This window comes from Lycium barbarum, chromosome 3, assembly GCF_019175385.1.
Source record: "Lycium barbarum isolate Lr01 chromosome 3, ASM1917538v2, whole genome shotgun sequence".
Lineage (NCBI taxonomy): Eukaryota > Viridiplantae > Streptophyta > Magnoliopsida > Solanales > Solanaceae > Lycium > Lycium barbarum.
Window position 1 is genome coordinate 3,395,930 of NC_083339.1, and position 60,948 is coordinate 3,456,877.

Genomic DNA, 60,948 nt, shown 5'->3' on the forward strand with positions numbered 1-60,948 from the left:
CGACAGGGACTTCAACAGAGAATGATTTCCAGTTCAAAACGTCGCTAAATGGTGGCACGTAATGGTCCTTAAGGAGGACGGGGACACATCCAGTGTAAAGTGCCTCAACCATCCGGGGACTAGCAACTTCATAACCACTAGGACAAAGGCAAAACTTGCTATTCCTTAGCATGCCATAGTACGAGACGCCTTTTGGTAGATACCGGTGGACTTGGATATCTTCGTCTTTGTTCTCCCAATGCTCTAGAAGTATCGGGCGTATAGGCCCGTGAAGCCCTCCAGCGAAGAAAGCCAAGATTGATCGACGTGATGGGGAAGGACCGCCTATCAGGCCATCCATCGTGCCTCCTGGAAGAAGGATCTCCGGGAAGGATACATCTCTAGAAGGCTTGAATCCTTCCGAGGTATTAGCATTGCATAACGCTCGGATTGAGTTCTTGTATAGATCCGGAACAGCCTTTGAAAGTTCAGGCCCCTACAAGATCGACGCATTTCGAAACAATCATTATTCTAGTAACAAAATTTTCTCCAGAACTGATACAAATAGTCAATAAAGTATAAGGATGTAAGTTTTACCCAATCATGGCAAGCGAGCATGAAGTGATCTGCGCCTAGGCTTCGATTCCAATAAAGATATTTTCCAGATACAAGATTAATGTAATCTTTAAGCGTCTGTTTCATCGGATTCCAATGTTCTTTGGAGTTTCTATCATATATGAAGTGAACTATTGCCGTCACACTGATAGGTAGGAAAAAGACCTGAGCTTTCTCGGGGTCTCTGGTCCGGAATTTGGTTGTCTCCATTTGATAAATGAAGTTCCCCTCCATCGCATATATGCTTTTGCACGGACCATTGTGAAAAATAGGCTGTTCTCCTTCTTCGTACACAAATACCTTGAATTGCTTTTCCATTTCCAAGTAACTCCTGAAGTTAGAACCAAATACATTAGCTTTCATAAATTTGCTTCAATTGGAATAGTCTCGAAAATTTAATCTGTAATGAATAGCAGACTAATTCGACTTTGTTTTGAAAATTATACACAACAACATACTTAGTGTATCAGCACGATTTAACATGACAAGGACGACGAATTCTTTCTATGCAAGAAGGCAGAATGAGAATATTCTAACAGAACTATTAAAAGTAAAACGACAATGACCAAACAAACTAGCACCAATCATGGCGAAGAATAGTATATTATTCCATTAACATGTCTACGGTCTACCTCAAGAGAATTATCTAAATCCATCTATCACGACGACAGACAAAATATAGGACAAAACGATTATATTGGACAGAGAAAAAATAGACTTCTCAAAGGTATCAATTAGATGACCAAAAAATGTCATGTCAAATTGATAATGCTCGAAAAACAGAGCCATACCTATGAAACGCTTTCGCATTCCAATACATTGGACCGGATGGAACATAGTCGGGGTCATCCGTTTGATTTCCAGATGTAGCAGCTTCTTTGATGGCGGCTCGAGCTTTCCCCAATCTGACTTCTAGCCTCTCCAAATTGCTAAAAATTTTCTTGATTTTAGGTTCAATTGGAAGAGCCTGAGTTTCATTCAAAGAAGGAAACTCATTTGGTTTCTCCAATGAAATGTTAAAACTTTCATCCTTCTGTATTACAACCTGCTTTAAAAAGATTCATTAGTATAATTCATCGATCAATCTTCGATTCAAAAAGGGAAGATCTGTCCATGGCGTTCGCAACAAAATTACCAAGTCACAAGACTTGAACAAACTAGATGATACATAAACGATAATTGGATAGTACATGCAAATTATTGCACACTAATGAGTACTAGAATTAATATTTGCTTTAAATTATGAAACCACTGCAAAATAAGTTTAAGTCAACAAAAATAGTCAACCTCTTTTCTTTTTCTTTTTTAATTAGAAAAAGTTAAAAGGTTTATAATGCAGTTTCTTCAAACCAGTTCAGTTAAATTCTATAGACCTATTATGCAGAAATTGAACTATTCAAAGGGGAAAAAATCTAGTCAAAATCTGCAGTGAGATTCTTATCGCTTTTTGCTCAATAATAACAACCAGTATGCTTCTAAAACATTAAAAATAGAAACAAAAAATGATTAAAAAAAAAGTTTTTTTTTTTTTACACATAGTCAATGCTTCATTATTCAATCTCCCTCTAAAAAATTATTATAATTAAGTGACCTTTTCGTTTCTACAGATAATCTTTTCATCTTCACTCCAAACAAATTTTACAAGATCAAGGGAAACTCTGATTTCGCTCTACTTTTTAAAAAGAAAATCATCACACACACGCAGAGTGAAACTAAAGAAAAGGTACATGCATAAAAAATCCCCACAGAATTCTTCTACAACTTTAAAAATATAAACAAAAATGTTCTTAAAAAAAACAACTAATTACAGATTACTCATATCTTCATTATTCTTTCTCCCTCAAAGATATTATTATAATTTAAGTAACCACCTTTTCATTTCTACTCTTAACAAATTTTACAAAATCAAGACTTCAATTTTAATCAAGGAATCTCTAATTTCAGAGTGAGCCTAAAGAAAAGGTACATGCATAAAGAAATCCCCACAAAATTCTTCTAACATTAAAAATTTAAAAACTTTTGTAAAAACTATATATATTCCTCTAAAACATTAAAAATTAGAAGAAAAAAAAAGAAAAAAAGAAAATCATCACACAAACACAGTAAAACTATAAAAAGGTACATGCATAAAGAAATCCCAACAAAATTCTTCTAACATAAAAAATAAAAAATAAAAAAAAATTAACAGAATATAACTTACTGGTTTTTGCTGATTTTCTTGAACTTGTTCTTCAGATTCTTGATCAGCTTCAGCAGTAAGTGGTGAAAAATTATTACTATTAATACTACTGTTAAAATTGTAATCTTCTAAAATAGCTTCTTCACGGTCAGCGCCGCCTTTGACCACCGCCACCGCCACCAACTCCGGTTGCTTGCCACCGGAATTATTTTTTCCTGTAAATTACAAAAATACCCTTTTAATAATTACCTCTAATTAATATCATCATTATCACTAGTAATAATTAATTCAAGTTCAAGATTTTGAATAATAACCTGAACCAAAAGGCCAACCTGGAGAAGAAAATGATAAAGAAGATGAATTCTTTGAATTCCCAAATGCGAAGAAAATAGAAACCAAAATAAATGGAACCATAATCCATAAAAGCCTTGTTGATGTTGATTTACACCATGATGAACATATCTTCATTTTACTAGACCCTTCCATCATTTTTTCACATGACCAAAAAAAAAAGATTACTAACTAGGAAACTAGTACTAGTACTGATACTAATAATTTCAATCTTCTAATAAATGGTGAAATTATATAGTATGTGTGTATTTATTTTCTTGGGGAGAAGTGAAGGGGAAGAGAGATGGTTTTTGTTTAAGGAGTGGAGTAATTGGTGAGAAATGGTTGCAATATTCTGCCAAGCGTCTCATAATCTAAGCCTTCATTTTCATGCAAAAATAACTCATTTTTTTCTTTCTTTTTAGCTTCTTTGTCATTCCCACTTTTGTCCTTTCCCTATTTATTTCCAGAAAATAATGCACACTAATGGGCTTTTTTGTTTTTATTTTGTATTTTTAACAAATTTCCAAACTCATCACCGTCCCCTGCTAATTGTACAACATCTGGCTACTCTCTCCAAAACTTTATTATTAAGGGGTCGTTTTGGTATAGCGGATAAGCAAAAATAGTTCCGGGATAAAAATTTAGTACCGCCTTATCCCACGTTTGATTAGAATAAAATCCCGGGATTAGTTATCCCGGGATTAAGTGTTATTTTTATCCACATTGACGGTGGAATAACACTCCCGGGATAACTAATCCCTGAATAACTTGTTTTCTAACCAAACGAGCCCTAAAGTTTTAAGTTATATTTATGGACGGCATAAGAATTATTTATATAATTTTGTTATTTAAGGTAAGTGTGTGTTGGATTTGATATCCTTTCTTCATCCCTTTTTGGATGTCAATGGAAGGTTAGCAGAATGTATTGTGTCAACTGCTATGTGCTAAAAAATTGCATAGAAACTCTTTTAGTAATCTAGAAGAAATGATAAGTAATCTGTTACTATAACAAGTTAATATGTACACAATCTGGTCAAAATTTACTATGTAACTATAAATAAATCTTTTAATAAACATTAATGATTAAATATTGATAAAAATAATAGTTAACCTATTGTTATTGCATCACATGTTAAAAGTTACTTACGGTGTCAAAGAATCTTTACAATATTAATAAATCTAAATTCATCCTTATAATACGTGTCCGTATTAATTTGCACAAATCTCGACTAATCTATTGAATTAACCAAATATCTGTTATTTTCTATCAACTCAAATATTAGTTCATCTTCTCTATCAAAATATAAACAAATAAGAAAGAAATTAACTATTTTACTCTCTTAAATTCACGTGATTTGATACATTTGAGGTGGCTATTGAATAGAGAGGTTAGTGAAGGGATGAACGTCAAGTTATTTAATGAGTAGGACTTTTTTGAATTTTTGAAAAATGGCATTAAGTTAATGGAGGTAATTAATAGTTTTTTTTTTTTTTTGGAAATTGAAATATGTAATGAGATCTCCATAACTGCCTTTTGTTGTCATTATTATGTTATGGTAAGGAATTTATTTAGGATAGTCTACTCCCATGACTAGGAAAGTAGTTTTCAAGATTCTCAATGAAACTCAATTGTCAAAGTAAGAAAAGTTCAACTACTAAAATATAGGACATGCATCATGGCTTTTTCGTTATTGACTTTTCTGTTTTCCTTTTTCGTACAAGGTTGCTTATTCACGGTTTGGTTAAAAATTGATCTACACCGCAAATAAAATCAAATCGATTAAATAAATCGATAGTTGTTTGGTTTTGGTTTAAATTTTAAAAAATCGAAAATATTTGATTTGGTTTGGTTTTATTAAAAACAAACCGAAGAAAAAAAGAACCAAACCGACCAAATAATATACACAATTTTTACAATTACTAGTAAGTGATATCGATGACAAAAATAGTAGATCACATGAGGAACACTGGTTTTAAAGCATTTTTGTGATTTGTCTTAAAGTGAGATATATGATGGTATGTCATCACTAGATGCATAATTTAGAATGTTTCGTTTTTCTAATTTTTTGTCTACATATATTATTGTTTTATTAAAATTCAAAATGTTAGAAAAATAAAATTAAAACTAAATAGATCAATGAAAGAAGAATCGAAAGAGAAATAATTGAGATGGATCTTATACCTGTATCGATTAACTATATATGTATTGGTCTAATAAAAAAAAAATTCATGCAATTTCTAGAGCATATGACGATAATAGTAGGGCAGAAAACCATAAATTTAGTAACAATATATTAATCTTGATAAATAATTTTAAGTGCTTTGTTTATTTTTTCATCAATTTTTTTAATTTCTATTAGGCTAATGAACTTTATAGTTTATACCTTAAGCCCATTTCTTAAAAGAAATTCATAAATCCAAACCCATTTATTCAAAGAAACAACTATGAGATTTACCTAAATAAAGTTGTATTTCTTATAAACTTTATTCACTTGATTAGAGCTTATAGATCTTAAGACATTTTCTCCATAATCCAAAAAAAATATAGCTCCCACAATAAAAGGGTAATAACTGATAATAAGTTGAAAAGGGTTGGAAAAGTCTTTCTTAGTCGTAGGAAAAAAATGGAAAAGAGAAAAATCATTAGGTTTCTTAAAAACCGAAAACCGATGCAAACTGAACTGAATCGACAACAACCAAACTGATGAATATGTATTATGTTTGGTTTGATTTGATTTTAATAATTAAAAACTGACTAAATTAATTTAATTTTGGTTCCATTCAAAAACCGACCCATGAGTACCTCTAAAGGTTACGCCGCCATTTTATGTCCTCTATTTATGATACTACTTTTACTTTTTAAATCTCTCCAAAATTCGGTACGTTTTTCTAAGAAGAGAATTTATAGGACATAATAATGTAATCAATTAAAATGAAATAAAGAAAGATGAAGAAACATGTACTCCTAATTACTTGTTGGGTGACCTGTAACGTAATACGCTTAAGGGTTTAAAAAAATAGAGAAAACGAAAAGGGTAGCGTGAATTTGGCTTTGTAATTCCGGGATATTAATTGTATTCATTCAAATAAGAAAGTATTTCATATTACTTGAACTTTGCTTTGGCTTTTTAAAGAGATGATATCATGTTTATTTAAAAGGGAATAGGTGTGTCAGTTATAATTGATAAAATCACAAATTCGATTAATTTGATTGAGGATAGATTAGTCAATAATAAAAATGAATATTAATTACTTTATTTTTGGGAGAGTAGCACTTTTGATATCTTAGATATCGATAAATTCTTATTTTAATCCTTGTGATATAGGACATGATACATTTACCTTCAATCAATTTGATGTATGTTTTTGGTGTCTTTATGTTGGAAATATGTTCTTTTTAGAAGTGTGTTACTCTTAAAAAAAAAAAAAAAAGTGGAGTAACAATTCGAGTTTAACATAAACAATTAAACAGAGAAACGATTAATCATTTTGAAAAATTTATGAATATTCATAAGCAAAACAATTAAAAGTGTACATTTTAAGTAAGTACTGAAAGTTACATATATTTAGTCAGACATAATGAAGACTAAAATTAAGATTTACCAACATTAAGGAACGAAAAACTTTACTGCTAACTCTTTAATTGTTTTTCTCTTTTCGTTTGTTTTATTGCAAGGTTATGACCTTATTGGAATAGTTGTAGAAGATATAAATGAGGTCTTTATCACGATATAATTCCATTCTCGTATTAAATTATTGCTTTCAAAGATTTCGAATATAATATTTTGTTAAAAATTATACGTCATCTGATTATAATATTTAAACAAAAACAATCACTAGAAGTACAATGAAGACTTGTATTAATGAATGAATTGGAGGTATTATTCAGTTCAACACAGTGGCGGAGTCAGGAATTAGGCGAAGAGTGTGCAAATTTTCTTCTCATTTATATTAAGGGTGTGCAAAATTAAATATATACTCATAATAATAATTATTTAACCTATATATACAGTATAATTTTCCTGCAAAGGGTGTGCACATGACCACCCTTCGCCTAAGGTAGCTCCGCCCGTGGTTCAGCACATCTATGGGAAGGCAAATCCTCCTCCAGACTTTTTGTCATTAAGCTTTTTATAGTACAGATTAATTAAATGAGCTTCAAAATGAAATTTTGATGAATAGGCTCTTTATTTAGTGTTTTTTATTATTTGCTACCTTCAGAAGAATGAAGCATGTCTACATTTTACGAGTGTTAAATAATTTTGCTGAAAAGTAATTAACTATCTCGTTTCATAGGTAAATCTATATAAAATATTTGAAAATACGATTTCACGACTGTCCATCCGTAACTTTTATCATGTAAATATTACCAACAAACAATTCCCTTATTGACGAGGGGTCGATTCTCGCGATTTAATTCCCTTCTTCATTTACCTGTCTCTACCTTCTATGTAATTAAAAAATTATGATTTATTAAAATTAGGAAGATTCCAACCTTAACATGCCTTTTTCACTTTATACCTTTGCTCTCTAAATGAATATATTCATGCCGGCTTGCTTTCTTTTAGGCCGTTGAGTAATAGATATATTTATTTGCTTAATAAGGTTTCATAGGAGACCTTTAATATATTATAATACGTTATTTACATTATCTTTTAGATGGATCAGATAATTGACTTGCTCTAGAGCATAAAAGGTTACTGTGTTATAACTTATAATACGTAATTATCTACGCTATTTTTCGAGTGATCGAACTATTGCTCTAAACCATAGAAATTAATTATAGTCAATTTACTTCATAATTCAAACAAGAAAAGATGTAATAAGAAAATAAATTAGTTGATTTTAAAGTCTTCAATATTAGGAAAATAATTAAATGACTATTTTATCTAGTGAGAAATCAATTTTAGAGTGTAAAAAAGATGAACAACATTTCGCTAAGTTCTTTCATATTTTAGTATACGTACCTCGCAATTAGTTTCAAGTTGACATTTAAATGAATAACTTAAACAAAAAATTCACCTTTTCTTCTTCTTCTTCTTCTTCTTCCAATTAAGTACAAAAACTCACTAATCATAAACCAACCTCCAAGGCAACTTCCTTTATAGCTTATGGCTTTGCAACACCCTATTCTTCAACATCTGCTGAAGATGAGCCTTTAAAACCAAAAAAACAATAATAAATAATGATTCAGGTAAGTCTATTGTCGTCATCTTTTCAAGTCCGATTAATTTTCCCAACATTTCAAAAATATATATTCATATAAGGAGAAATTCTATTCAGTTTAAAGTCTTAAATATTAGAATTTTTCATATAAATAAAATAAGGAAAAATTTAATAACTAACATTTTAGTTAATCTCAAAATCCTGAATATTAGGAAAATTAATTAAATTATAACTCTGTCAAATGTGAAATCTATTGTTAAAAATAAAAAAGGTGAACCATTAGCTAAGACAATGGTAGGATAAATGATATTTGTTTACTCTTAACCATAGGTCTTAAGTTGAACGTTGAAAAATATTTTTTGCTACTACACAACAATAAATAGAATTAATCTTTGATAGACAATGCATGATGAAAGGAAGTTAAATTACCGTAGAAGAATGATATTTTGTGCGTGATGCAACGCAGTGATGCGTGGATTCAAATGACTCCAAAACTTCAATTGGAAGATTGATTGGTACCGAAAGTGTATAGAATTTATATAAGTAGGATAAATCAACATGTATATCTGCAAATATAATTGAAAAAAAAAAAGATTTAATGATCGAATCACCTATGCAGATCCAAAAATAAACTATTAATTCTACTTACTTTCGTCTCCATTATTTTTTGCCGCAAAATAGATTCAATCAAAACTGAAAATAATAACAATGACAATTAAAAAAAAATACCAAACGAAATCAAAAACTTGCAATGGAAGCAGCACTACGTGTGATAAATCTTCCCAATATAATTTTTTTTCTTTTGCTTTGTGTGGACTAATGACTTTGCCAATTGGACATGATGTTCCCCAACCACACAAAAACGAAGTGAAACAAAACTTACGTATTAAAGCGTCGGCTAACTCATGTTAGTTCACTATTAGCTAGGTTCTTTTTGTAGATGCCTTCTTCTAACCTAAGTAAGTTTTTATTTAGATTTAAAATTTAATTTTTTAAATTAATTTTAAAATTTTAAATATTAGAAAAATAGTAAATGACAGTTTTGTCTATTGCAGAGTTTCAATCAATATTTTTAAAACTCTTCATGCTTTTAATATAATATATAAATTTTTCGAGTAATCGAACTATTGCTCTAAGCATAGAAATTCGTTGTGGTCTACTTAATCATCAACAAAAATAGTAGTGAATTATCAATAACAAATTTTATAACTCACGTAAGATGTGCTTTTATTACTGCATTAATAACACGCAAGATAATCAATCCGCCAAATTGGACCAGAATATTCAATAGTTGTAAATCATAATCACGTCAATTTTGTAACAAGTCATATCAAAGGTAATCTTAATCAAATAATTCAAAATAGTCATATATATACACTTCTTTTTCATTTTCATTAAAAGCCAAAAAGAGACGTCTCTCATAAGTATTTTATTTAATTCCTTAACATTCGAACTATATCTATGGATATAATAAAACACGTCTCTCATAAGTATTTTATTTAATTCCTTAACATTCGAACTATATCTATGGATATAACAAAACAAAAACGCCCGAGGGAATAAATTCTTACAGAAACATCCACATTGCGTGTCAACTATTGCCACCTCTCACTTGCAAAACTTAAAAAATATCAGATTTGTTTTCAAAAATTTCAGATAACCAAGAAAAGTGAGATGAATCAGCTGCTTTCTTTATTACTGGCTCTTACGTCTTTATTTTGCTTTATTTATACGTTTTCTGTCAGCACTAAAGACAGGAAAAATAATTGAAATTTTAAATAATAAATCTCAACTCGACAAATATTACCCACTAGAAAAGCATTATCACTTGCCTGAATTCCGATTATTTTCTTGTAAAAAAGTTCAAGTAAACTCCTTTGAATTGAAGTATGAAGTATTTGATTTGTCTTTTTTTCTTTTTCTTCTTCTATTCGTAATTCGATACCTGCATTAAATGTCGATTAAATTCGAGCGTGAGTTGAAAAGTCACATTGTAGAATAAAATGTTTCCTAACAAAACGACTTTATACCCAAAAATCTTTGACATTTGATTAAAGATAAAGGAGTATTTACTATTTCACCATAACCTTGTTGGTAAAAAGAAGGTCAAAATATATTCTAATGTGTCTTCCACCGTATTAGGCTATCACCTAAATCAGACTCATCTTCTCACGGTGAAAATTCATAAGCGAGGGATATATTTGAAACAAGAAATAACAATAGGTGTGAGTAAATTACATGCACTAGCATATTAAATAGTAAGCTAAATTATTACACAAATTGCATCTCCGTTTATGTCATTATTTAGCTTTTATAATATTGTTCGGTTAGTGTTGTGAGAATTTTGGACAATCGTTCAAATAAAAAATTAATTATCAACTTTATGCGATATATGATATTAGTTTAAGTACACGTGCCCTCGACCTACTACCTTTAAGCGCAACTTGCATTTGAAAATATTTTGCAATTCACACCATAACAAATTAATTATCACTTATAGGTAAGATGTTAAGCTGATGGAGTACAAAAGGAATTATCAAACGTTTACACTTTACACCAATTGTGTATAATGATAGGAGGAGTAAAAAGGAAGATTTTGTTAAAATATTTAATCAACTAATGGTCAAGGACACAAAAGATAGTTCTCGAGTGTTTTATAATTTTAATTATTTGAATCAACATCTTGTGGTAAATTTGACACATGTTATGAAAGAATCAAAATAAGAGAGTTGAGGACCCTAAAGTAATATCTCGAATTTTAGGGACGAAAATCTTGCAATCAACGTGAATTTGCATGGCTCTGCAATTTTCCCAAGATTCATTCAACAAGTTGAGTCTAACGAAATTGATAAAATGGCCAAAATTGACCAAATGTTTCCCTCAGTTGTACGCTGAGTTTCACTTTATCTTACATTACATTTTATTAAAAGAACAATATTGAGACACGAGGTTTATAAAATTATATGGTTAACGTCTTTGCATACACCCTAGCCTCTTCGAATTCCACTTATGAGTTACACTGAGTATGCTGTTGTTGTTGTGATTCAAAGGAGCTTACTTTTAATTTCACGTGACACTTTCATTTTTTGCTTTTTATCAATGTTTCAGAAGACTAATTTTGTAACTCGATTTCAGACTCGTCCCAATGCGAGGCAGATATATTCCTTGCTATAACTGTAATTTGTTGGCGATAATTCCTTTGTGGAACTAACGAGAGATTAAATCATCTTTAGTAAATAATCCTCCAGTATTGTCAATGCATATGTTGAATCAAGCCATTTTTTAGTTTAAATTTTTATTTTTAACTCATGTATTTTATTTATTTTACTGATCTCCAGTGAAAAAGGTCATATAACTAAATTTGTAAATAGATAATTCTCAATAAATGAATATGGGTCATTCGCGCGATTGCCCCTATCTTGAGGTGGTCTTAAATTTTTGCCCTTCGATACTTTAAGTAATAAAAAGTTGGCCGAAAATACCCCTAACATTCTGGGTTTGAATCCCAGCAGAGTTTAAAAAAAAAAAAAAAAATCTCAAGGCAAGGTTTCATAGCTAACTATGCCTATTCGGGCAAAATTACATAGAAAGCATGCCTGGTCCGGCATAATTCTGTAGAGATTAAGTTATCCTACAGTGTGACATAATTTCTATGTAAAATATGCCTTGTCCGGCACAATTCTGTAGAAATTAATTTATCCTATAGAACTACGCCTTAAGGCATAACTTTACCCCCGAATAGGCATGATTTCTACGAAAACATTGTCTTGTGATTTTTTTTTTTAATTTTTTTTTGCTTTGCCGGGGTTCATGCCCAAAATATCTAATTTCATAGACCAACGAATAAGGGTACTTTGGCTCACAAATTTTCATTAAATGAGAATTAGAGGCAAAATTAAAGACCAGCGATTTGAAAGACAAAAATTAAAGACCAGTCCGTATGAAGCACAATCCGCGCAAAAAAATGAACGGAAAAGGGTCAAAATTACCCTTGAACTTTGAGAAATAGTTCATTCATACCCTTCGTTATACTATAAGACCAATTATACCCTTACCGTTATACTATATGATCAATTATTCCCTTATGTCTAACGGATGCCACGTGGCATCATCCCAGGCCTTCAAAATTATTTTCCCCTCAAATTATTATTTACCCACTATAATAACCCAACCCGACCCGAATTCATTTTTTTCAGCCAAAAATATACGAACCCAACTGTGCAAAAGATGAATCCGGGTCGGGTTAGGTTATTATACGGCCTGGGATGATTTCAACAAAATAAAATTACAATTTCCTAATTTCCCAAAATTCAGATTTCTAATAATTCAATCAATAATCAACATCTTCTTGTTGTTTATTCCTTCTAACAACAAGAGCAAAATAACCAAGAACAACACAAAGAGCAGCAACAACATTCCATTATTTAATCAAAACCTTAACCACAAATCCAATAATATCACCTGTCAATTTCTTTCCTTCCAACACCAAATCCCTTATATTTTTACCAGCAAATGTTAACAAAACCAAAATAGTAATCCAAGTCACGAAAGTAGCTGGTACTGCAACAGCTAAAGCTGCAACCATTGATAGAACACCAAAAGCTAAACCTAATAACACAAATGTATATAAAGCAGGCCAACTAGAAAAAACAGAGTTTGTGGGGTTTAAGGAATTTGAGGTTCTTGTTGTTGTTTTGTTTCTGCCATTTTGAATGTTTTTTTTTTTTGGGTATGATTTGGTTAGCTTTTTGGATTTTGATCAAAACCCAATGGGTCCGTATATTTTTGGCTGAAAAAAATGAATCCGGGTCGGATTGAGTTATTATAGCGGGTAAATAATAATTTGAGGGGAAAATAATTTTGAAGGCCTGGGATGATGCCGCGTGGCATCCGTTAAACATAAGGGTATGATTGATCCCATAGTATAACAGTAATGGTATAATTGACCTTATAGTATAACGAAGGGTATGAATAAACTATTTTTCAAAGTTCAGGAGTAATTTTGGCCCTTTTCTGAAAAATGAAATGAATATCATAAATTGGGCCTTTTCCAGGCGTATGTGATTGGGCTGTTGGTTTCTCTAAATTGGGCCATAAACAACGTCAAAGCCTGCTGCAAAAATGTTTCTTCACTGGTTAAGATTGCTGTGCCATCACCACGAGTGATGCTTAAATACAGAAGAAAAAGAAGAATCAACTAAGATATTCAACACTCCTACTAATGTTTTTGTCTATAATTTTATGCAAATGTATGAACTTCGCATTATGATTCTCTAGTGATTATTCATGATTTCTAACTCAGATTGTATTCTACTTTATCTAAAGATAAAAAAGGAGAACAGAAAATCCATTTGATATACACGAACATAGAGAAGAAATTATAACAAACAAATTTACCATAGCAATGATTTCTAACGAGAAATGTAATAATACATAAGTTCCCAAAGGAGTTGCTGAAAAACGAATAAGCTATGTAAAGGTTCATCCTTGTCTCCTCTAATGTTTTAGGTATTAGACATCAGGAAATTAGTCATGTTATTTTGGCTATAATTGCAACCTATCTAGTAGTGTCGCCATCATAAAATTCCCTTTTAAGATATAGTAAAGAATTTGAGTTAGGTTCAAGAGATGCCCAAAGTTATACCAATTGATTGAAAGAGTAGAGTTTATTTTTAAGATCAAAAGGTATAATTTCTTTTAAGATACATAATCTACCAATATTGTTAAGGTAAATGTCTAGTTTATTTTTAAACTTTGTGAATTTCGAATTTATTCTCAATTAATAACTGGGTAAAATATACTGCTATTGTTATAAGATTGGTTCAAACATAACCTTATTTACTAATGACAGAAGTTTTCTAACACATGTGATTTATTTACAAAGGAAAATAGTCAAAATGTGCTCTTCAACTATATAAAATGGTTCAAAATATTAAAATCGAACTAGTAAAGATGTCTATTAGATTGTTCGGCCTAATTTAAACCGTATTAAAAAATGTCTATTAGATTGTTTGGCCTAATTTAAACCGTATTACAGTCAATTTTTTCTATAATTGCTATTCGTTATAATTACATTTCACTATAATGACCCGATTTTCTCCGAAACCGATTTTTAATGTTATATGTTATTTTTCTATAACAACATTCTACTTATAACAGCATTGATATGCATTATAGCGGTACACTCTTTGTAAAATACCTCTCTATGACAACCATACTCAAACATTGTGTAATAACATTTTATAAGAAATATATTATGTATAAAAATAGAAAGCCATTGTTAAGAGTCAACTATTACTTGGGGTGAGATAGACGAGTTACATGTTAAGTTCTTAGACAATCTTCAAGGGAGTATTGAATTCCCTTTTGCTTAAAGTTTGAACAAAATTCTTCGTCAATTCAAGCGTTATATTATCACTACGAGACTGAAATTTATGAAACAACTTACAATTATAGAATTCATTCGTCAAACTTGAGATATTTAAATTCTCAATTAATTTTAAATGCATATGTTCCTTAGATTTTAACTCTTTATCAGTATGGTACAACTAGTTTTCGATTTATTACTAATTTATTAGTCTTTTCAATTTTTAATTAATGAGATATGAAAATCAATTGAGAGTAAAATTAATAAGTATATTGTTTTCGTTTATATGTCATATAAAAAGTATAGAAAAGTAATTATTTTTATATTTTTATTTATAATAGCTAAATAAAATTTAAATTTTAAATATCAATATACATATATAACAACAACTTATTATAATAGTGATGAAATTTTCGGAGAAAAGCTTATTACAGAGAGGTTCTGATTGTATTAGAGTTTAAGTCGTGTAGTGTTCTATCAAAAAAGTTAAGAAAAAGAGAAGATGCCACTAGCATTATTGAAAGGCCTATTTCCCACTTTCCCCCCTCTTCTTTTGATTTGACCACCTGTAAAATACACTTAACTTCCATTTAGTTTTCATATCCGTCTGTTTCAATTTATTTGAACTTATTTTTTTAATTTGTATTAAAATAAATGATCTCTTTCCTAATTTAGAAATAAATTTACTTTATGAATGATTTATAGCCACACAAATTTTCAAGACTTATTTTGAACTATAAAATTTTAAAGTCTTTCCTCCTTTTTAAATATCGTACTCAATCAAACGGATTCATATAAATTGAAGCGGAGGGAGTATAAGCTTCCAATCAGTTACGTATACCGTTATATACCCATTCTTCAATAATAATGGCAGTACCTTTCTAATTTCCAATCGGGTCAATAATTTAACCCGGTTAAAAAAAAAAACAAATTATCATATCCCCTTTTGCTCATTCATTTTCCTCTAAATCACATCTCTCTCTATAATAAACCTTAAATCCACCATGAACGAATCTCGAAAACATCAGGTTAATTCTTAATTGCTATCATTATTCGGTTAATTTGATCAAATTGCTTTTTTTTTTTTTGATATTCGAGTTTGAGAATTTAGTTAATTATTTTGTTACGTGCATTAATTCAGGCCAGTAATTCGGGTTTACTAGCTTAAAATTAAGAATATTTTATTATTTTGTCTGCATATATGAGTTATGATCGGTTAATTTGATCAAATTGATTGTTTTTTTTTTTGCATGATTTGAATGAGATTTGAGAATTTGGTTAATTTTATTTATTTTTTGTTTTGTTTAGGTTTCGTTACGAGGCGCAAGTGCGAAGGAGATTTCGAGAGATGTGCTTTTGGAGAAAATATCGCAAGAGAGAGCTTTGAGGAATTTTACTAGGCGAGCTACTGCTTCGGCGCGATTAATTGAGAAGATTTTATTGTTTTGTTTGTTTATGTTAGTTGTGATCAGTATATAACTGCTTTGATTGTGTAGTTTTGAGTTCGTTTGGATAGTAATTCGGGTTTATTAGCTTAAAAATAAGAAGATTTTACTGTTTTTTCTGCGTATATGAGTTATGATCGGTATATACTGCTTGATTGTGTAGTTTGACTTCATTTGTGATTAATGTGTTAATTCCGGTTTGTTAGCTTAAAAATAAGAAGATTTTATTGTTTTGTTTGTGTACATTAGTTATGATCGGTATATACTGCTTGATTCTGTAGTTTGACTTCATTTGCGATAAATGTGTTAATTCAGGTTTATTAGCTTAAAAATAAGAAAATTTTATTGTTTTGTTTGTGTACATTAGTTATGATCGGTACATACTGCTTGATTGGGTAGTTTGACTTCATTTGTGATATTACATTTAGGTGTATATTGTATATGTTAATTCAGGTCAGTAATTCAGGTTTATTAGCCTAAAAATAAGAAGATTTTATTGTTTTGTTTGTGTATATAAGTTATGATCGGTATGCACTGCTTGATTGTGTAAAAATTACTTCATTTGCGGTAATGTGTATTAAATGTTTTATTGTAGTAGACATTTTTCGTGCTTGTAAAGTGGTAACGACATGTTTGAAAACTTGGAGGTGATAGTAATATAATTATGAGCTAAACTTAATTAAGGTCAGGGATTTGGATTTATTAGCGTAAAAATAAGAAGATTTTATTATTTTGTCTGCGTACATGAGTTATGATTGGTATACACTGCTTGCTTGTGTAGAAATGACTTCATTTGCGGTAATGTATATTGAATATGCTACTCCCCCCGTCTCAAATTATCTGTCTGATTTCTAAAAATAGTTATCTCAAATTATTAGTAGTAATTGTTCTTGAAGACGACAAACGCCTCGATTATGGGGTGATGTTATGATTGATCAAATACGAATGAAGGGTAAAATAGTTAAAAACGCTTCTTAATTAATGTTTCTTAAGGGGCGTGTAAAAGAGAATCATGACAGATGATTTGAGACGGAGGGACTCTGTCAGTAGAAATTTTCCGTGCTTGTGAAGTGCTAAGACATGCTTGAAAACTTGCAGTTAGAATTCAGGGACACTAATAGTTAGGATTATCTGCACTGAACGGTGAAGAGGATGTTTTAAATGGCATTCTAATATTGTTACCAGGGATCCACAGATGCCACGGCATTCCAACTTTAAATTTCTAAAGGAAACAATTCAGGAACTTTATGTTGCATCACCATCAAACAGATATATAAAGAATTTAATACCATGATTTCCTGAGCATAACAAATATAATTATAAGCTAGACTTAGTGTCTCTTCATTGTCTCAATAGTTAAATTACTGCATTTTCTTAATACACCTCATGTTTAAGCTTTACTCTCCTTGTATTGATAACAATCAGAGTTATTATGCCCTGATTTTGATGTGTATTTTTTGTTTATCCCTTTTTGTGAAGTTACCTTTGAAAGAAAAGGAAAAGGGAATAGATTCATTTTGATGAGGTCTATATTTTTTCCTAGGTCTATATTTTTTTCCTAACTGGAGGTACATATTCATAACAATCAAATGCAGATAATTGGGGGTTGAGAACTCGGGTAATCCAAGTCACTAATTGGGAGAAGGAGGAAAGGCTTGGTCTTGGTCACTACCCAGTGTAATCCCACAATAGTGGGGTCTGGGGAGGGTAAGATGTACGCAGCCTTACCCCTACCTGGGTAGGGAGGCTGTTTCCGATTGACCCTCGGCAACCCTCCTCCTTTATCCAGGCTTGGGACCGGCAATGTGAGCGAGCTCACACAGGCGGAGTTAGAAGGAGGAAAGGCTTGGTCTTGGTCACTACCCAGTGTAATCCCACAATAGTGGGTCTGGGGAGGGTAAGATGTACGCAGCCTTACCCCTACCTGGGTAGGGAGGCTGTTTCCGATTGACCCTCGGCAACCCTCCTCCTTTATCCGGGCTTGGGACCGGCAATGTGAGCGAGCTCACACAGGCGGAGTTAGAAGGAGGAAAGGCTATTTAATTTTATTTGTTGGCTATCTTTTTGGTTTTAGCATTTGATATATATTTAGCTATTTGGATGAACTTCAAAGTAAAACTAAAGCTTGAATAATATGCTATCACGATGGACTAGAAAGAGCAAGTAGAATACTCGGAATCTGCAATCTCTTTCTAATTGCAAACATGATGAACATTTTTTGGATCTGTTGTGGTTTAAAATTTTATCATCCATTGACATGCATACACATTACAAATTTTTATTTGTTGAGTTCACTTTTGTGTAATACAGCAGAACTAGTGTTGTGCTTTCTTTCATTATGATCCTCCTTTTTTGAAGTTTCCGTTATCAAACAGCATGTTGAAAGCCTTAATTTAAACAATGTTATATATTGAAGGAAGACATTTTATTGATCTCATCTTCAAGTGTGATTACCAACTATGAATGCGGCTGCTTAAAATATGTGCAGAGAGCTTGGCAGCGTTATAATGTTAAAAAATGTATAGCCCTGGAGCTTCAGCAGCAGTGGGAATCATTGATAAATAGTCATCTTGCTCCTCTAAAGAACTCGTCGATATCCAGCCAAGTCCTGAGGCCCTTTCTTTTCTTTACTACATTCTTGTTGGCGCGATCTTCAAGAATTCAACCCAGAGAAAAAGATTGCATCAGGAGTTGCTTTGGAGTTATCCTGGAGAGCATAAACTCAACCAGTATGCTATTCTTATATTTTTCAAGCCTAAGTTTCTGTGCAAATTTTATAGTCATGATTGTCTTACTATAACAATTCTGTTTTGCAAGTCTTGACAAGAAAAGTATCCCATGTTTCGAAATCTCGTTCTACATTTTATTAATTCATTTGAAATATGGTTGTAGAATAACTCTTCTTTGTCAGAGTGATGTCCATATTTCTGAGCTTCTCCAGGCAAGTGCTTTAATCTAGTCCTTTTGTATTATGGAAAAAAGTTATATCCATTTAATTGGTGGATGTTCTGCTATCAAATGATAAACAACCTTATCAAAGACAAAACATCAAATAATAAAGACTGTATCTGATTACTTTGTAATGATGTTGAGCGCCTCTTTATGGATTATGATTCATCAGGATGCTAAATTGTGTGCCATACACACTCTCAATAATTCGATGGCTGCTTATGGGATAATGATCATTTACTAAGAGTTGCTCACTTAAATACTATAAAAAGATGAAAGAAAATAATCGTTTGCCAAATTGAACCTTAAGCACAAATATCAGCTATAAACTACTCCTTGCTACCAATCAAAAAAAAAAAAAAAAAAAAAAAAGAAATCCCCGCCCCTTGCATGATCTGCATTTATCTGTTGCTATTTGTCAGCTAAGTTCATTATGTTACAGCATACATTGATATTCTCTTTCTATTTCTTTCTTTTTTAGATCCCGATGAAAACTTTTGCTCAATGGCTACTGGAACCATGGAAGAGAGAAAAGTTTGGAATTATCAAGCAAAGAAGTTGGTTACCATGTGCTTGTTTATTTTACAAGAATATGATAATTCTTGTCACAAGAGTAACGATGTTTTACTTGCATCGTTAGCAATGCGCTTGGCAGTAATTCTGACCGATGTGAAAGGTTGGAAGTGCATCAGCGATACCAATATACAGGTCGCATTACTGGCAGTTAGGGATTTAGTTCAGTTCCTGGGAAGCATTAAAAGTGGACTATACAATTCTGTAAGGAGGTACATTTGTAAACTTGAAGCTCCTAGTTCCGCTCAGGCGACTTTGTCCTCTCAGACAGATGAACAGTTATTGATAACTGCAAGTGCAATTACTTTAGCACTACGGCCATTTCATGTCGCAAACTTAGTTGCAGATAATAAAAATGTCTTACTAGAAGTGCAGAGTGCTGCCGAGCAATACTGTATTTATTTACTTACAATACCTTGGTTTGGTCAACGGCTACCAGTGGTGTTGATTCCGCCTTTGAAACACAAGTCTGTGTTAACACCTTGCTTGAGAATCCTATTGGTAAGTTTGGCATAGTAAAGTGAATACTGTTTTACTGTTGCAACAAAGTATGAGCGTATATGCTTGTAGTTACATAATTTTAAGGCAATATGCATCTATGGGACGATATTATTGTCAACTTTGGGCTAGAAAAATCTACCAGACAACCACAAGAATAAATCATTACATCCACCTCATTGTAAACATATGGAAACTCTTTTGTCCTAAACAAATTATGCTAAGGGTGAGGGAGTAAGTCTTTCTTTGGCCGTAGAACTTTTTCTTGAATTCAACTGATTATTTTATTTTCGAATTTTGGGGTAGTACTTGACTCCATTTGCAACTTATAGACCTAAACTATGAGGTGTTTGTATTGCCCCCTTGAACTTCCTTTTTTTTTTCCCAACCTGGAACAGGATCTAGTGGGAACAGGGAAGTGATAGTCACACTCTAACCACGTGGATTTTCTAAACACATGGCATGGTCACTGGTCACTACCCAGTGTAATCCCACAATAGTGGGGTCTGGGGAGGGTAAGATGTACGTAGCCTTACCCCTACCTGGGTAGGGAGGCTGTTTCCGATTGACCCTCGGCAACCCTCCTCCTTTATCCGGGCTTGGGACCGGCAATAAAGGAGGAGGGTTGCCGAGCATCTTTTAATAATTAAATAATTTTTTCTTTTTAAACTTGCAGCAATAGACCCTTGTGGTCCGGCCCTTCCCCGGACCCCGCGCATAGCGGGAGCTTAGTGCACCGGGCTGCCCTTATTTATAAACTTGCAGCATTAACTCAAGCAGTTTTTGGAATCCATTTTCTTGGATGCGATTCTATTTCATTTGGGTCAGATCCAACATTCATAAAATAAAATAAAAAAATAAATGAGAGAAGTAAACAAGAAAAAGCAAGATAAGAATACACAGTTGGAAGAAATAGTTGTTTTATATAACCATGTGACATTTGGTTGTTGGAAGAAAAAAGCCAATGCAGCTTCTTTTTCTTTTTTCTTTGCTCTCATGCGCTATACAAGAGTTCAAACCACTCTATTCCACTTGGCACTTCAGGGTGGTAATAGATAGCTAAAAAGGCAGTTCAGTGGGTAATATAAACACTGCATAGTTTAGGTGTGTAAGTTGCAAATGGATCAAACTTTATGATTTTCTTCATTGCTTGTGGTGAGTGATTCATTGGTACTTTCTTTTCACCATGTTCTGCGAGAAGCATTGATTAGTTGGGCCACTGGATGATTTCTAAAAGCTTGGCACTTGTGCTCATAGCCTATCATCTGATGCATACGTGGATCCCCTCTTCAGTAGGTTATACATGCTAGGCATGCTTCGTGCTGTGCTATCCACCCAATAACGGATTCCACTTATGCAGCAGATGTTACTGCTGAAGAAAACATTCTGAATTTGTAAACACATTTCTTGCATGGTACATATATATATATATATATAGATAGATAGACATCGTGTATGTTTGTAAACTTATTTTGGGGGACTATGGGCGAAGTTTGACAATCTATAAGATGCAGTGAACCGTTTCTAGATACAAAGTATGAAAAATAGCCAAAGCATATATAGAGAGTTATCCCTTACTGTCAATTTGGATAATTTGGATGGAAAGGAACCATAGATGTTTTGATAAAGCCTTATCTCGTATTTTGTTCTGCTTAAATGCTTGCACACATCATGTTTTTTGTGGTGTAGTAGAAATGTTGTAAATGATTTTGTTGTTGTACTGAAAGTTATGTGCCTCTTATCTATTTTTGTTACCTTATTTTTAAAGAAAATTTATAGACCCCTTACAGACTTAAAGGAGTAAATCACAAATGATTTTGAACACTCTTAGTAATCCTTGATGCTGTAGTTTGTTAACAAAGTATTATCTTATACGGAAAAGCTGGACATTTTGACTGTAATTTTCCTTAAATTCTGATGCATCTGCATTAACACTTCCCATCTTCATTTTGGTGATCATGTCTATATCAACAATTAGTTTGTACTATATTGGTACCTCCCCAGAGTTGAATTAGCATCCATATTTTCCATTATTTCTAGTGAAGTTATGGTTATTAGAATGCGAAGGGATTGATTAAACTGTGACAGGTGATGGCAGATGTCAAAGGAGCAAATTTTGAAGGATATGTCAGATATGGATCAGATGACAAGCTTTTCTCACAACAGGGTGATGCCACCAGTTGGTTGGGCTCTTGGAAATTTTATATACCTTGCTACTGGCAGTGAAAGCAATACCTTAGATTCTGGAAAGTTAGTGTCTGGTATAGACCGTCAATCCTATGTCCGTGTAGTAATTACGCTGGCGGAGAAATTATTGACTCAGATTGAAAGGGCTGGATGGGTGAAAAAGGAGAACCAAGAAGTTCAAGGCGACGGAAATTCTGTTGTAGCCGAGAAAACTTTTGGATCCTTGCAGATGTCGTATATGGACCTTTTTAAGCCTGTTTGCCTGCAGAAGCATCTTATGGAACTTCTAGTGTTGGAGCAAGATGGTCTTATTCAGAGAGCTGAAAGTCTACCCTCATGCGGAGCAGAATCTTCTGGGAGCTGTGAATTGCTTGATGTTGCTTACTACTATTCATGGATGCTCAGGATATTTTCTAGTTTGAATCCGCTGCTGGGGGCAATGCCAGTTCTCAACATGCTATCTTTTACTCCTGGGTTCCTTTCTAACCTGTGGGGAACCCTCGAAGAATCACTTTTTCCTGGAAAGAATCTTGTTGGTAAGGGCAAATATGTGGAAGAAAGTAAAATTTCTGAGAACAAGATTCTTGAAGTTTCTGAGAGAAAGCAAAAACATTCTTCTAAAGATATAGGCAGCAAATGGGCTAGCGTATTTCAAAAGATAACTGGGAAATCACAAACTGAGTTCAAAAGTCTGGATCGGCTTGATGGAAAATCAAATACAGTGCATATTGACGAGCATTATTCTGATATGTGGGACATTGAACTGCTAAGGCAGGGTCCTGATGGCATATCAAAAGATTTGGCTTGTCTACTACATCTATTTTGCGCTAGTTATTCACACCTGTTGTTAGTTCTTGATGACCAGGAGTTTTATGAGAAACAGGTTGGATTTCTTTTTCACTTCAATATTTCATGCAATATTTGATTTTCCAATATCTTTAGAATGATATTAATAAATCCTGAAAGTAAGAGTTGCGTGAATGTAGGTTCCCTTTACATTGGAGCAGCAGCAGAAAATTGTGTCCGTGCTGAATACATTGGTTTATAACACAATGGCGCACAGTATTGGTCCTGAAAGTAGACCTCTGACAGATTCTGCTATCAAATGTCTTCATTTATTGTATGAAAGGGATTGCAGGCACCAATTTTGCCCTCCTACTTTGTGGCTTTCACCAGGTAGAAATAATCGGCCGCCCATTGCCGTAGCTGCTAGGACTCATGAAGTTTTGTCAGCTACTTCAAACGGTGATGACGCATTAACCTCTCTGAGCATGGGCTCCATCATTACTGTTATCCCACACATTTTCCCATTTGAGGAAAGGTAGTTTTGACATGAAAAATTTACCATAAGCTTTAATAATTCATCATTGATTTACCTTTAAGCTTATTCCGATAGTTTCTAACGTCTAGAGTTTATCCAAATGCTCCTTTCCCGTGCTCGACACTGGCAGATCATGGATTTTGTCCGCAACTCTCTGTGCCTTTCGTCTTTTGTTAGTTCCGGTGAACTAGTTAAGATTCATATCTGTTTGTTCATATTTTTGTTTTAGTCTTCCTCTTCCACCTTAAGATGTATGGTACTCCCGCTGACTGCCGACCCAATATATATGCCGCTGTTTGACTGGGCACGGAGTTTAAGAAAGAAAGAAAGACTTTTGAAACTTCTATGCTAAAACAAGCCTTAACATTTGAACGTCATCATATTGTGCTTACAGTATTTTTTTGAAGCCCCTACTGGGGTGAGGAAGCTAATGACACCAACACCACCAAATTTGATTTGTGACAGTAGTATCTTTCAACGCTGACTGTTATTGCCTTTAACACCTTGGAAGTATAAAGTTTCTATCATGAATCAAGGTAGTTTACTCATTGAGTCTTTTTGGTTAGGTTTTTTATTGTCTGAACCTTTGTCTAAGATATAAATACATTAGCCTCCTTTTTGTGTTGCCAATAAGGAACTTTATGGACTTATAGTCTGTCTTTTAAACAGTTTAATGGCATAAATACATATGTAACATGGTTGTGTGTTTTTTCCGATTATTTTCATAATAACTAGGAGTTGTACTTGCGGAAAAGGGTCAAATATACCCCTGTACTATTAGAAATGGTTTAAATATACCCCCTCATTATACTTTGGGTCTAGATATACCCCTTTCGTTATACCTTCGGTCCAAATATGCTCCTCCCCTTAACTTTGGCACTGATTTACCCTTATTTTTAGTGGAATGACATGTGTCAGCTCAGAAATAAAAAGACCCGCCCCAATGCTTTTATCCACTACCTGACTCAATTTCATTACAAAGCAAAGGAATTCATGTGTCAGTGAAATGGTTTAAAAAATGTACGTAGTAAACTAACAATATATTTTTTATAAGAGTTGACATTAAAATTAGTGCTAGAACCAGAATAGTAATGACTTAACTGGCAGTTAGCACTTAGCAAATCCAAATTAAGTTTTATTTTTTATTTTTTATTTTTTTATTTTTATATTTTGGAGATTTGATTATTGGCGCCTGAAATTCCTGGAAGGTAAAAGTTAAAAACTCTCTATTCCTTAACCAGAAGTTACAATTAAAAATTGATTATCACTAGTAATTTTAGTAATTTCCCTCGTGAATTCCTTTGCTATAACAAGGGGTATATTTGGCCCTTTTCTGTTGTGCTTATATGTTGGTCCACTGTATATGATGATGTTGCATGTTGTGGCTCAAACCGCGGAGGTTAGTCTCATAGGTCCAATGTAATAATGAAAAGAGTAATTTTCAGTTGATTTCTAGAGAAAGAGATGTTGCTATGTCAACTTACATGAATTCATATGAGTAGTTCTTGCACCAGAGTTATCATTTTTGAATTACGCATGCAACTGTTTCTCACAATTTAGATGAAAGGGTGCCAGTTGTTTTCTTCTGGTCTAGCAGTAATCTAAATCATTTCTGGTCCTTGGCAGGGTTGAAATGTTCAGAGAATTCATCAACATGGACAAAGTATCAAGAAAAATGGCCGGTGAAGTTGTTGGACCTGGTCCACGTAATGTTGAGATAGTAATTCGTCGTGGTCATATTGTTGAAGATGGATTTCAGCAACTAAATAACTTAGGATCAAGGTTAAAGTCCAGTATCCACGTCTCTTTCGTGAATGAGTCTGGTCTTCCAGAGGCTGGCCTGGACTACGGTGGGTTGTCCAAGGAATTCTTGACAGAAATAGCCAAAGCAGCCTTCTCACCTGAGTGAGTTGCCTGTGCTTAAGTAGTTATCCAGTTAGCCATCTCATATTTTGCTCTCTGAAATGACTGAAGGTCTTTGTAATTGGTTCTATTTTGTAAGGTACGGGCTCTTCACACAGACCCTGACCTCAGACAGACATCTAATTCCTAATACAGCTGCAAGATTTTTGGACAATGGATTTCAGATGATTGAGTTTCTAGGGAGAATTGTTGGCAAAGCGCTCTATGAGGGAATATTGCTAGATTATTCCTTTTCACATGTTTTTGTGCAAAAGCTGTTGGGCCGCTATAGCTTTCTTGATGAATTATCTACACTTGATCCTGAGCTATACAGGAATCTGATGTATGTTAAGGTAAAAGCTTCTAATCTCTTATAAGATCGTTACCAATCAAAGAAGTGTTCTGTTATAAGATTGTAAAGGCTCCAATACTATATGAAAAAATAAGGATAGAAATGTATTAGTATGGAATATAGACGCGCCTATTTGTAAGTATACTATTGATAATTTTCTAATGAGGACAGTAATAAAGTTGCAATCTAACATAATTAACTAATGAACAACCCCAAACCTCTAAAAATAATTTTAATGGAATTATGCATAAGACATATATTTTGTTTCGGTTTATGCAGCACTATGATGGTGATGTCAAGGACCTCGCATTGGATTTTACAGTTACTGAAGAATCATTAGGAAAACACATTGTTATTGAGCTTAAACCTGGTGGCAAGGATACCTCTGTAACAAAAGAGAACATGTTGCAATATGTTCATGCAATGGCAGATTTTAAACTAAATCGGCAGGTACCGATACTTGTGCTCCTACATTGAGATGCCCATTTTGCTGGTATTAGTGACTTATTGTTTCCAGCACTCAATTGCAGATACTTGCTTTCTCAAATGCATTTTATAGAGGATTGACAGACCTTATCTCTCCTTCCTGGTTAAAGTTGTTTAATGCAAGTGAATTTAATCAGGTAATTCCCTTTGTGCATATCTTAGCAGAACTTTGTGTACAATTTTCTTGCCCTATTGTACAATGGAGGTGGATGCCTCTGTAGTTCGACTTGTGCTTTATTACAGATGCATATATTCTTGCAAGTGTATGTAGTCGCTATGTGTGTGTGGGCGAGAGAGAGAGAGAGAGAGAGAGAGAGAGAGAGAGAGAGAAGGCTTGCTTATTGGTTTGTTTGCATACGTATGCGCTTACTCTGTCATCCTACCATCAATCCATAGAATGTTAGTGTATTCCTCATGGGGTATGAGATTCGACCATCAACTGATCTCTCCTTGTTCTTTCCATGCTAGGTTTTGACTTCCTTGTCTCTTTGCTTATTCAAAACAAGGATTCGCTTGTAAATGCATTGCAGAATGTGTTGGCAACACCTCTGCAATTTTTCTTTTTTCTCTTTGCTCTATCTTATCTGGTTGAATGGTTCTCCACATTTCTCTAAAATTAAGGAAGTTAAATGTGACATGCCATACAGACAATAAATGAAAGGCTTAAAGATACTACAAATAGTGCATATGCTTTAATTTGGTGTGATAATAAGTTGAAAGCCACATGAGTCACAAAGGCTTTCCTTTGCTGGACTGTATGCTTCCGTTTCAGCTAATCCAAAGTATTTATCCAGTTGCTTTCAGGGGGAAACCATGATATTGACATTGATGATTTAAGGAAAAATACACGCTATACTGGAGGTTACACAGAAGGGAGTCGGACAGTTAAACTCTTTTGGGAGGTATACATGAATTTTCTATGTTAAGAAACTGCAAATGTGATATCCACCATTGTCTACTTAACCGTCGCAAACAAACATCTCTCAACATTAAGGAACTTGGTCTAAGCAGAGATTTGTTATTGTTTTGTGTTAGCTGGCCATATGTATGTTGTCGCTAGTGTTAAAGTGGGAGAATGAACCTATGAAGAAAATTAAGCATTTGTAACTAATTGTTCTTGTGGTTTAGGCATTTGCGAATTTTGAACCAAAAGAACGGTGTTTGCTGCTTAAGTTTGTGACAAGTTGTTCGCGAGCTCCTTTGCTTGGATTCAAACATCTGCAGCCAACCTTCACCATTCACAAGGTATGCACTTTCTCCACCCAAAAGAGTAGAATTGTTTTGCTTACCAGTGCTTAATAGTAATGAAATTTCGTAAATATAGGTTTCGTGTGATTTGCCACTATTTTCGACATTCGGCGGACAGGATGTTGATCGGCTTCCTTCAGCTTCTACTTGCTACAACACCCTCAAGGTACAGTCTTAAATTATAATACGTTAAGTTTGAGGCATTGGATGCACCAACTCGTATTTTGTCAAATGAAAAATCAAGCTAGCTTGAACAACAGGACCTCTTTGACTTGAACATATTGCAATAATCTCTGCATTTTCCTTCTGCCTTTGACAGCTTCCAACATACAAACGCCAGAGCACTTTGAGAGCAAAGCTTCTATATGCTATCAATTCCAATGCTGGTTTCGAACTTTCATAGTTATTGTGCAGGTAAAGTGGTTTTCTCTTTGTTGTATAACACAAAAGCTAGCAGAAGATCACCCCCTCCCCCCACCGCCAAAAGAAAGATGGAAATTCCAGAAGATTAAATTTCTTTGCCTTTTTTTTTTTTTTTTTTTTTTTTTTGTGGCTGTAATTCAGTACTTAATAACTTACTTTAATCAAGTAGAATATTTAGTGATGAATAGAGCTCATCTTATGGGATGACTCAAAAGACTTAATTAAAACTGTTCTTTCAGTTGACTTTCATGTCACAGTATATCTTGGTCACTACCCAGTGTAATCCCACAATAGTGGGGTCTGGGGAGGGTAAGATGTCACAGTATATCTAATACCCAAGAACATATTCCCAAGCTGGGAAGGCTGTCAGATGTGTTGTACTTCGCTGTAACTGCTTTCATATGAGATAAACTTTAGCTTGTATGAACCAAGACTGACTTCAAGTTCGAAAGTAATAAACATTATCATGAAAGGGTGAACTACAAAGTAGACCACTTTGAGGCTTTAAGAGATGAGGTCAAAACCCTGTTCCAACAGACTTTGAGCTAACTTCTCATTTGCCGATTCTGAGGGATGAAATCCATCCCAGAAGACGTAGTTTGTAGCATTGGAGCATGTTCCTATGGACCTGGCATTACAAAGGAATGATGTTTCTAGTGTGCCAGTCCCGCAGCAAGCCTTCCTTGATTCAAAAAATCCTGGGAAAGGAATATTATCAGCGAAAATGTGATCCAGAAGGGGGACATTCCTAATTCACCTTTTTGATTTTAGAATACAATAGCATAAACCCATTTTAGAAATTTAAATTGCTTCCTAGTGTCAAGTGTCAAGAAATGAGAGACGTCTTCTTGTGTTCTTTTTGTTGACAATAAAATTTTGTACATGTTTATGCTTTGGAAAACTTTTGAAGGTTAAGCGAGTTTGAGAAGAAGGAAGGAAAAGGAGAAGGGAGAAATAGTTTCAGCATGTTACCACTTTCTGCAGGTTTTGTGATCAGATCAAAGAGAGGCTGATAGATGTCAAAGACTACGAGCTTGAGGCCGGAAAGCTTGTTCTTTAAATTTTGAGATGTCCTGTTGAGCTTATTGTTGAAGGAGATTGCGTCTTGGTTCAGTCTTGCAATACATTGGTTCCTTCCTCTACCGAACAAAGTAATGGCAGCTGGCAAACAACCAGTTGGTGGCAGAGTTGTGACCCCAATCCTCCTTGCTCCCAGATCATAGAGGTTCTGTCCATAGATTGTTTTTGATATTAACATGTGGAATTTGTGTATAATTGAACAATTTGCATACAATATTTCTTAGTTTGTGATTTATAATTACAGCTTGATCTGATTTCTTGATGTTCTCAGTATCAGGAGTAAATATTGTGATAATATCCAGCTTATTTTTCAGGATAAGTCTACCTGGTGCTCAAGTGTATGTCATCCTTGTACAGCCTGTAACAATCCAAGTTTCTGTAATTTGATAAGTGCTTGTTATGATTCATGCATGGGCTAGCTTGCTCCCATTTGTCAAATGAGAGTTGGAACTTAAAATTTATTTTCCAGGGCTCTTACTATTTATACCGAAGTACTACGTAGTAAATTGACATTATAATAGGTTGGTCCTAGTTGCATTTTCATTTGATAATGCTCTTATGAGCAAGGTTTATGCCTAGTAATTCTGTGCAGGTTGCCCGTATTTCTGAATTAGTTTATGGAAATAGTTGAAGCGCTAACAATTAGTACACAGGAGGAAACCGGACCTGAACAAATGAAGAGTAAGACTGCATGAGGATATCTGAGAATTCATCAGGTGAGTAGCGTCTGTTGAGTAGTGGATTTATATAATAGTTTTGAATGAAGTCACTGCTTCCTGCACTTACAAGATGTATTCCTCCTGAGAAAATGTTAGTAGCCTGGGTCCTCCCTACCAGATTCACTACTTTCCTTTGCCACAACCTGTAATATTTTAGTTGATGTGACAACGTTAGAGCACGCTGCAAAAACCATGACATTTCCAAGTTAGTCATCTTCAAAAAAATCGACAGATTTCTATTCTCAGACATATTTGAGTACTTACAAACAGTCGAGCAGTCACATTATAATAACCAGAAGCAGCAGAGGCAAAGTTAACACCAGTGAGAATTCTTTGCCCTCTTGCTTCTCGACTCAGGTAAGCTGGCGGGTATGAAGTGAACCCAAGATATTCAGCTGCGGAGAAAACATGCACGTGTGAGAAACAACAGAGGACATTTTCTTTTCGTGGTGGTTTTTTGGTTGTGGGGGGGGGGGGGGGGGGGGGTTGATTAGACGATTATTGAGATGTTTTAGGCATTACCAGTGAAGTCTGTGGCCAGCTTTCCATTGCAGAACCGTCCGGTGGGTCTGTGGGTAACAAAATCTCTTCCATAAGGTGGAAAGTTTGCCTTGATGAGAGTGCTTAAGTTGTTATTATTTCCCACATCAACTACAGAGTCACCAAAGATGCACAATGCTGGAACCAAAGGGTCTCCATTAGATACAGAGAACACAATGGCAAGAAGAAAACCACCTAAGAGACACCTCAAGAAACCCATCGTTCTCATCTCCTATAGTGAATATCTTATTTTATTTCTTTTTGTTGTTAATTTGTTGGGATGAGAATTTGAGGACACTCCAATATAAGGTTGAAGTGAAATGACTTTTGGATAAAAAGTTGCTCATTTCCAGGTGAAGAGGCATGTTTTGCACTTCCTAAAGCTAGTGGTAAAGTGAGATTGTTGGGGCCAAAGTATATGTTTAGGTAAATGCTTTTTTTTTCCTCTTTCAGTTTTGTCTATTTCTGTGAGTTTATTTAGGAGTTATGGCCAAGTGTATTAATAACAGTTCAACATAATTTGCAAATTTAATTGGCGTGAAGGGCTAAATTGTTCCTCACGTGACCTGTTTCCTCTTGTAACTTCACATTGGTTTATCCGATCCAACCAAAGAAAGCTATAAATAACAGAAGTTGAGTGGGAAAAAAAACTGCAATTTTCTCTGTTTTTTATTTTTTATTTTTTATAACGTTCTAGTTCGGGGGAGAAATTGGAGAGGGAAGCCAACGAACACAAACAGGAACCATGGCAACAAGTGCTAATATTTTTTTAAGAGAAAGATAATCAAAACAAAATAGAAGAGGACTATAGACCAAAACCTTAACAAAGAAAATACAATTTGAGGAAGGATAACGTAACTTCGGTTCTCTATACATGAAAGATGCTCAAAAGATATATAAAAAGCTAGAGCTATAAAATAAATTAGACAAGCACGTATACGTCCAATATATTTGACCAATATCATCCCTCTTGTTTTAGCTTAACTTTCATCTCATTCTTATAATATTTTACTTAATTGGAAACATCCCTTAAGTTCTTCATATTTGACCAAAAACGTCCCTCCATTAACTTTTCCGTCTATTTCTGACGGTGCCTTCTTATGTCACATGGTTGATCTTTTTTTATTTTATAATATCCTCAAGCTCATCAAGAACAAAATATCTTACTTGGAGAAGTCATTAACCCAGCAACAGGGGACCTTCTTCACGGGACATTTTGATCATATACCGTCTCAAAATCTGAAATGAGATCAATTTTAGCCTTTCTTCTTCAACTTTTTTTGCTTCTTGCCAAATAGAGCTTCAATTTCTTTGGGCGAAATGCCAATAGAAAAATTATCATTGTTGACACTTATGTTGATAGATTAGTGTTTAGCATAGGAAGAAAAGAAAAGTGAAGATAAAAAGCGAAAAAGAACACGTAAGTTATTCCAATGAGTTGTGATGGTCGTCAACTTCGGCCCCTATCTCGGGATGTTTTGACTCCGGCGCCGGTTTTAAAGAACAGAAAAAGAGAGTACAAATACGTTGTAAACCAAAGAGGCTACCTAAGCTGATCCATAGCTATAATTAGTGAAGCAATAAGTAGCACATGTCATAGATAGCATCATGAAATGAACCTTTCAAGAGGTGAAACAAACTGATTTTTACATTTCATCGATTTGTTAAATTGTTGGTTTGTAGCAAAGAAGCAAAGAGAAGGTACATATCATCCGATGCGAGTCTGCTACCTATGAGCACAGAGTCGGATTTAGGATTTTAAGACGGCAGGGACGCCATTATGTTAACATAAACATCGTCAAATTTTTTAATGACGACTGAGGAATAATACCGTGTTTGACTGATCACTAATAGCGTAGCAGTTGCCAAAATACAAGTATATAGGTCAAATATGTGTAATAAATAAAATTTAATATAGTATAGCAAATGAAAGAGATAGCTCAGTAGCTAAGATTGTGCAACATGTGGTGACAATGCAGGTTCGAATCTGGGCTAGCTCATTTAACGCTTATTGTTTTCCTAAAAATAGACTCAAAAAAATAATTAAAAGTGACATTCGGGTTCGATCCGAGGTGACATGTAAAGGAAGCAACAGTTGCAACCAACGTGTCCCAAAGACACTTTCATTTGTTAGAATGCACAATTGAATATATACTAATTTCTCAATGTATATACACATATATATACATAATTTTTTTCGAAGAGCATTCCCGCTCTTCCATGTGGGTCCGCCTCTGTGTAATGAGCATCAGCATAACCCTCACCTTGCACATCTCTCTCATGAGCTAGCTTCACAGATGGGGACTAGTGGTATGGATTAGATACTTGGATCAATCTATGAGGTTTTAGAGAAAAAATGTTCTGATGTTGTTGGTTTAATGTGGTTCCCTGTATGATTCTGTTTCCAAAAGAGGTTAAATTTTAAAAAATTAAAAAGAAGACGATGAATTGCACGTGAGAAAGAAGGCACCGTTAGAAAAGGATTAAAAAACTAACGGAGGGTTGTTTTTGACCAAATTTGGGTAACTTAAGGGATGATATCGGTTAAGTGTGATGTTATAAGGATGTAATAGGGATGATATTGATAATGATTAGTAAAACTTTTTATTAAATTCTTCTTCAGATTTCTTTTCCTCAATACCTGCGAGTTCCCAAATATAAGAAGACCGATGACTCATTTCATCCCGTGCACTTATCCCCGTTACGAGAATTAAATGATGACTCATTTTGACTCTAAACTAAAATTCCTCACAATTCGCACCAATACTGGAATTGAGAGTTCTATTACACCTAGGGCCAACTTCAATATCGTCCACTGACATTTATTTGATGTTCATAGACCACAAATAACCACTGAATTGAACGGACCACCAGCAGCCTTCTTTTTTCTTTGCATAAAGTCCATTAGGCATTTTTGGTGCCTAGGGCTAATTCCGTTTTATTTATTTTCTAACTGAAAAGCAAATCACAAAGGAAAAAGTACAAGTAAGGGGAGCTAGGCTTTACCTTACTAATCCCATTGAAGCAAAGAAAAACCTCTACTACTAGCAAGCATATAAAAAATAAGACCACCAGCAACCTTTCTACCCTCAGCAATGATTTTTTTTTTTGTGGGTATTCTCAAACTTCAGTTGAATGCTTCAATAAGCAAGGTTCGCAATGTTTATTTTTATTTTTGAATTTTATGAAATCAAGTCCCTTGTAGTTAATGGTGTACATGGATCGGGTTGGTTCGGATTTTTTAAACACTAAACCAAACCAATTCCGTCGAGTTTTTAAATTTATACACCAAACCAAACCAATAAAATTCGGGTTTTCAACCTCGGATTTTCTCGGGTTATTCGGTTTTTTCGGGTTATTCGGGTTTTTTTTCGAAATAGTCTTGATACAAAACATATAACTTTTACTTCAAATATTTCTTTAGTCCTAGCAAGATACAACTATGTAATTAAGGTGTTTCATAAGAAAATAACACAAAATGTGAGAAGAGTAATGACATTGTATTAAAATATTCAATAAAAGATAATAAAATCGGATAAAATAAATATTGCTAATTAATAAGCCATAAAGAAAATGACCATAATCTAAAAATTACAAGTCATGCTAAAATGAGTACGGCTAATAAGTAGTATTAATTACATGACAAGAAAAAAAACTTAAGTTATGTATTTTCACTCTCTAAACCAATTATGCAAAACTAAAGAATAAATATCCAACATTATTATCATTCCTAGTGGTAAATTGAATTTCTTTCGTTAGTATTAGTGTTGAGTTGGTTTTGGTTTAGACTTTATATGAGTTACTAACATCCATAGGATATAAAACTTATTCACATTCAAAATTCTAAGTTCAAGCTTGAATAATATGATAATAGATAAAAAAAACTACGAAAAAATTTAAGAAATATTTATAAATTACATTACAAATAAATATTTTTATGTATAAAATATTTTAAAAATTGAATACATATAATGTCGGATTGATTTGGTTCGGTTTGACTATTTTTTAGCTAAAACCAAATCAAACTAATTATGGTCGGGTTTTTTTTAACACCAACCCAAGTCAAACCAAACTACTAGTCGGGTTTTTTTCTCGGTTTGACTCGGTTTATCGGTTTGGTGCGGTTATCGGTTTACTTTGTACACCCCTACTTGTAGTTAGAGACGAATTTAAAATTTTTAGAATGTGTGCACTAGAAAGGAGAGAAAAAAATGCATCAAGTGGCAATTGATCATCACTTCTCTTGGTAAAATATGTACATATAACATTAAGCAACACTATTCAATCATATAAGTTGATAAAAATATATATGAATACCAGTTTTAGCTATTGAAAAAGGGTCAAATAGTATAAGTTAAGAGTATATTTAAGCCTAAAATATAACAAATAATTATTTGACCTTTTTAATAGTACAAGGGTATATTTGCCTTTACCGTTTAGCAAAAGAAGTCACAGATATATACCTAGCCGCCGACAACCTTTTAAAAGGAACCTCGCAGGCGAAACTGTTCCCCCCTCCCACCTGTTCTTCTTTTTTCTCGTAGCATGGAAATGGAAATAGAAGATGGTGATACCTTGTATAAAGCTAAACACAACATCTTTCAAACCTTTTCAGACTTCATGACTAGGTTTTATTCACAACTCTAACTACCTGCTTTTTCTTCTTTTGTGTCGGGCTTTATTTACAAGCAAATAATTCGAGTTTGTTAATTAAGAAATGGCCAAATAAAAATTTCTGTAATAAAAAACAGATTTTTCTTAAAGTGAAGCCCTAGTTTTTTTTTTTCCGTTTTGAGTCTATTACTTAGGTTGATTCACTCTGTATTTCAGGATTACAAAATTTGATGAATTAGCAGAAGTGGGAAGTAGATTACTAGTTGGTTTTCAACAAGGACTCGGTGAGTGTTGTATAGCATGAATTTACTCCAAGAATAATATAAATGCTCTTTATTGAACCTAACTTTTGTCAGAGTATCTGCGGCGCCAACCAATTGAAAAGAATTCTGAATTGGTCGAGCGCATTATTAGAGATAATGAAACCGAGAGGCTTTCCTCCTACATTGAAGCTGGATGTTTGAATGCTCATGATTCTGTACAAAATATGTCCAAGTGTATGTTTAACAAATCTGGAATCTTTAGCATTTGAGTTTTTTGCATTGATACATATTGCATACTTGCTACTTATGTGGAATATGTCATATTGTCATTTCTGTTTAGTTTGTATAATTCTGTTTCGCTTATTTCTTCTCCATATAGTAGACTATTATCTTGTTTCAAAATTTTTGACCTATCTATAAATTAACAAGAATGACCACAAATCGGTCTGTGTGATTTTGATTTTTGTCTCCATATCATTGTCTTGTATGCATATCGACCAGTTGAATTTCTCCTTTTCATTTCCAATCTTTTTTCTTTAGAACTTATTTGGTGTTATTTCACTTCATAACTTGGATTCTGCTTCTGCACAGAAGTACATACATGCCACCTTGGACTTCAGGATCACGTAAACAAAGGTATTATCTGTCCTGAATTAATATTTTTCTATTTCATCTTCACATTGTTACTCTACCTGGACTAGCAAGAAATTTTACTATCAGAGTGTATCCCATGCTATGCTAAGGTCAGGGAGCTAACAAAACCCAAAAAGTAGTATTTACAGGGGTGAGATAGTTCCAGCCTAAGTTACTCGGACTCGGGTGCGGGTGTCCGATACGGGTGCGGATCTAGAAGTCGGATCCTTCATGATCTAAATTCTAAGATTCGGGGATACGGATCCAGGTATGGATACGGATGCGGGGATTCGGCTAAAAATAATTGAAATGTCAAAAAATAGAACTATAAAACCTAAATTATGAGATATTATGTGGAAAACATGAGGAGAATCCCGGAAGGAGATAAGAGGAAAAGGAGTGACATAGAAATTTCAGTATACAAGGCATTCCATTTTCTTTAAGTCCATCTCAGCTTTTGTTTTGATTATAAAAATCATTGGATTTGTCCGGAATTTCTCCGTTGATTTTGGTCAAAGTATCCAAAAGCGGTTGACTAGATCGGGTACGGATTCCACACCCACACCCACACCCACACCCACACCCATACCCATGTCGTGTCGACACGCCGAAAGTGAAGAGTCCTAGTAACTTAGGTTCCAGCTAAAAACGCTAACTAAGCATCTAACTTTGATGGAGTAGGTTGAAGTTGAGATGCCGTCAAAACACTTGCGGTTCCTTTTACACACAAGGATGTGGCTTAGTGGTTGAGAACCATGAGGTCTCAGGTTCAAATCCTAGCGGAGACAAAAACAGTAAGTGATTTTCTTCCTATTTGTCCAAGCCTTGGTGGATAGAGTTACCCGGTAATTGTGCTGGTGGGAGGTAGCAGGTACCCCGCGAAATTAGTTGAGGTGCACGCAAGCTAGCCTAGACAACACGATTATTTTTTTTAAAAAAGCAGCATTTGTGGTTCCTTTCTGACCAGATACACCTAAAGATAGTTGCTGGGACATAGCTAGTTTAGGGTACGTTTGCATTTGTGGCTTTATCTTGCTAAATGAGAATTTTCATGGGATTAATTTATCCCTATTGTTGAATATGTGGAAAGTTTGAATTGTATTAAGCTAACTAGCAAAGAAGTGATTGGAAAGACTCCTCATCCAACTAATTTTGCGCCAAGTTAATTATAGATGCGATGCTGATGCACAGTTAACGAGAAAATTAAAGTGAGATCCACGATCCGTGGATGGCTGATAGAAGTTTGTTAAGTGGCGCCTTATTTTTCAGCATCACATACTACACATGATGGTTCACGTTAAGATTAACATGATAGGGGGGAAATCCTATTTCAACTTATGAAATCAAATTAAATCTCTTGATTTGGAGCACATATGGTGCTATGTATGTTTTATTTTACAGAACGTTGTGCAAGATTGTGAACACAGACACATTACTTGTATAAGCAAGATGTGCAAGCTTATTTGGCTACTGTTGGTTTGTTAATTTGGCAGATACCCTGCATAAAATATTCTCCTTTACAGTTTTTATTAAGTAAATATTTACATGATTTTACCAATTGGATTTGAAGTTTTAAATTATAAAGTGCTGATGTTTAATTGCAGCAAAGTGTGTAGTTGATGAACTTGCATGTCTTCTAAAGGATGCGGAAGCTATAGTCCAATCGATAAACTGTAGTTTGGCTCAAAGGGGGGAACTAAATGTGGACAATGGTACATATTCATTGGAAACCTCTCATGATGGAGTAAGATCCTTTTTTCTTTTGAACTCATAATGTTCACTCAAACTTCCGATTTTAATTAGTTCATACATGTTTATTTCTTAGGGTAAATTATGCCAAACATCCCTATAATTTCACTTAGTTTTATATACACTCCCTGTATTTCTAAATTGAACACTTAGCACCCCTATATTATGAAAATTCTACACACTTAATTTTCTAGCTTACGTATTAACCAAATCTCATTTTGCTTCGAAAATCCTACACACTCCAACACATTCACAAGTTCTTAACAAAGGTTTATTTTGCTTCAGATTGCTAAAAAATCATAGTAAATGGCCATTTGTGTTGCTAAACTGTTGAAATGATTCTGAATCCTAAATTTTAAGTCTCAAGCTGGTTGAAGGTCAGCTATTTGAATAGTTAAGTTCTAGTTGGAAACGGTTATTATGTGATTATAATCTGGATTTGAGTTCCAAAATAGTCCACTCATAGTGTTCACTCAAATTTCCAATTTTTAATTAATAGAAAGTACATACATGGCTCATTCCTGTGTGCTTATTGCTTAAAAGAAAAAAATTATCTAAATTAATTATGATCTTTAGCTGACCTTGAGCCTATATGTGTTTTATGACTGTTTATGTTAATTGATTTTTTAATAATATGCCTATGTAGACAGAAGCGCAATCTATTGATCTTCTGAAACATGAGGTCATCGATACTACAACACTAATGGCAATAGTGTACTCCATGGTAAAAAGTGACTACACAATGCAGGTAACGATCTTTTTCCGTCCAAGATATTCTTTATAGTCGGGTTAGAATTAGCTTAGCGCGTAACATATAATCCTTTTTGCCTGTAACAGGAAAAGATTGTTTCTTCCCTTAACCTCACTTCACCTTCTGGAGAATTGGAGAGCTACTCCAGCATGTGGTCTTTGCGCCCTTACATAGACGATGAAATCATGCATAAAGCCTGGAAACTTGTCCGCTAATTCGTTTTCTTCCTGTTTCTTATTGGTGAAAGATCACCAGATATCTTTATTTATATCAGAAAAAAGCTTTACTATAGCTTTCTTTCTGGAAATTTGTTTGAAGCCGTAGCAAGATTTAGTTTGGAGATATATAAAAAGGACAGAAGAACAGAAAAAGTACCGAAAATCATATGAGTTCGTGGGGTGAATAAGGTTGTGATATTGTAGATTATTAGTTATTGGTTCAAGTAATATGATTGTGCTATGGTACTGAATCAAGTGGATGTACATATTTCTTTCTTTCGGGATTTACATGTTGATTTTTTTGCTTTCACTTTCAAACACCTTCTGCTAATTAGAGTCGTTGTTTCATAAATGATCACACTGAGTCAACTCAATAGAATTTCATCAATTTTATTTTCGTACCGAATGCGGGACAAAAGCGGGGAAAAAAGAATAAGGAAACAACAAGAACCGTTCCATCACTTAAATCCTTGCATAAACGAAAATACTGCATGTATGTCCTCGAGTGTAATATTTCTTATACCATCAAGTCATCAAAGAATATTTACTCATAAGTCTTCTTAAGGAAATTTGCAATCTTGAATCTTTCTATTATCGTAGATTAATTTTACAAAAAAGGGTCAAATATACCCCTGTACTATTGGAAAAAGGCCAAATATACACCTCGTTATACTTTAGGTCCCAATATACCCTTACTGTTATAGTTTGGGCACAAATATACTCTTCCACTGTTAAAATTGACCAATGTGGCCATCCTACCGTATGTGGCATTGACATTTGATGAGGTGGATGCCACGTGACATGTCACCTGAACATCCCTAATCTCTATTTGTTATTCCACCTTTAAAATTTCCTTCTCCTCCATTGGAACACCACCATGTTAAAACAAGAAAATTCTCTTAACTAGTTTAATCCGCGCATTGATGATACAGAAATATTATCTGAAAATTGCATTGTAATTTGCAAATGGTAGCATATGGTTTTGTGTATTCTTGGGGAGAGGAACATTCAGTCGACGTGGTACCGGTTCAGAAAATTGTTGGTATTGCAGCTGATCTTCTCATAGTGTTGTCGTTTCAGGTTGCCCATGTTCTATGATAATTACTGTTCTACGTTTTCAATTTGTTCTAATTTTTGTTTTCTCTGAGAAGTTAAAACTTTCTTACTATAGTTTAATTTCTAACTTATAGTCGAAGTCTTGATTAGTTTCTACAAACTAATTTAATTGGGGGCCAAACCTATCGGTAGACATCTGTGGTAGTCCACTTCTTTCACTTGAGCACCTAAAGTGGACCTTGTTTCATTTAGACAACCCAGGTGGGCAATAACTGATCCAGTTAGACAATTTTTGCACCGTTGGCATGTCGCGTGTTATCAGTCAAAAAAACGAGCATGTAACCTTTTTTTTTAATCCTATGTGGTAGCCAACGGTATTATTACTTCCCCTTTTATATATATCATCTTCTCCACTTCAAAATTAAATCCAATTTAGCCCTAATTTTAGCCCTTTTTCACGATCAATTTTCCCCCTCAAATTCAAGCTAATATTTTCTGCTTCATCACGTTCGTTCCTCCATTGTTGTTACTATTAAGTCGAGCTTATCCGACTCTTTCAGGGAGTTTTTTGATGAACATGTTCGATATTGTAGATGTGGTAATGAAGCATTATTGTCGCATATTTTTATGTTGTAAAATACCAAAGGTAAACTTATATCTTCATTCATTCCTTATTTAATTATTTATTAGATGATTAATTGTTGGGTTGAAAATTGGTTTTGTAGAAAATGGGTGGTTGTGATTATTTCTTTTGGATTGAAGATACGCACCCTCCGCAAGCAAATAGGGTGATGTGGGGTTTGTTGAAGAAAGTGAAGGCTTTTGAGGAGAAAAGAATTCGAGCAAGAAATATGCTCATTGTTGCTGCCATTGTTGCTGGTTTTGTGATGCTCGGGATATGGAAAATCAAGCCAAATTGTTAGATGGAGCAGTACAATATGTGCTCCTTAAGTACTTGCCTTTTGCTAAGTTGTGTAGTTGTAATATTGTTAGGATTCTTGGAATGTAATTTGGTTACTGCATTGTTATAACAATTTTGTATTTTGGCATGGCTGAACTTTGGACAACAGTCACTCATGTAAACCAGCATTTTGAATGAAATGTTGTTTTGTCTATACTGTATTTGCCAACAATGCTCTGTTTTGAGCTCACAAAGTTGCATAAAAACCTGGTCTGCTTCCAATAAGTTTATCCTACATATTATAGGCAACAATAGGTAGGTCAATGTTATTTAACACCAACAACAACTATAATTACATTAGCAGAACTGTTTAAACACCAACAACATGTATATAATGGGCACAAAGTAACCCCAAATAGTAGCTAATATATTAACATGCTCAAGAATGAGCTCAAAGTTAGCATACAAGTAGCCAAAAGCAAACATTAAAATACTGCAAATTGTTTACTGCTACATACAAGTATCAGATTACCAAAATAACCATCCAAAAAGAGAAATTGTTTGGTGCCATATTACATTGCCAATTAGGTACTACATCCTATCCTAATACTGCCAGTTCTTCCTCTTCTTCTTCTTCTTCTTCTTCTTCTTCTTCTTCTTCTTCTTCTTCTTCTTCTTCTTCTTCTTCTTCTTCTTCTTCTTCTTCTTCTTCTTCTTCTTCTTCTCCTTCTTCTTCTTCTTCTTCTTCATGTTTGCCATCTGCTTCAATTGGGGGCCAGTGACAGCTTCCTTGTTTTTTCATCTCAATCCTCTAACTTTATAACCAAGGTCTATGCCTGTTGGACTTGCATCCTTGTAAGCTGAACCAGTTTCTAGAATCCTTTGGCTTGATGTTTCTGGCTGCATTTTAGCAGAAAAATGAATCATAGTCAGTTTTGTTACATGTAGTTGTGTTTTAGAGACCAAAGTTAGAATTGACTTACATTTAGTATTTGAGTTCCACTTGTACTTGTGTATATGCCATATCCAACATCAGCTGTCCTCTTGTGTCCCCCACTTGTAGGTTCCTCTTCAGTTGCAACCTTGGCTCTCTTCTGTCCAGCAACTTGTCTTCTTCTAGGAGGTAGTTGACTTGTTATTCCTCTTGTAATAGGAATACTTGTATCTGTAGGTGGGGCTGGCTGGCTTGAGCTTCTAACTCTTTTTGATTGATTCACCCTTCTAACTCTAATTGTATCATCACAAACTGCTGCTGAAGGTGTAGGCTGACTTAAGCTTGTAGGTGCAGTTTGGCTAGGTGCTTCTGCAGGGTTTTGTAAACTTTGGCTAGGTGCTTCTGCACCTGGCACAACCTGCATATTTAAAGGCAGTAACCAACTTAAAAACCCAAAATACATGATAAACAAGTTAACCAACTCAAAGAAAACTATTTTACCTTGCAATATTTCTTGTTATGTCCTTGTTGATGACACTTTGAACAAGTTATTTTCCCCCCTTTTCTGGACACCTTTCCATACCTCATCTTTTTTGGTTCATCTTTGCCTTTTGTTCTTTTCTTCTTCGGCCTGCCAGGCATTGGTTTAGGTGCAGGAGGCTCAATCTTTGGATTGTTTGTTTCAGGCCACATCTTCATATTTGGAATTGGTTGGATGAAATGACTATATGCCTTTAAGAATGTATCCTTCCTATACCAATGCTCCACAAAGTGTTCAGGCTCTAGTTCTATGTGGTAGTATGCACAAACAGCATGCTCGCATGGAATTCCTCTCAGTTGCCAAGTTCTACAGCTATAACTCGTAGTACTCATGTTAACTGTATGCCTATACTCACCCTCTCCAATATCAAATCCAACATCAGCATTCCAAAGAACCTTGCAGCCCCTATCCATTTCCTTATTATCCTCTAAGGTAAGTCTAGCCATGGGTGAAATCTCAGATATCCAAGTGTTGGAAAACTTAATCATATCACATTGTCTAGTCATTATCTTTCTCCTAATTTCCTCCAACATGGTTATAATTAATTTGTGTCTACAAGACAAGATCCATGAATTGAAGGTCTCACACATGTTATTCTCAACAACATCACACTTAGAATGCTTTTTAAAGTATGCCCTCACCCATGATTTTTCTAGATAATGCAATAAATCAACACAAATATCATTACCAAGTTTGCCCATTTTATCAAGCTCTGACCTGAATTTCACTTCAAAACTGGCCTTAGAACATCTCCAAAATTGTTTTCTTCTCTCTTCACCCTTCCATTCTCGATGCCATTTGGACCAGATGTGTCTTGCACATCTCCTATGCTCAGCATCGGGTAACAATTCTTCTACAGCAGCATGAAAACCCTTCAAAGAAAAGAAATTATTAAATAAACACTCAACAGTAAGAAATTAAACAAGTTACTATGTACATTACCTTTTGCATGTCTGCCATCACAGTAAGACCTTCTCTAGTACCTAACTGCAGATCCTCTTTCAAGTAATTAATGAAAAAACTCCAACTATGCTTAGTCTCTGAGTCAACAACTGCCCAGGCTATAGGAAACATCTGCTTGTTTCCATTCTTTCCAACTGCTACTAGCAGTTCACCTTTACAAGCACCCTTTAGAAAACACCCATTAAAACCTATTATTCTCCCACAACCTTCTATCCACCCCCTTCTTCAATGCATCCAAGCAGACATAGAAGTACACAAACAAATTCTTCCCTGGACAACTTTCTCTGTCCATCCTCACCCAAACAGAACTACCAGGATTTGTCTGTTTTATCATATCAGCATAGTCACACAATCTTGCAAACTCTAAATTCCAATCACCCATATACTCTCTTAGTATCTGCATTTTAGCTCTGTATCAAATTGTCCTACCAACATAAAGTCCTAATCCCTGCACATGTCTTGTATTACCCATATTCTCAAAGATGGCTGCTTAATTATTTCATCCTTAAATCTAGCAGCAAGCCATTTGGTGTTGCACATTTTGTTCTTGTTAGAAGTTGTACACTTGTGTACAAGATGGTAGCTCTTAATTATAAAGTCACCAGAATCTCTATCTGTTGCAGCATAGCACAACCACTTGCACTGTTTGTTATCCTTACACTGAGCCCTTACTTTACCAGGTTGATTAGGCCTTAACTTAAAGCATAATCAGCCAATGCTTTCCTAAATACTTTTTCATTTTCAAAAAACATACCAAGTTCAAAAATAGCAACTACACAAGCTGGATCATTCCTGACCTTTGTGCTCTTCCTTCTTGCTGGTAGATCAATACCCCTTACAGCATCAGCATCTAACTCATCATCACTGTCATCACTACTACAATCTGAATTGTCAATATAATCCTCATCTCCACCTAATATTCCCACATACCTAGCAGACTTATTTCTATCAATATCTTCAAAGCCTCTATTAACACCAGCTTCACCTAATGGTATTTCCTCTGTGTTATTTTTTTCTTTCTAGGATTGGGGTTCCTTTTACTCCTCTTTTCAGCTCTAAGGTTTCTCAATTCTTCATCAACATATGAATCATCAAGATCTGGAAAATCTGATTCAGAACTACTAGAAACATTTGATTGATCCCCATTTGTTGCAGCCCCATTCAGAATTGTTTCACCATCATTCAAATCTGTTTCAGCACCATTCAGATCTGTTTCACCCCCATTCAAATTTGTTTCACCCCCATTTGGATCTATTTCACCCATATTTGGATTTGTTTCACCCATATTTGGAATTGGAAATGTTTCAGCCTCCTTTGGAAGTGTTTCAGCCTCCTTTGGAAATGTTTCAACCCCATCTGGAACATTTACATCAGTATTTATACCACTCCCACCCACATGTGTTGCCCTAGATTCATTAGTGCCACATGGGTCATTAATACAGTCATCACCCTCTGGCCCTACCAACAAACCAATTGGTTGTGGCAACTCATCCACCTCATCAATGCCATGGACCACAAACGCATCAAACTCATCACCATGTTTTAAATCATTCACAAGCCCTAGTAATTGTCTATCAGAAGTAAGCTGAACAAAGACACTATCATCAACCTTTTTGCAGTAGAATCCAAGGACATTTGTGTACCCAAGATCTTCAGTGTATGCTTCCAACTCAACAAGACTAAAATGGTCTTTAGCGATAGCAACACCAAAGACCTCTAATTCCCCTTTGTACGTGGGACCCACTATAGGGTCTTCCACAACTGTACCCCCATGGTGAAAACAAGTAAGAATATAGTCGTCCATTATATTCCCCAACACCCCACAACACACAAGCAACAAGGAAATACCCAAAAAAACCCTAACTTTGACACTGAAATTCCCAAATAAACCCTAGTAAACAAATAAAGTGATAACAACCAGTTTCGTACCAAAACACCCTAATTTAAACACAATATAGCATGCAAACACGAGAAAAGTTCAGTAGAACCTTAAATTTCTCCAATGTCGCAAATGAAGTTGAAACGAACAAAGTCCAAATGGTCGATTTCCAGACTAAAACCTGCAAATAAATGAAAATAATACTTTATGAGTGATTATTAACTAAGAATTAACTGAAAATGGAGAAGATATTGAACGAAATCGACAAAAATTTTACCTCGATTTTCGTGGCAAATCGCCTGATCGTTTGCACCTGAAGTGTGTATATGGAAATGGGTAATTTTGAGCCCTAATTTGGTCTATAGTTGATTTGCCCATGTGTGCAATGATGTGGCCAATTAAAATGAGTTAGGCAAATCAGTTGGCACATCATTAATTGAATTGGTAAATGAGTTGGCACATTATTAATTGAGTTGGCAAAATTTAAATGAGCTGGTACAATGTAATTGGTCACTTAATCTACTTAGGAGACAACTGATATACACGCGCTTGGGATTTAAAAAATCTGGTGCAAAAATTGTCTAACTGGAACAGTTATTGCCCACCTGAGATGTCTAAATGAAACAAGATCCACTTTAGGTGCTCAAGTGAAAGAAGTGAACGACCACAGATGTCTACCGATGGGTTTGACCTTAATTGGGAAATGAAATGTTGAAGTTCATTTATGTAGAAATATAATTTAGGCTGGCTATCTCCTTTTTTAATATGATAGTGGAAGGGAAGGAAATTTTAGAAGTGAAAGAACAAATAGAGGTTAGGGGTAAAATGGGTTAGGGATATTGAGGTGGCATGTCACGTGGCATCCACCTCATCAAATGTCAATGTCACGTAGGATTGAATGTCCACATTGGTCAACTTTAATGGTGGAGGTGTATATTTGTAGCCAAAGTATAACAGTAAGGGTATCTATTTGGACCCAAAGTATATCGAGGGTATATTTGGTCCTTTTTTGATAGTACAGGGATATATTTGACCCTTTTCCGTTAATTTTATTTGATAGTATAAAAAACTTATCCACTCTTAATTCCCCAACTTAAACTCTAATTCAAATTTCTCCCAATTCTAATAATTCGTGGATAGCCTCTTTCAAAATCATAGCCCCGCAAATTTCCCATCTAGCCATTCACAACAACATTTTATATGTTGCATCTCTCAATGAAATCATTGCCTTCGATTTAAAAATCTATGAACTAATCGGCACATTAAATTCATCTTTTGGCTTAGTAAAATCAATTTCCTTTTACCAAAACAAAAACCCTCACAGTCCATCAAGATTGCAAAATTAGAATTTGTCAACTAAAACCCAATGGAAATAGAAGATGGTGGTTCCTTGTATAAACCTAAACACAAGATTTCTCACACTTTCTCAGACTTCATGATTAGGTATAACATCTTTATTCCCCTTTTCTATTAATTATTAGACTTGTTCAATTAAAATTACAGATTGACGGTACAAAAATAAAAAAAATGGGACTTGAAGAAACCAGTAGAAACTTTAAGCTTTGTTCTTTTTTTGTGATTATTCATAGAGTCTTCCTCACATTTGATACTTTATTTCAATTTGAATTATCACCGGATATGAATTTGTGTGTTTCATTAAACAGCCTTTTAGGAAAAAAAAATCGAGTTTGTGGAGAAAAAAAGAGATTTTTGTGGGGAATTTTCATAAAGTGAAGCCATTAAAAATAAAATAAAATTGGGACCCTTTCTTTTTTATTATTCACTGAGTTTTTTTTTTTTGGCTTACATTTTGTACTTTATTTCAATTTAAGTTACCCCCAGATATGAGTTGGTTTATTTCATTAGACAACTTTTTAAGAAATAGATAGAGTTTGTTAATAATAAAGAATTAGCTAAATGGGAATTTCTGTTTAAAAAAAATATATTTTTCTGGAGAATTTTCTTAAAGTGAAGCCATACTTTTTTCCCTTTTGAATACTTAGATTGAGGGGAGTTCAAACTTTGATGTTCAGTTGGAATTGTGGTTAAAAATTAATTCTTGCATTTTTTTTTGCGGGGGGTGATTGGTCAGACATTGTTTGAAAGTTTTTTTAGATTTTCATCTCAAGTTTAAGCAGATATTGAGAAATCACAGTGCTGACATGTAGTATTTGTACTACTCGATGGGAAAAAAAAAGAATGATACAAACTTTGAAAATGATTACTCCCTCCGTCCCAAAAGTAGTTGCATGTTTCCCTTTCGAAAGTCAATTTGACTAATCTTTGGAGCTAAATCTGTTTAGATTAATTCCATATTTTAAATTATGGAATTTTAAATTATAAGTTGGATATTAAAAAACTATACGAGAAGTATTATAAATTGCACTTCTTCTCATATCAATATGGTAAAAAAGTACATCTTGAAATGCTGGTCAAATTTCATGTAGTTTGACTCTCGAGAAGCGAACTTTGAGACAAAGGAAGTACATAAGTTTAGTTCTCTCTATTTCAGGATTGCAAAGTTTGATGAATTAGCTGAAGTGGGAAGTAGATTACTAGTTGGTTTTCAACAAGGACTTGGTAAGTGTTGTATAGCATCCAGTTGAATGAATCTACTCCAAGAATATAATTAATGTTTTATATGCTCTTTAGTGAATATAGCTAGTTTGCTTGCTTTTGTCAGAGTATCTGCGGCGTCAACCGATTGAAAAGAATTCTGAATTGGTCGAGATATTATTAGAGACAATGAAACTGAGAGGCTTTCCTCCTACATAGAAGCTGGATGTCTGAATGCTCATGATTCTGTACAAAATATGTCCAAGTGTAAGTGTTTCACAAGTCTGGAATCTTTACCTCTTTCACTCTTGGTTTTACGATAATTGAGGTTTTGCTTTGATACATATTGCATGCTACTTATGCATGTCATATGGTCATTTCTTTCTTGCTGCCAGAGTTTAATTTGGATAATTCTGTTTCGCTTATCTCTTTTCCATATAGTAGACTATTGAAATATCTTGTTTCAAATTTTTTGATATGTCTATATATAAACAAGAGGGATGGCAAATTGTCTTTGTGATTTGATTTTTGTTGTTGTTGTCTTCATATCATGATACTATGTACATCTAGTGCAGTTTGAGTTTCTCCTTTTGTTTCCAATCTTTTTCTTTAGAATTTTTTTGGTGTTATTCGCTTTATAACTTAGGTTCCTTCTGCACAGAAGTACATACATGCCACCTTGGTCTTCAAGATCACGTAAACAAAGGTATTCCATGTGCCATGAATTAATAATTTTTCTATATCATCTTTACATGATTGCTCTAGTTGCACTATAAACAGTTATGCGATTTTCCAATTGTATTTGAAGTTTGGTTGTAAAATGCTGATATTTAATTGCAGCGAAGTGTGTAGTTGATGAACTAGCATGTCTTTTAAAGGATGCGAAAGCTGTAGTGCAATCGATAAATTGTTGTTTGGCTCAAAAGGGGGAACTAAATGTTGGCAATGGTAAAGATTTGTTGGAAACCTCTCATGATGAAGTAAGTTCCTTTTTTCTTTAATTTTTTAGCCACTTACATGCTTGAGCTTTTAATAAGTATCACCCATGCATTATTAGCTAACTCTTCATCTAGAACTGAGCCACTATTTATGCTATTGAAAAGTGCTGCAAGTGGAGACTGTTTCTCTATGAAATGGTTGTTAGAAAGGTGGATTACACATCAATAATTATGTTATTCTGGAATGAACTTGAGAAAATAGAAAGCAAGAATTAATATTGGATAAAATGGAGGCAAAAATGCAAGGCGATTTCTTCTTATTTGTCCAATCCTTGCTGGACAGAGTTACCCAATACCTGTGCTGGTTGCAGATGGTAGGTATCCGGTAGAATTAGTCGAGGTGCGCAAGCTGACACGGACATTATATTTATCAAAAAATGAAAAAAAAAGGAACTTATATTGGAAATCCAGATAAATCCTTCAATTCATTTTTTTTGGGGGCAAGCCAAATAAAAAAAAAACTACAGTCAAGTTTATGCTTGGTCATAGTACGTAGTAGTTATGAGGTTAACACTAGTAGGTCTGCTATCCTTATGAATTTTATAAGCTCTTAACCAAATGTGACTTTGTATCGGATTTGCTAAAATATCACAGTAAATGACATTTGTGGTGCTACACTGCTGAAAAGATTCTGACCCTAAATTTGAAGTTTCAAGCTAGTTTGTTGGAAAGCTATTCAAACAGTTAAGTTCCAGGTGGAAAGGGTTACTTTATGTGATTATTATCTGGATTTTGAGTCCCGGAATAGAATAGTCTACTTGTAATGTTCACTCAAAAATTCCAATTTTAATGAATATAGACATTCCTATGTTCTTATTTCTTAAAAGAAAAAATTATCTAAATCAGAAAAAATTATCTAAATCAACCGTGATCATTAGGCTGACCTTGAGCCTATATATGTTTCCCTTTTGACTGTTTATGTTAACTGATTTCTGATAATATGCCAATGTAGGAAGAAGCATCGTCTGTTGATTCTCTGAAACATGTAGTCATTGATATTGCAACACTGATGGCTATAGTGTACTCCATGGTAAAAAGTGACTACACAATGCAGGTAATTATAATCTTTTTCCGTCCAATATATTCTTTATTATCGGTTTAGAATTAGCCAAGCTCGTAACGTTTAATTCTTTTTTTCCTGTAACAGGAAAAAATTGTTTCTTCCCTTAACCTCACTTCACCTTCCGGAGAATTGGATAGCTATTCCAGCATGTGGTCGTTGCACCCTTACATAGATGATGAAATCATGCATAAAGCTTGGAAACTTGTCCGCTAACTCGTTCTATAGCAGAAAAAGCTCTACTGTATCGTTTTCTTTCTGGAAATTCGCTTGAAGCCGTAGCAAAATGCAGTTGGGAGATAAGAAAAAAAGACAGACGAAAGGAAGTACCGGAAATTATAGGAGTTTGGGGGTTGAAGAAGGTTTTGATATTGAAGATTATTAATTATTGGTTCAAGTATGTAATTGTGTTATAGCAGTGAATCAAGTGGATTAACACATTTACTTCTTTCTTTTAGGAATTTACGCAATGATTTTTTCGCTTTCACTTTCAAACACCTGCTGATAACTAGAGTCATTCTTTGATATACACCGGCTATGAGTCAGGTTCATTAGAGTTTGATCAATCCTACTTTTTGTCATTAACACTCTAATTTATAAGTAATTCTAACAAAAGTTTTCATTACATTCTTCTCATGTTATCTTATAATTGTAAGCTCGGTATTATGATGAGTAAAAAACATGATGCTAAATAATGAATAAGGCTAAATTCTAGCTGAGAAAAGAATAAATTAGAGAAATAAATGAATGCTGAGTTGAACTTCACAAATTAGACATTTTTCAATTTCTGTAATTGAAAAATAATCACTATCATGAAATTTCAAATTTCACCGATGAAAATTTCATGATTTTAAAATCCATTACAGTATGAAAATTTCATGATTTTAAAATCCATTACAGTATAATCGCCAGCAAAATGCCATTTCTACCAGCAAGTCAACACAAGTCCAGTTCAACATATAATAGTTTAGAAAAGTAGTTGATAATAACAAATTATTTCTTAATGGAACTGAAAGGCCATTACATAAGATACATGTAGTACTATTCATACAAGATCAAGATTACTCCCTAATCTACTACTACCTTCCACTGAGATGAAATTAACTTACCACAAGTTAATTCATCAATTATTAAGAAAAGGCACTTACACCACGATTATTTAAAATACCAATAGAAAGGTAGGATTTGCAATAATTGCAAGTTTATTGACTTAAAACACCAATTTTCTTTTTCACTCGATTATAAGTTTGGAAGCCTCGTTGAGACTCTCGATTTCATATGAATAACCAAGTTTGTCAGCTTGATTTTGGAACTCTTTCATCTCACCTTGTGAAACTTGGAATCCCACTAACACACTTGCATCAAGTTCTCCCTGTCATGGAAATAGAAAATAACAAGTTACTTACACTAGCAAAAGATATTATATTATTACGTTATCTAAAAGATAAGAATTTAAATTTTGTGTACTAAACTGTGTATACAATCAGATTATTTGTAAGGTACTTTTAACTAGTGCCACGGGGGCATCATCCACCTATAATAGTTAGCAATAGTGAACAAACGAGTAATCGGTCTGAAGAAAGAAAAGGAACTTGCTAGACTTTCCGAACAAAAGTTAAATTACACCTAGAAATGATAAAATAAAAAATCTTTATACTACCGATGTATATAAATTAAATTCAAAAGATAATTATAAGTACTCTGCAAATATAACCGTCAATAATAAGTGAAACTAATTGCCAGAAAAATAACATCATATGCAACATGCTCCTGGTAGTTTAATTATACTTTAGTATAAATATTACCCTATTTTCATTGGAAGTCATATAAGTTAAGTCCAACCAAAAAATGAAGATTGTGATTAGTAATTAATTACCTGTTCACGGTAATGGAACAAAGTTATATTCCAACGAGGGCTGAAAGTATCTAAGAACTTCCTCAAAGCTCCAGGTTTCTCAGGGAATATGAATTGACAGAAAATCTCATTACTAGGATCTGATCTGCCACCCATCTATTAAAAAAAAAAAAATCCACATAGAAAGCAAGAATTGATATGATTTTATTCAAAACTAGTTAGCCACATGATAACAAAATGAATTATTCAAGGACTAATAATATTACCAAATGCCTTATGTGTTCTTTCACCAAGTCATTATTTGAGAGATTAACAGTATTAAATTGTGATGATTTCATCCTCTCCAACATTGCATCAACATCCGATTTTTCATGAACATCAACACTGCACATTAAATGAACAAATAAATAAAGCTAAAGTCTTAGATACAATAATAAAAGAAATTCTGCTAACAAAGATAAAGCAATCTAAAATTGAAGGAAACTTTAATTACCTGTACAGAACTAGAGCTTGTTTCCTTCCAGAACTATATCTGTACGTGCATTCAGTAATATTCAAAGAGTCCACCTGCAATTCAAGTTAAAAGTCAGTTTCTTATACCAAAAAGAAATAGTAGTACTGTAGAGGTGTTAAATGGACGGGTTGAACTAAATTTAAGTAGATCAAAATGAGTTGAGTCAATTTAGGCTACATATTTCGCCCAAATCAGTCCAACTTTTAGATGAACTGAACTTTCCAGATCAAAATAGGCTAAGTTAATAAATGAACGAGTCATTAACACCCCAAACGTAGACGGATTAGACTTGCATATTTTCATCGGTCTAATTTTGCCACCCCTATATAATAGTAAGCACAATGTATATTCTTGCATATTGTCGCACCCATGTTGTACCCTCCAAAATTCACCACTTTTGGAGTACCGACATCGTGACACGTGCCCGACGACATTTTTTAAAAATTCGAATTGGACTGAATTGGGTTGGCCAAAATGAGATGACTTAATAAAAGAATAGGTCATTAACCCGCCCAAACTTAGACGGATGTCATATTTTCATAGACTAATTCTTCCACCCCTATATATAGTAGTAAGCAAAAAAGTGTATTATTAAATACTGATGCACGTGTATCGTATACTTCAAAAATACACTACTTTTAACGTACCGACACGCACTCAACGACATTTTTAAAGAATCCGAACAACATAGATCAATATAATTTGACTAAAGTAACTTACTTGTTCACAGAATTTCTTGAAGCTTCCTGGTTCTTCTGGCATAAAAGTAGCTAACAAAGCTTCTCTCTGTCCACCAATTTCTGCTAAATCCACTATTAATTTTAGCTTGCTGAAGTCCATATTGGCTCCACTAGCAATTGCTACAACATTTTCATCTTTAATGTTATAATATTTGCAGTATGCTGCTGCTCCAGCTATGGCAAGTGCACCTGATGTCTCTAATATGTTCCTTCCTTCTTCAAATACATCCTATGCATTGAGACAAAAAATAAACGAACAATTAATTACATGGCAAACTCTACAGAACTTAAAACGTTCAAATTTATCTATGTACTATTTGGAATTGTTCAATTTTGCTTTTTGCTATACTTTTGGTTCATTCATACCTTTGTCGTTGATAAATCGTTCTGCCCTTACCATTAACGAAACTCTGGATTGAAATGATTGGAATCCACGTTTCCAAAAATTTTGAGAAAAAAGTTCAAATTTTACCCCTAAACCTTTGACTATGATTTAGAATTATCCTCTAGTTGACCTCTATTGGGGTTAAAAATAACGGAGAGCAATAATGTTCAGTTTTTAATACTCCCTCCGGATAAAAAAAAAGAGTCCACTTAGCTATTTGCACACCCTTAAGAAAATACTAACTCTTAGACAAAAATAGATAATTTGACTAAACTACCCCTAGTTAAATAGGCATTGAGATTTGATCATATAACACTTAATATGGGCAAATATGAAAAAATAAGGTTTATTCTTTCTTGATTTGCTAAGTGAACTCTTTTTTTGATCCGGAGGGAGTAGTTCAAGGGAGAATTTGATCATTTTTCCTCTTAAAAATAATACCTTCATAAGAAAAGGCAGCTAGGATACATAAATTACAATAAGATACTTTTATTTCACACCTAAAGTAGCATTATGGGTTTGTGGTGAGATGGACAAGATCCATCAACCTTTAACTAGACGCCTAGGTTTCAAGCCTTGTGAATGACAAAAATCCTAACAGAGAGCCCCGTTGATAGGCGTAGCTAAAGTACACTTTTTATAACATGTTATAGCAAATTGCTTTTAATTCACATCTAAAGTGCCATCAAGTGCTGTAATAGAATAAATAGAATCCCTCTAACCTTAAACAAAAGTATCAGGTTCAAGTCCTGAGAACAAAAACAGAAAAATTCTAGTAGAGAGCGCTTATCCTTTATTAACCTTTACAAGGCACGAATTCAAATTAATCGAGCGCCGAAGCGCATACCGGATAAACATAAAAAACGTCTAAAGTCGTGTGTATGACAAAAGATGTTTGTCTAACCTTTACTGCAGCACTAATAGCATCACGACCAACAAGTACCATTCCATCAATTAAATCCTTGCTTAAACGAAAAGTCACTTCACCAACAAGTGCAACAGCAACACCATCAGCAAAATTATCAACTTGTTCCAACTTAATTCTCTCTCCATGATGCAATGACAATGTCATTGAACTTGCACCAAATGGCTCAACTCCAATAATCTTTGTGTTAGGGGCAACTTTTTAAAAAAAGGCAGCAACACCAGCTAATAGACCCCCACCACCAACAGGCACAAATACTGCATGTATATCCTTAAGTTGACGGTTTATCTCTGTTCCAATTGTACCTAAATGCGTATGCAGAATTTTTTCGTAGGCAGTGTTAGCATTTAAAGAAGTAAGCAGATAAAATAATCACAGATTATAGTGATTGATGGCTCTTTAAATCCGCAGAAATTGAACACTTTGGCATGTGACAAATTGAAATTTAGATCAGATTTAATAAGCTTACGACCACTAAATCGATATTATTGATGAAAGGAAATTCAGGTATGTTACTGTGACATTTTTAACGAGTTTTCGTTTCTAAAAATATATTTACATTTTACAATAGCAAAAGATTTTGTGGAGCCGTTAGAGGAATGAGCGGAGGGAAGAGGATGCTAAAAAGTAGGGGGATTTAACTAATTACCAAGTTGAATTTTGTGGTTTTAATAGGCATAAATTGAAGTTCAAAATGGACCCGTTAGTGAATAAGAGCATCATTAGCCTACAGTATTAAATTGCGGGAAAAAATAACCATTTTTTTTTATCTTTTTAATTATCTTAATAATTTTGTTAGCGGAGTAAGAAAATAAAGACAAATACATGTCAGTTTGTTAACAGCGAGGGCAAAACTAGACATATTTGCAAAACACAGAGGCAATTTAGGACTTCTTTTCTTAAAAGTATAATTCTATAGATGTTTTTTCCTCGTTGAAACAGGACAAAAATACTTTATTCTTTTTATTTATATAAAGTAAATTTTTCCGATAAAGCGAAATAATGCAATAATGCTTGGCCTAAGATGGCTGCGCCCCTATTAATACCTTGGCCTATGATGACATCTGGATGATCGAATGGTGGGATGAATGTGAGACCTTCCTCTTCAGCTAACTTCAATGCATATGTTTGAGCTTCATCAAATGTGTCACCCTCAAGTACTATTGTACCACCTAAGTTTTCAACTACTTCCCTCTGTTCATTTGCAAAAAAAAAAAAAAAATGGTTTTGTTTTTTAGAAAACAAATAATTTCATAATAAGTTATTCTTTCTGTTCTGGATTATGTGACAATCTCATTTTCTTTTTAGTCTATTTTAAGAAGAATAATGACATTTTTCTAATTATGAAAATAATTTAATCTAAACTTAAGCCGGAGTGGCAAATGGATGATTTTGCTGGATTTGGATGGATCAAAATGGACTAAATCGATAAATGAGTCATTGTACAACTCTGCCTAAAAGTTAATTGCGTTGAAACGAGTTTGCTCAAGATGGACTAATGTCTAAATATAAATCATATCTCAACTCGTCCAACTTTTACCAAGTTTTTATTTCATTGGACATTTTTTACCTACTCCAATTTGTTTGATTACCAAACAAAACTAATAAAAAAAATTCTACTTCATTATATCTATATATAACATATCGAAAAAAAAATTGACAAGATTTCTTATGAATCAAAAGAGTCTAACTTTTAGATGGAAATCTGGATGGTGAATTGAGTTAATGAATAAGAAAGTTGGGCGGGCCATATTAACATGGGATAATCTTGTCACCTGACCCTACGGAATACATAAACTTCTCATTTTCCTTGATGAGAACATTTTATAGTCACCTATCGTGTATTGTCATAACATTTTTAGGACTAGTTTCAGGATTTTATATCCACGTAAATATTAGTATAACCAAAGATCACAAGTACTTCCAAAAGTCTTTCATTTCTTTTTAAATTCTTACCCGATCAAATAAAGTCACCTAAATTAAAAGTCTTATATAATTAAAATATTGCAGTATATCTTATTTATTACCTTGATCACAGGGGTGGTAACAGGCATGACAATCTTAGCAGTACATTGAAGTCTCTGAGCACCTAATGCTACTCCTTGTGCGTGATTTCCAGCTGATGCTGTTATAACCCCTCTTTCTAATTGCTCCTTTGGAAGTTTGGACATCATGTTGTAAGCTCCTCTAAGCTTGAACGAAAACACCTATAAAAATGCCAATACATTAGTAATGCAGTCTTTTAATAACAATATAATGTTATTTGTTAGGATATTTTTTAACAGCTATAGCGATATACTATTATAAAGAACATATGATATAATATACATAATAATAATAATATGAAAAATCGATTCTTAAGAAACATTTGACCTCTAATAGTAATGAAATATTGTTATAGATGATGATTGTTATAGTCTAAAGAAAAGTTTGATTGTGTTAATTAGTCACAGACAATGCAGAAATATTTGCATATTTCCAACTACAAGAACTTCTTCTTTCTTGTTCTCTTTTGTTGGCCAAGCTTGTGAGAAATAAATAAATAAGCATTTTTGAGAAGTAATAGAAGTTATTTTTGGCTTTTTAGAAAAAGTTGAAACAAATAGTATCTCCCAAAACTAAGTGCTTTTGAACATTTTAGGATAAAATTATCCATATCAAAACTTCATCTTTTCCAAATTAATTACTCCTTGCGTCCCAATTTGGCTTTCAAAAGCACTTTTCGAAAACATCGGTCAAACTAATAAAAATACTTCTCAAATGGTATAGCCAATTATACACGTACAAACTGCTACTTTCTTAAAGCTCTTTTGCAAAATTAATAGTACTTCTCAAAATAAACTGATTTCGGCAACTTGACCAAACAGGCTCTTTAAGACACCACGCAGATTTAAAACATGTCATAATATTTATGTAATTATCATAAAATTAAAATGTTAAGTTCAAATTCAATAATTTCTAATTTAGAAAGATTAAACATACGGACTGCATATCCTCTCTTTTGATAAAAAGGTTAACTCCAAGCCTCTTTGAAAGCTTTGTAGCATGCTGCAAACGGGGACTCGGTAGCAACATCGTACACTCTCGAAGACAATATTTCAAGCAAATACTGGAACAATTCTTCACTATCGCCACCCGTTGGATTATTCTCTATCAATTTTCCAGCCTCGATGTCCTGCAAGGATGCAGGAGCACTCACCACCGGTGCTGAAGAGTCGGCTAGAGAAATTAATTGTGACATCTTCAATGGCAATGCCGATGGTCTCACCCTTGAGCCACCCATTTTCATGTTACGGCCAGTAGTTGATATTTTAAATGTGTCATTGCGGCCAGCAGGAATTGCCGCGGTTCGACTAATTGTTGTAGATTTGGGGTTGCTGGTATAATTATGTGTTGGAGCTAGACAAAGAGCTTCCATATTGTTGTACTATAAGTGATCGAAATCTTTACTCACTATGATAGTAGATAGATAAATTTTTATTTTCCGGATATCACTTGCGATTTAAATTACTCAATAGAAGGGGGTATATATAGGCGTAAAATTAGAAGAAGGGAGTTACGTGAACTTCGTGCACACACTCATGACTCACCTAAAATGTTATGTACATATTGTGGGGTCCGGTCCCCATATCCATGATTTAACGGAAATGTTTTCTTCCCTTTGACAAAATAAGTGAAAACAAAATGCAGCAATTTCATTTGGCAGACACAATTCTTGAAAAAATTGGCATAGGCCAATCAATGCCAAGAAAAAATATGGGCAGTCTTCATCCCTCTAAATAGGGAGCCCATGATCAGTTTACAAACACACCAATCTCAGACAAATACATTTGAGTATTTAGAGAGCGGAGTGAGATATATCATAGACTGTGTAAGAAAATAGTCTGTGTGAAGAAAAATAGAGTGTGAACGATATTATACTGAGGTGGGAAAACCAAAAAAGTGTTATGTTGTTCCCGTTGATGCTCTTCTTCGTTGACAATGTCTCCGGTATTAGTTACCTTTCCATGAATGCTATTCTCGGCATTACCATTAGATCTAGCTACGCCATTGTTTTTTTTAACCGACACGTGTCAGTCACATATTGGTCCACGTGCTAGGCGAGACTTTTACCCATACAATAACCAAAGGTTCAAATTGCCATGTGAAGCTGTTAGTGAAAATGGATGAGGGGAGGGTGTCACGCCTCGAACCATGGCCTGGGCGTAACACGGCACTCGGTGCCTGACTGCATGTGACCGAGCGAACCACATGGCTTGCTGAACCATCATGAGGCATACACGAGCGGAAATATAACGTGACATACATGATGAGTTTTTATATAATATATAAGTCATAATATTAAACCTAAATACTTGATTAAGTCATGAATGCGAACAATATCATAAATGAGCCAAACTGACTACCATATGTGGAAGTCTAACATGACACTTGTCTTGTCTATGAAACCTCTAAGATGAGTCTGAAAAACACGTAACATACTTGCTGGGACAAGGCCCCCAGCATACCTTTAGACGCAAAACTAGATAAAGAAAGATAATGTCTAAACCCCGAATAAGATGGGGCTCACCAAAAAGCTGGTACGTGAAAATCCTAATGAGCAGAAGCGTCATCCTGTAAATTCGTACCTGCATCGTGAAATGCAGGCCCCCGGGCAATAAAAGGGGACGTCAGCACATTGAGTGTACTGGTATGTAAAACAACTGAAAAAAACAACATGGGACATGGAATAACATGATAAAAACTGAAACTGAAACCTGGACATGAACATGAGCATGAGTACATATATATATATATATATATATATATATATATATATATATATATATATAACATAAGTAAAACATGATAAGTAGGGAGAGCATTTCATAAACCGACACATAATATCACCACGTGGATACGTGGAGTCTGGTACCTCGCCGGACCAGCAGAGCCCCCATATCTTGCCAGGGTATAAGGTGGTAACGTGCCTGATGGATCCATTCAGTGTAAAATTAAGGTATCGTCCTAACTGGGCGGAGCGATCCTTATCCTATGGTGGCTACATAGTTTCAGGTTATCTGAGCCTTCTCGGTAATTCGTGCAACTCCTAAAAACATGAACATAATATAGTTAGCTAAGAAGCCCATGATTTTCGTGAGTTAACTTGTACTTGTCTTGTAATCATGATTTCACGAAATAACTTGTAAACATGGTTTCATGAAATAACTTGTAAACATGGCTTCATGAAGTAACTTGTAAACATGGTTTCATGAAATAACTTGTATTTAGCATGTATGTATCTTGTATCATAGCATGAAAATAATTATATAATATAGTCGCATGAAAACTTTTAGACATGTAGGATATTCATGAAATAATCATTCTTAGTTAAAACATGCATGCAAGAACCCATGGAGTATAAGATATGATTTTTCACGGATTACGGATTGATTCTCAATAATCATATGGAGTTATTAAGAACACAATGATAGAATAATAGCAATTCATACATAATATAATCATGGACATGGACCTAGGGTTGTCATGAGCATAGTATATAAAACCCCAGTTTTCATAGAGAATCATAATTTATGGATTATGAGGCGTGGGGAAGAACAATGATGTTCCCACACGTAGATAGTAACTCTACATACCTTAGTCGCTCCAAAACTTGAATTAAAGACTTGAGCTTTGAAGAACATTTTCAAAATCTTGAATTCTTGAACCTTGAAATGGATTTTCTTGAAAACCCTAGTTTTGGAATGATAACTTCTTGTTTAGATTACAAGGATAGGTATTAGAATTGAGTTGGAATAATTAGGGTAGACTTACCTTGGTGTTCTTGATGATGGAAGAGGGTAGGAGGCCGTTCTAGGGCTTGAAGGAATGAAAAATAATGATTTGAACTGTAATGGATGAATATATACTGTTCTGGAAAAATTAATGTTTCGGTCTAGTTAAATACTGGCCGTATTTTGAAATACGGGCCGTATTTTGAAATACGGACTACACTGCGTCTCTTCAGTAAAATGGTCATAACTCTTTGCACAGATATCCATTTAACCCCCATAATATACCGTTGGAAAGGTATTTCAAAGCTCCATAAATTTCAAATACGTTTTGAAATACGAGCCGTATTTTGTAATACGGTCCGTATTTAACCATATGACATCCAACTGCCAAATTCCAGAATGCTCAGAAATCCTTCGTACAAGTTTACGATTTGAAATACGGGTCGTATTTCACAATACAGTCCATATTTAACCATATGACATTCAATTGCCAAATTACAGAATGCTCAGAAATCCTTGGTACCAGTTTACGACTTGATTTATGGCTCGTAAACTGAAATACGGTCACTGCTCATGGGTGTAAACTCCCATCCTACAACGGAACTGGGAAATTACAATTCCCATATTCTTTATCTGATTTCTAAGTTTAGGATCATGGTCAAAGCTTACGTTAAAGGTACGAGGTGTTGCAATATCTCCCCCTTAGGATCATTCGTCCTCGAATGATGGGTCATGGTTAAGAATATGGCTGAGCATGGCTTGAATACATAATCGTGAAGAAAACATGACATGAAACATGAGACATGATGGGATAAGATTACATGAAAACATGGATACTAAAGCATGAGACATGAAACATGAGCGCTGGATACAAGACATGAGTGTGAAACATGAGACATAACATGACATGGGTTATGGAAAGTTACCTTGAGAGTTCTCTGCTTGCTGTTCAAACAAAAATGGGTACTTGGATTTCATATCCTCCTTGGCTTCCCATGTAGCTTCATCAACCTTCTGGCTCTTCCACAAGAATTTCACTGAGGCTACTTCCTTAGTTCTCAACTTACGAACCTGACGGTCAAGAATGGCTACGGGGATCTCCTCATAAGTCAACCCATCCTTAACTGTTATAGTATCAGCAGGAACAACCAATGATGGGTCTCCTACACACTTCCTCAACATGGACACATGAAACACGGAATGTACAGCAGCCAAATCTTGTGGCAACTCAAGTTCATAAGCCACTAGACCGACCTTTCGTAGAATTCTGTAAGGTC

The 60,948-nt window shown here is 34.2% G+C and overlaps 5 protein-coding genes and 1 pseudogene across 12 annotated transcripts in view; 3 read left to right on the forward strand and 3 right to left on the reverse strand.

Moving 5' to 3' along the window:
- LOC132629937 (probable glycosyltransferase At5g03795) overlaps nucleotides 1-3,540 on the reverse strand; it is a 4,114-nt gene extending 574 nt beyond the window's left edge. Inside the window, exons 1-5 of one of the 3 annotated variants that reach the window (XM_060345366.1) lie at nucleotides 3,106-3,540; nucleotides 2,795-2,988; nucleotides 1,386-1,642; nucleotides 577-925; nucleotides 1-475 (exon numbers count right to left, since the gene is read on the reverse strand). The exon at nucleotides 1-475 is cut by the window's left edge and continues 574 nt beyond it. In XM_060345366.1, coding sequence (XP_060201349.1) covers nucleotides 1-475; nucleotides 577-925; nucleotides 1,386-1,642; nucleotides 2,795-2,988; nucleotides 3,106-3,262 — 1,432 coding nt within the window. In that variant the 5' untranslated portion in view covers nucleotides 3,263-3,540. Of the gene's footprint in view, nucleotides 476-576; nucleotides 926-1,385; nucleotides 1,643-2,794; nucleotides 2,989-3,087 lie in introns of all 3 variants that reach the window. The other 2 variants (XM_060345363.1, XM_060345365.1) reach the window with 2 other exon arrangements.
- An 11,935-nt stretch (nucleotides 3,541-15,475) lies between these two features.
- LOC132629938 (E3 ubiquitin-protein ligase UPL7-like) lies at nucleotides 15,476-29,510 on the forward strand. Of its 4 annotated transcripts, XR_009578449.1 has the most exons (16): nucleotides 15,478-15,667; nucleotides 15,948-16,067; nucleotides 18,570-18,813; nucleotides 19,515-20,107; nucleotides 22,203-23,174; nucleotides 23,278-23,612; nucleotides 25,239-25,517; nucleotides 25,615-25,867; nucleotides 26,146-26,316; nucleotides 26,397-26,489; nucleotides 27,147-27,254; nucleotides 27,481-27,597; nucleotides 27,677-27,766; nucleotides 27,920-28,014; nucleotides 28,934-29,248; nucleotides 29,418-29,510. XR_009578449.1 is itself a non-coding variant. In XM_060345368.1 (15 exons), exons 1-14 carry the CDS (start codon nucleotides 15,644-15,646, stop codon nucleotides 28,001-28,003), a joined length of 3,483 nt encoding a protein of 1,160 aa, XP_060201351.1. In that variant the 5' UTR covers nucleotides 15,477-15,643; the 3' UTR covers nucleotides 28,004-28,014; nucleotides 29,008-29,510. The 4 variants fall into 4 exon arrangements, 2 of the variants coding, with proteins under 2 accessions (XP_060201351.1, XP_060201350.1); XM_060345368.1 differs by having other exon boundaries at nucleotides 15,477-15,667; nucleotides 29,008-29,510; XM_060345367.1 differs by having other exon boundaries at nucleotides 28,934-29,510.
- On the reverse strand, nucleotides 28,462-30,617 carry LOC132629939 (GDSL esterase/lipase At5g03820-like). Its single transcript, XM_060345370.1, has 5 exons — nucleotides 30,345-30,617; nucleotides 30,087-30,217; nucleotides 29,770-30,003; nucleotides 28,996-29,251; nucleotides 28,462-28,721 (listed from the first exon to the last, which is right to left on the reverse strand). Exons 1-5 carry the CDS (start codon nucleotides 30,589-30,591, stop codon nucleotides 28,528-28,530), a joined length of 1,062 nt encoding a protein of 353 aa, XP_060201353.1. The 5' UTR covers nucleotides 30,592-30,617; the 3' UTR covers nucleotides 28,462-28,527.
- Nucleotides 30,618-34,919: 4,302 nt separating this feature from the next.
- LOC132629941 (uncharacterized) lies at nucleotides 34,920-38,767 on the forward strand. 2 transcript variants are annotated; one of them, XM_060345371.1, is made up of 7 exons: nucleotides 34,920-34,990; nucleotides 35,193-35,260; nucleotides 35,333-35,473; nucleotides 35,834-35,875; nucleotides 37,477-37,616; nucleotides 38,268-38,369; nucleotides 38,459-38,767. In XM_060345371.1, the coding sequence occupies exons 1-7, from the start codon at nucleotides 34,983-34,985 to the stop codon at nucleotides 38,585-38,587; spliced, it is 630 nt and encodes a 209-aa protein (XP_060201354.1). In that variant the 5' UTR covers nucleotides 34,920-34,982; the 3' UTR covers nucleotides 38,588-38,767. The 2 variants fall into 2 exon arrangements, with proteins under 2 accessions (XP_060201354.1, XP_060201356.1); XM_060345373.1 differs by lacking the exons at nucleotides 34,920-34,990; nucleotides 35,193-35,260 and adding an exon at nucleotides 36,554-36,666 and having other exon boundaries at nucleotides 35,347-35,473.
- Nucleotides 38,768-45,937: 7,170 nt separating this feature from the next.
- LOC132629942 (uncharacterized) lies at nucleotides 45,938-50,103 on the forward strand. Of its 2 annotated transcripts, none has more exons than XM_060345375.1 (7): nucleotides 45,938-46,307; nucleotides 47,377-47,444; nucleotides 47,530-47,687; nucleotides 48,085-48,126; nucleotides 48,261-48,400; nucleotides 49,371-49,472; nucleotides 49,566-50,103. In XM_060345375.1, exons 3-7 carry the CDS (start codon nucleotides 47,678-47,680, stop codon nucleotides 49,692-49,694), a joined length of 423 nt encoding a protein of 140 aa, XP_060201358.1. In that variant the 5' UTR covers nucleotides 45,938-46,307; nucleotides 47,377-47,444; nucleotides 47,530-47,677; the 3' UTR covers nucleotides 49,695-50,103. The 2 variants fall into 2 exon arrangements, with proteins under 2 accessions (XP_060201358.1, XP_060201357.1); XM_060345374.1 differs by having other exon boundaries at nucleotides 47,548-47,687.
- A 354-nt stretch (nucleotides 50,104-50,457) lies between these two features.
- Nucleotides 50,458-57,330, reverse strand: LOC132629940 (threonine dehydratase-like; annotated as a pseudogene).
- Nucleotides 57,331-60,948: the final 3,618 nt, after the last annotated feature.

Bases quoted from the DNA above. Each gene is read 5' to 3' on its own strand.
- LOC132629938 (XM_060345368.1), top strand. From the start codon at position 15,644: ATGAACGAATCTCGAAAACATCAG. The intron at 15,668-15,947 runs GTTAATTCTTAA...TGTTTTGTTTAG, and splicing joins ACGAATCTCGAAAACATCAG to GTTTCGTTACGAGGCGCAAG. The intron at 27,767-27,919 runs GTACAGTCTTAA...TGCCTTTGACAG, and splicing joins CTTGCTACAACACCCTCAAG to CTTCCAACATACAAACGCCA.
- LOC132629939 (XM_060345370.1), bottom strand. From the start codon at position 30,591: ATGAGAACGATGGGTTTCTTGAGGTGTCTCTTAGGTGGTTTTCTTCTT. The intron at 30,004-30,086 runs GTAAGTACTCAA...TGGTTTTTGCAG, and splicing joins ATGTGACTGCTCGACTGTTT to CGTGCTCTAACGTTGTCACA. The intron at 29,252-29,769 runs GTCCGGTTTCCT...ATCTATGGACAG, and splicing joins CTTACTCTTCATTTGTTCAG to AACCTCTATGATCTGGGAGC.
- LOC132629941 (XM_060345371.1), top strand. The intron at 35,261-35,332 runs GTGAGTGTTGTA...AACTTTTGTCAG, and splicing joins TGGTTTTCAACAAGGACTCG to AGTATCTGCGGCGCCAACCA. The intron at 37,617-38,267 runs GTAAGATCCTTT...ATGCCTATGTAG, and splicing joins TGGAAACCTCTCATGATGGA to ACAGAAGCGCAATCTATTGA.
- LOC132629942 (XM_060345375.1), top strand. The intron at 48,127-48,260 runs GTATTCCATGTG...ATTTAATTGCAG, and splicing joins TCAAGATCACGTAAACAAAG to CGAAGTGTGTAGTTGATGAA. The intron at 48,401-49,370 runs GTAAGTTCCTTT...ATGCCAATGTAG, and splicing joins TGGAAACCTCTCATGATGAA to GAAGAAGCATCGTCTGTTGA.